At 42.5% G+C, this 68559-nt stretch overlaps 1 protein-coding gene and 1 long non-coding RNA gene across 2 annotated transcripts; both read left to right on the forward strand.

Annotated features, from left to right (window-relative positions):
• The first annotated feature begins 36992 nt into the window (after positions 1-36992).
• LOC138745641 (uncharacterized) lies at positions 36993-39318 on the forward strand. The gene is made up of 3 exons (XR_011346384.1): positions 36993-37082; positions 37775-37859; positions 39182-39318. It is a non-coding gene; the product is annotated as an uncharacterized lncRNA (long non-coding RNA).
• Positions 39319-40810: 1492 nt separating this feature from the next.
• cyp1a (cytochrome P450, family 1, subfamily A) lies at positions 40811-59156 on the forward strand. Its single transcript, XM_069902616.1, has 7 exons — positions 40811-40895; positions 41614-42470; positions 42691-42817; positions 43281-43370; positions 43478-43601; positions 49379-49465; positions 57637-59156. The coding sequence occupies exons 2-7, from the start codon at positions 41622-41624 to the stop codon at positions 57923-57925; spliced, it is 1566 nt and encodes a 521-aa protein (XP_069758717.1). The 5' UTR covers positions 40811-40895; positions 41614-41621; the 3' UTR covers positions 57926-59156.
• Positions 59157-68559: the final 9403 nt, after the last annotated feature.

Genomic DNA, 68559 nt, shown 5'->3' on the forward strand with positions numbered 1-68559 from the left:
TGGCGCCAGATGAGTAATGTTTCTGATTAGCTCAGCTGTTATCAGTGTGAGACCAACTTATCAGTCGGAGGACACCAAGCTTAAACAATCTCCTGCTGTTCCAGCAATGCATTTCCAGCATTAAACTTTGGCATCAGTGATTGGCACCCAAGATAATAACTTCGAATGCCAGAAACAGGGTGATGAAATTTGAAATGCCACATAAAGAAGAGTCTCATCTCTGCTAATGGACAGATTCTAACAAAAATTCCAGATATGACGAATGATTATTTACTTTTGATCAGCACTTTTCCCACTTGCAATTTTGGACAAATCCCCAAGCAAAAACAGAACTGACGTTGCCTTTATTTTTGTATCACATACTGACTCAGAAAAATATGATCTCTGCGGACAAGAAACCTTCAAATCGGCTTTCCCCTCAGGAGTTTCAGGATTGCTTATATCTAGCTTATTTTTAAATTGAGACATTCAGCACAGTAACAGCCCCTTCCAGCCAGGGAGTCCACACCGCCAAAATACACAAATTTGGTACAACCCCGGTACGTTTGGAAGGGCTGGAGGAACCTGGAGCCCCCTGGGGTCACGGGAAGAACGTACAAACAGCACCAGATTAGAACCCAGGTCACTGGAGCAGTACTAGCGTTGCGCTAACCACTACGTGTAACAATGCACCCCAGATGCAATTATATTCCACTGTGTAAGCTAGATTGTTTCAATTGTTCCTTCTCAATTGTGCCTTGAACAATAAAGAAGTCAATTTGTTGAACAAATCACAAAAGAGTGAAACGTGGAAGTCTGCAGACACTGTAGTAAAATAATTTAATTTCTTAAAAAATTTAAACATACAGCACGGTAAGGGGCTCTTTCAGCCCACGAGTTCATGCCACGCAATTACGCCTGATTGACTTGCAGTACATTTCGAACGGTGGGAGACGGGGAGAACGTAGAAACTCCTTACAGACACCGTGGGATTCGAACCCCAGTCCCGATCGCTGGCTCTGTAACAGTGTTGAGTAACTGCTATGCCAGCCAAACCACCCAGCAGAGAAATGCTGGAGGTCCTATAGCATTCAACGGAGGTAAAGATATATCCAATGTTTCGGGCCTGAGCCCTTCTTCATACCTCCAACATTTTCACTGGATTACTTTGAAATCCTTGATGCTCACCAGATCTCATCTTTCCTTCTCTTTTACTGAACAAATGCAAGCTATATTTATCCTCTTCTTTTTCCTTGGCTTGGCTTCGCGGACGAAGATTTACGGAGGGGTAAAGTCCACGTCAGCTGCAGGCTCGTTTGTGGCTGACAAGTCCGATGCGGGACAGGCAGACACGGTTGCAGCGGTTGCAAGGGAAAATTGGTGGGTTGGGGTTGGGTGTTGGGTTTTTCCTCCTTTGTCTTTTGACAGTGAGGTGGGCTCTGCGGTCTTCTTCCAAGAAGGTTGCTGCCCGCCGAACTGTGAGGCGCCAAGATGCACGGTTGGAGGCGAGATCAGCCCACTTGCGGTGGTCAATGGGGCAGGCACCAAGAGCTTTCTTTAGGCAGTCCTTGGACCTCTTCTTTGGTGCACCTCTGTCTCGGTGGCCAGTGGAGAGCTCGCCATAGAACACGATCTTGGGAAGGCGATGGTCCTCCATTCTGGAGACATTACCCACCCATTGCAGTTTGATCTTCAGCAGCGTGGATTCGATGCTGTCGGCCTCTGCCATCTCGAGTACTTCGATCTTGGAGATGAAGTCGCTCCAATGAATGTTGAGGATGGAGCGGAGACAACGCTGGTGGAAGCGTTCTAGGAGCCGTAGGTGATGCCGGTAACCATCCAATGGTTGCACTGTGTAATGCATTGTGTTTAGTAGGTACATTGCAATGGAGACTGCTGAGTTCAATGCTGATGAATGACCATTAACTCCTCCGTCCCCTTCAGATGGATAATGCCAGCAGTACTTCTTTAACTACCTGATTGATTGAACAGAATGAACGTTTACACAGGCATACGATGCTAATTGCAAAGTATTAACATTGGAGAGACCAGAATCAGATTGGGGGATCACTTTACTGAGCACCTTCACTCTTTCCACATGAGCGACAGGGATCTCCCAGAGGCCAACCATTTCAATTCTGCGCCCCGCTCCCAAGCCGACGTGACCTCATGTACTGTCAAACCAAGACCAACTGTAAAATGGAGGAGCAATGCCTAATTTTCCATCTGGGCACTCTTGAACCAGATGGCATTAACATCAGCTTCTCCGGTCTCTGCTGTGGACCACTCCCCATTCTGTCTCGCTTCCCAATCCCCTCCAGCTCTCCACTCCCTTCCTTCTCCATTCACAGAGCCATCCGCTCTCCCCCTGCTGGCTGGTGCTCCCTTATCCACCTATTACTTCCTGCCTGTGGGGCCGTGCTCCTCCCCCCCGCCCCTCCACTGCTCCATCATTTTGTTCAGACACCTGTCTACATTTTGCTCACCCTGTATGTCTCAATTTAAAAATAAGCTAGAAATAAGCAATCCTGAAACTCCTGAGGGGAAAGTCGATTTGAAGGTTTCTTGTCCGCAGAGATCATATTTTTCTGAGTCAGTATGTGATACAAAAATAAAGGCAACGTCAGTTCTGTTTTTGCCTGGGGATTTGTCCAAAATTGCAAGTGGGAAAAGTGCTGATCAAAAGTAAATAATCATTCGTCATATCTGGAATTTTTGTTAGAATCTGTCCCAAAATGTTGTCTCTTTATCTTTGCCATGTTATCTTTATTGTTTGTCTTGCCGAGTTTCTCCAGCATTGTGTGTTTCGCTTCATTCACGGTATCTGCACGATTTCATGTTTTACTCCTGCAAAGTATTAAAATGGTTTGTGCCAGGTCATATAAATAAATTGAAAAACTGGATTCTTGAATGCATTTTACTATCATGTGAACACTGATATGTAAGTGCAAAGACCCACTCCATCTGCCTTGACACATGTTTTATATATATACTAAGCAGCAAGAAAATGTCGTGTAGATTTCATCTCAGTGTAATAGAACAGATTCTATCACCAATGTGTCTATGTAGATGGTCGTGTAGGATGACTGTGATTGGCTGACCTACTGGCAGGTCTTAAAGGATTGCTCCTAGCCAGACCAGGTCATTCTGGACTGGTCGACCTACTTGTAATGCGCTCCAGTCTTTTAGTTAATAAAAGCCTTGGTTTGGATCAACAAGTCTTTGGTTCTTTCGACGCGCTCTACACTCAGTAACTGACGAGTTTTTCTGATGACCAAACGAAAGGAAGGTTGAGTTAATGTGGAAATGAAGCAGTTTGCAACAGATTGCTAAAAGACGATATCCTCAATAACATTACTGCATTGGATAGATAATCTGAATCAAATCTTAAATACCAAAGTCCATGCCTTTGTATCTATGGTATATCATATACAGGTCTCAAACACGTTTCCAAAAGTGCTGCAGATCGCAACAGATAATAATGAACCTTTTCAGTATACCATTGCACTGAGTGAGAGGCAAAACACTTTCCTTAATATACACTTTGAGGGTTGAACAATAAAACTGTAAAGGATTCAATGTGGAATGGTGGATTTTACCTAAAGTGAAAATATTTACAGAAATGCATGGTGAGGAATTAACAGTGTTTAGGGATGGTTTCTTTGCATTGAAAACACACAGAAATGCAAGAGGAACTCAGCCAGTCTCGCAGCGCCCATAGGAGGTAATGATACTTACGGATGTTTCAGGTCTGAGTTCTCCATCAAGTAGTAAGCAAAAAACGGGAAGGCATAAGAATAAATGGGAGGAGTCTAGACCAACAAAAAGTGTTAATTGGATATAATAAGGTGAGAATTCATTTTGGCTCTGTGAAAGCAGACATAGGGAAAAGTGGGGGGGGGGGAGGGGAGAGTGAGAGAGTAAGCTGGGGGAAAGGTGACGGGGGAAGAAGAAAGGGGAGGGGTGGTTTAATGGAAATCAGAGAAATCAATATTAATGCCATCCGGTTGGAGGGTGCTCAGACTGAAGATGAGGTGGTGTTCCTCCAATTTACAGGTGGTCTCAGCTTGGCAGTGCATGAGACTGTGGACAGAGATGCCAGCAAGGGAATGGGATGGAGAATTGAAATGGGCAGCCACTGGGAGACCCACACTATTGCAGCAGACAGAGCCGAGGTGCTCAACAAAGTGATCTTCCAGTCTGCGCTCAGTCTCTCCGATGAAGAAGAGACCACAACAGGAGCACCGGATGCAGAAGATGGAGTCTGCTGATTCACAAGTGAAATGTTGCTTCACGTCAAGGACTATTTGGGGCCCCGAATGGTGGTGAGCGAGGAGAGGTCCTAAATGGGGCATCTCTTGCGGTCACAGGAGTAGGTGCCAGGGGGACAATTGAACAAGGGAGTCATGGAGGGAGTTGACCCTGCACAAGGTGGAGAGGGGAATATGTGTCTGGTGGTGGGATCATCTGGAAATGTAAATGGCAGAGGAGGATGTGTTGGACACGGAGTCTGGTAGTATGTGCTGGAGTCAACCAAAATGAAGATTTCCCACAGTATATTATGCAATGGAATTTTAAATTGTGTGAGGGAAAGAAGATGAATATTTTAAACTTAAACAAAGGCAATTGGTGTTAAGGAGTGAAACACGATCGGCTACAGATGCTGTGATTGTAGTAAAAACACCGAAATGCTGGAGGAGCTCACCCAGTCTTCAGCATCTCTCGGAGACAAAGTTCTATCGCTGACGTTTCGGGCCTGAGCCCATCTTCAAAAACAGAAAAGGTAGAAGCAGGAAGTCTCAGGAAGAGGAATCCAGACCAACAAAATGTAATAAGGGACTAGGTAGAAATTATCATGTCTGTATGAAAGGAGACAGGGAATGGAGAGACGATGGAGGAAGCAGGAGGTGGTGGGGTGGGTTTAACGAAATCCTGAAAAGTCGATGTTAATGAGGGTGCCCAGTCAGAAGACAAGGTGTTGTTCCTCCAATTTATAGGTCGTCTCAATCTGGAAGTGCATGAGACCATGGACAGACATGATAGGGAATGGGATGGAGAATTGAAAAGAGTGGCCACTGGGAGATCCACACTATTGCGGCAGACAGGGCCGAGATGCTCGACAAAGTGATCTTCCATTCTGCGTCCAGTCTCTCCGATGTAGAGGAGACCACTTAATTGGGTTAAGGAGTCAGTCAATCAAAGTGAAATATCAAAGTGCACTGGGATCTTTCTCAATGCAGAAAATAGCAACTTTCCAACAAGAAAATAAGGAGGACCATCTATTGTTGACCAAAAAAAAGTCACTTCATCATTTAAAGTCAGCAAAAAGGAAAAGCACGCAATGAGTAAAAAAAAAAGTAAGGAAGTTAAAATTAGAGTGTAAAACAAAGTTAGCTGGAGATGAAGACACAGTAAGAGTCTCTATAGATATTTGGAGAAGAGAATTTTCAGTGAGCATTCGCCCAATTGATTGTAAGTTTGGGAAATGAACAATGCAATATAATGTTCATGGCAGATGAATTAAACAGATGCTTTGCATCTGTTTACACATAGCATTACAGAAGTGGGTGTAAAATTGGGAATTGGATGGGAGAATAAGCAACATTTTGAGCTCTGTTATGCCTCTTGCAAACATTTTATCCCATTTGACAAGGTGCCATAAAGTACCCGTTGCTGGTGTAACTGCAGCAAATATATTTCCCAACTCTAACCTTGCATGAACGGCGTATAAGACGACCCCTGGTTTGGGAATGACATTTTTAAGATTCAAATACCGTCTTACATGCCAAAATATACGGTACATCTATACTATTCCTTTCAACCACTCCCTTATGAAGTAAGTTCCATATTCCCAACATTTTACGCAATAATAAAAATAATTCTAAGTCACTATCCTTTATGAAAATGTTTCAGCCAATCCTGGGCATATATTAAGTTCATTACACCAAACATGAAGGAGCTCGATCTGCCACTGAATGGGGTGTGCATCAGTAAACACCCATTTCCTTTACATGCATATAATACAGCGATGATTTTGAATTCCTGTTTGACAGGATTTTTTCTGATCACTGCAGTCAAACACCATACCTCGTTTGAAAGTTATTTTGGCCAGTCCACACTGAAACACAGAATGTCGCCTCCACACAGAAAGAAATAAAAATTCAGTGGCATGGAAAGGTCATTTTGTCATTGATCTGCTTACAAAAGCCACCGGTTCAGCAGATTATTTCAGAGTTGCCCTTGAATGTGTCACCAAGTCCGCACGCAATTCTCCAGAAATCCAGCAATCATTAACTTTGACTTAAATTTCAAACATAATATCAAGGATATTTTATGTGAATCTGACTCAGCTCACATGAAGTCATCCCATTCCATATTTTTAAAACATGACCATTTCTTAAAATTGCTAATTCATAGTGAGGGTTGCTATATCAAAGATAAAATTGGATTTAATAAAAAATACAAGTGCACAAATCATAGTTTTTCTGCTTTGTTTAATATGGGATGAACGACAAAGAAAAAGGGCATTCTGCTCATCCAGTCCTTGCCAGCTTTTTTGTTCCACTGGAGCCTCCTGCAGTCTTTCTCACCCAAAATCTGCATGTGTAAGCCTCTTCTCTCCTATACACTTCTCCAGTCTCTTTTTAAATACTGTATATGCTGGTGTATAAGCCGACTTGTGCAAAACCCCCTGAATTTCCACCTAAAAATGTAGGTTTGGAGCTATACTGACTGTATAAGATGACCCCATCTGGCACTTACCGCGAAGAGCATACTCCCCTCATGCTCCAGGACATCACAGGCAAAACCCTCCCCACCAACTATCCAGTGGAGTGATGCTGTCACAATATTTTAAAAGCAAATTACCCAGTAAAAGTTGACATTTTATAAGAACATTTTAAAATAAAGCGCCTTCAACAGGCCGTTTAAAGCCTGTACAGAGCTGATGGCAGGTAGGACTGGGCGAATGGACACCGCGGGGAGGGATGAGACTTCACTGTTAAGGTTTGGATTTTATACTTGGTGTATAAGACGACCCCTGATTTGGGGATGACATTTTTAAGATTCAAATATATGCCGAAATATACGGTACACCTATTCTATTCCTTTCAACCACTCCCCATATTCCCCACACTTTATGTATAATAAAAAAATAATTTAACTTCCCCGGCAGATGTCTTTGTGTCTATCCTATACTAATTGTTTCTGGTCATGGCCTTTACCACAAATAGAGGAGTTCTCCATCTCCACTCGATCAGAAGCTCTCACTTTAGGGACACCTCTGGGTCGGTCATCCCGCAGCCTTTCTTTCTTTCCCAACACTGAATTAAAAATGTTGCAATAATGAAGTTCTCAGTGCCAGAGCTGGACTTATCAATTCACCCTGTTTTTTTTTTAATTGAACCTGTTTCATCATTTCCAGCACAAATCCTGGTCAAGGTCAGGATCAAGAGTCCTGTGGCTGATGGTCTCTCACCTCTTCATCTTGACACCACATGGGTGAGCAGCTCATGCCTGGTTTGCAAGTCCTCCTCAGCTGGGTCCATGCCACTTATTAAACCTACCTGCTCAAATTAAATGCTTTGAACGCTAAACATTTAAACTTCCGGTTATCTGGTGAGATGCACGTATGCAATTACTCTCCCCTAGGCCGAACCATTAGAGTCCCAGTCAAGCAGGAGCCAAGATATGTAAACAAGGTTCTGCCTGGCTGGGAACTAAACTGCAGTTACCTGCTTGAGGGAGCGTAAAGAAGGTACTTTTATAGACATACAGCACCGTAACAGGCCCTTCCGGCGCACGAGTCCATGCTGCCCAATTACACCCAATTGACCGACAAACCCCGTACGTTTTGAAGGGTGGGAGGGAACCAGAGTACCCAGAGGAAACCCACATATACATGGGGAGGAAGTACAAACTCCTTACCGACAGCGCTGGATTCAAACCTGAATCACTAGTGCTATAATAGTATCGTTAGCCACTGCGCTAACAGTCCTTCAACCTTAATTTAATGGCAAGAGGAAGCAGACTGAAAAAAAGTGAATGGCAGGTCCAATCCTAGTAATGGGATATTCTCCTTCACCACAATGGATAATGGTGTGGGACATTTTAGGGCAATAATGAACAAAAAGTAGGGTTCCATAGTGTGGAACATGTCGTTTAAGCCATCCCAATCAACTAATTGAGCTGATAGCTCACTGTTATTGTGACCTGAGCTCTATCCTGATCTCCGGTGTTACCTGTGTGGAGCTCGCAAATTCTCCCTTTGACCAGGTGGGTTCTGGCTTCCTCCCACACCTCAAAGGTTTACAGTTTAGTCGGGTTATTAACCACTGTAAATTGGCCTGCATGAGAGTTATGAGAGGTGGTACCAGGTTAGCAGTTGATAGGAATATGTGACAAATTAAAATAGGTTCAGATGAGTTAGCGGTTAGCGCAACATTTTCATAGCGTCAGCAACTGGGACCAGGCCGAGGTCTGAATCCCGTGCTGTCTATAAGGAGTTTGTACGTTCTCTCCATGTCTGAGTGAGTTTTCTCTGGGGGCTCCGGTTTCCTCCCACCGTTCAAAACATACCGGGGGAGTAGGTGTAAATTGGGCGGCACAGACTCATGGGCCAAAATGGCCTGTTATCATGTTGTATGTCTAAATTTAAAAATTTAAATTTAGAGTGTGAAAATGGCTGAGTGATGCTTGGGACAGTCTTGTTAAGCAGTAAACGTCTGTTTCGGACTGTGCCTTAATAGCCAGTTAAATAATTATTGTTACCTTCTTCCTGTGTGACTGTGCTCCTCCCCCTTGCACCACCATTTTGTTCGGGGGCCTGTCTACATTTTCATCATACCTTGATGAAGGGCTCAAGCCCAAAACGTTAGTCATGTATCTTTATCTTGGCTGCATGAAGGGCACTGTTTGACCAGCTGAGTTTCTCCAGCGTTGTGTTTTTACTTCATTCATGGTCTCTGCAGACTTTTGTGTTTTACTCCACAAAATAATACTTCTCCCAGTTATAGACACAGAGTGGTCACTTCATTGTGTGTAGCTCTGTTTTTTAGAAATAACAATATGATTAATGTTATTGGCTGAGAAATAAATATTTACAAGGACACCAGAGAGTAAACTACTATGTTTCCAATTGGGCCAAAAATTATTTTATTTTCTCCTTTTATATTTATTAACTTTTATCATGTACAGTAATTTAGTTTATACTGATGGTTTGCTAGTGTATTTTATGTTTAGTGTGGCTGCAGCAAGAATTTCCATGCATCTGTGCCTAGTACTTAGGTCTATGACAATGAACCCTCATTCACCTTCACCCAGGACATCACCGGCAAAACCCTCCCCACCCTCGAGAACATCTACAGGGATCACTGCTGGTGGAGCAGCAGCAATCATCAAGGACTCGCACCACCCAGCACATGCTCTGCTCTTGCTGCTGCCATCAGGGAAGAGTTGCAGGTGCCTCCAGACTTGACCAGGTTCAGGAACAGCTGCTCCCCCTCCATCATCAGACCCCTCAACCACAAACTCAATCAGGGACTCATTTCAGGACACGTACTTGTGCCCTTTATTGATTTTTCTTCTCTCTGGTTTGCACAATCTGCTTTTTACATTTCTTATTTTGTTTACAATTAGAAGCATGTTCTTGAGTCCAATTTTTTTCACACTGGTAAATGCTAATTCTTAGATTATGCAAATTTTTCTTCCTGTGACAGAACTGTGGCAAAGTTTCCCGAATTGTGCAAATGTCAACTTGAAATTGTTTTAAGATCATTTTGGCCTTTCTCTCATGGCCAATAAAACTGTATTGGTATGTTTTAATATAGTACGACTGCATTCTACGAAAAAACGTACTAAGATTTTATTCTGTCCTTTGAATGCCTCTGTTCAGTTTGTGCGCACATTAATTTCCTTTGGGTGCTGGTTGAAAAACGTGTGTGTGCACGCACACTTGCACAGCTTAGAGGGAACAGTGGTTGTATGTGATGTCATGTATGCACTCTTACAATAAATCTGAACTTTGATAAACTCCACCAAAATTCCACCACTCACCTACCCACAAGGAGGACCTTACAATTACCGCACCATCTTGCATCTCTTTGGGAAGTGGGAAGAAGCCAGACCCCTGGGAGGGACCACCCAGTCAAAGGGCAAATTAGCATATTGCACACAGACAGCAGTAGCTGGAAGTGTGAGACAGCAGAATTGGATACTGCACATCCAGGAGTATGGAGGTAAAGCAAGAACGTCTGAAGATGCTGTGATTGCAGTAAATACACAAAAGTGCCGGAGAAACTCAGCAGGTCCCACAGCGTCCATAGGAGGCAAAGATATAGAACCAAAGTTTCGGGCCTGAGCCCTTTTTTCTGCAAGACTGATTGAGGAAGTGTAGGAAATTAAATTTGCCTGTTTAAGGAGGGACTGGCAGGGAGATGGAAGAATGTGAACGTGCCAATAACTATAATTATGTATCTGAGATTATCAGTGAGGGTTTGTGACCTGCTTGCCTCCATAACATGTTGGAGGTGGAATGTTACATAACAGGAGTGTAAACTTTTGCCAAGGTGTCTTCCTGTGGTTGCCCATGGTTGATGAAAATAATATCTTTGGTGGTGTTACAGTGAACAAATCTCCCTTGGTAAAGAAGTGAAATCCACTACAGATGCTGGAATCTTGCGTGAACACTGGTGGGTCTCTGGGTCAGGCAACATCAGTGGAGAGATATAAAGGCAACTTTATTGTTATCTGATTGTACAAGTAAAGACCCCCCCCAAAAAAAAACCTGCGTTCTCTGCTCCTCGGTGCAAAACACATGGACAGACAACCAGACATAATGCATAGACACGACATGTGCAGGACAGGTATTTCAGCCATACAGATAAATAAATAATTAAAATTTGTTTCCTGATTTTGAGAGTCTTGTCTCATTCAGCGTTCTCACTGCCTGTGGGAAGAAGCTGTTCCTCCGCCTGGTGGCGCTGGCTCTGATCCTCCTGGATCTCTTCCCCGACTGGAGCAACTGAAAGTTGCTGTGTGAGGGGTGGGCCCTCTTCAGACAACGATCCCAACAGATCACATTGAGGAGGTGGTGGTGGGGGGGGGAGGGGGTTGGTTATCTTCTCTACCACTCTTTATGGTCCAGTGGATTGATCCTGATCCATTTTTCTGCTGCATCTCTTCCCCGACTGGAGCAGCTGTGTGAGGGGTGGGCCCTCTTCAGATCCCAACAGATCACATTGAGGAGGTGATGGGGGGGAGGGGGTTGGTTATCTTCTCTACCACTCTTTATGGTCCAGTGGATTGATCCTGATCCATCTTTCTGTAGCAACTGCGATGCGGCCCGGCCAGGGGGGCGTTCTTGATAGAGCTCCTGTCGGTTGACATAATGGTGGCCACTTGGGTCTTCTCAGGAGGTGCTGACCTTCCACGACAGGTCACTAGTTAGATGAACTCCAAGGAATAGGGTCAGTCAACATTTCAGGTTGGGACCCTTTTAATGATGTGTGTGTGGGAGGGGCCCAACTTGGCTGTGTCAATCCCTGCTGCAAATGGGAGCTCAGGAAATGCTGAACAGGATCATTTTGGGGGGGGGGAATTGAGCTGTAACAACAAATTGCTGGAGTGTGAGGTACGCGGAACAAAGTTTGCAAAAAAAAGAATAAGCGTGCTCGAAACAATTTCCGCTGTCTGTCCGAAACTACCAGGCAGGGCGAACGAGATGAATGGCGTGATAAATCTGGTGGCACGCAACGCTGGAGAGAATGGCTGGAGGGAGGAGTTGGCTCGCTTGCCCGAGTTGATTGCACGCCTCCTGCGATCGTCCCTCCTCGAACACATTCCATGAGCCGACTTGTATAATAGCCAAGGAACTAAAAGTGCCAAGAGCTTTCCTCGCCCCGGGGCGACGGCAGTTTATACAAGTTGTAGAAATGGAAAGACACAACTTTGCAGTCTGCTCCAAAACTTTTTGTTTCTTTTGAATGACTGAAGTCTTAACCATCAAATAGTACACCTTGTCAAAGGTCGACGCTGACCTGCCCAGAGAGGGGTGGCAGGCTTTAATTTGGCAAAGACCTGCAGTGATTTCTGCGAGGCCAACTTGCCCAAGGATGGATAGCGTCTCATAGCGTGCAAGCTGCTCTGTGCACCAAATTCCTTCCAGTTTGTCGCCCCGAGTGCTGGCGAGAGGCTCCAGGTCACCTGGAGGATTGAAACCTGCGCGATCCTGAGTGCCCAGATAATTTACCTACTTTCAAGAAGGGTTGGCAATTTTATCCCGCTCGATTCCTGACCCTGGGACGCTCTTTTTCGAATCAAGGCGCAAGTTTTCCACTCGTCTGATTAGAGCAGGGGGTTTCAAACTTTCCTTTCCACTCCCATACGCTCGTATGTGTGTGTGGGGGGGGAGATTCTTTCTTTCACCCACCTTTTTATAAAATACCACGTGCTTGGATTCAGTCTGAAATATGTTAAATAACGTAAAAAGTCATCGGGATGGCTTCAGGTGGAAAGAAAAAGTTGGCAAACCACTGGCTTTAATCGTACTTCATTACTCTCTGTTCAGAACTCCAGAGGAAATGGGCCAGTGACAATTTTTCTCATCAAGCAAAATATTTCAGTCACAATTGGGTCTCAATCTTCCCACTCACGCCCCTCCTTAAATCCTGACTAATCACAGGGCACCGACGGCAGGGGGGGAAGAAAAGTGGAGGGGTGGGGGGGGAGTTTGAAAACCAATGGACTAGAGAAACAAAAACTGCAACAGGAAAGTCTGCGGACACTGTGGTTGAAGTTAAAAAAACACGAGGCTGGAGAAACTCAGCAGGTCCAACGTAGCAAAGATACATCAGCTAAGTCTTGGGTATAATGAAAGATGCTGGCCTTTCAAATTGCCAACCCTTCTTGAAAGTAGGTAAATTATCTGGGCATGCCTTTCCTACTGCACCGGCAACTCTGCATTTTAAGCGGGGGGGGGGGGCACCTTCAGTTATGAGCAGATAACTGCGAGCGAGTTAACTCGGTTAGGCTCGACTTGCCTCCACCAAGTGCCAGAGCCTGGTTGAATTTAACTTGCCCGGTGGGGACGTTTCACACCATATGATTACCAGCTAAATGAGCTGGTTAACCCACACAGAAACGGCGGTGTGAAAGGGGTACAAGAAGCTGGAGGATCTCAGTCAGGCAGCATCCAGGGGGGAAAAAAATGGTCAGTTTAACTTTAGGGGCCACAATCTCGATAGAGGTCTCTACTGAAACATTGACAATTTCTACACATGGATGTTCCCTGTCTTGCTAAGTAGCCACTCAGGCTTCTCAATGTTCACTGAGGTGGACATAGAAACATAGAAGATAGGAGCAGGAGTAGGTCATTCGACCCTTCGAGCCTGCTCCGCCATTCAACGAGATCATGGCTGATCTTAAAGTTCAGTACCCCGTCCCTGCCTTCTCTCCGTAACCTTTAATACCCTTATACTGAAGAAATAGATCTAATTCCCTCTTAAATAGATTTAATGAACCTGCCTCTACTGCCCTCTGTGGCAATGAATTCCACAGATTCACCACCCTCTGGATCAAGAAATTCCTCCTCATCTCGGTCCTAAATGGTTTGTCTATTATCCTCAAACCATGGCCCCGGGTTCCTGGGGTGGAGAATATTGCAAAGAGCAGAGTCTACAGGTTTAAACTGGCCCCGGGACTCTCAGGGCACTGCCATTTTTTTGTTTTCCACGTGTATTTGTGAATGTAATGCACAACACATTTTTTCAAAAGGATTGCTTCCAGAAAGAAAATTGGGAATTATGATAGATAAGTAAAACACGAAAATCTGCAGACATGGTGGTTGAAATAAAAACACAAAGCTGGAGAAACACAGCAGGTGTCCTTTATATAACAAAGGTTAAAATACATAAGCAACGTTTCGGGCTTGTATCAAGGTATGGAAAAATGTTGGTAAGCCTCCAAACAAAAGAGTGTGGCGGGGGGTGGGGGGGGTGTGTATGCAAAGCAGGAGGTGATAGATGGAGAAGGGAGGAAGGGGACAGCAGCGATCAAGGGGAGAAGGGATGGCTGGGAGGGGGAAGGGAAGGAGAAGAACTGGAAAGGGGAGGGAAGGAGAAGAATTGGGAAGAGGAGGGAGGGAGAAGAATTGGAAAGGGGGAGGGAGGGAGAAGAATTGGGAAGAGGAGGGAGGGAGAAGAATTGGGAAGAGGAGGGAGGGAGAAGAATTGGAAAGAGGAGGGAGGGAGAAGAACTGGAAAGGGGAGGGAGAAGAATTAGGGAGGGAGAAGAATTGGAAAGGGGGAGGGAGGGGGGGAAGAGGAGAGAATATTAGCATAAACTGGAAAAGTCAAAGTTAATGGCATCTGGCTGCAGAGTGCCCAGCATTAAACCAGAAAACCAGAATTATGAGAGACTGAACACAAAGATAATTTCAGATTTGCTGCATCACTTTGGAAGTTTAAGAAACTTTTATTGAATTTATGTTTAATCGCATCATGACACATTTCATTAGTTCAACTGACTGAAAAATGGTTTGCCGCTGTTTGTACTCAGCATCTGATGCCTCTTCTGTCAGTGTCTAACAATAGCCGGCCAGCATTGATAGATTCCAGTTGCCCTGATACCACTTTTCCATGGTCGCAATTTCCTGGTGAAACCTTTCACCGTGTTCATCTCTGACTGCACCAAAACCAGCAGGGAAGACGTCCAGTCTCCCTGAAGACAATAAATGCAACCGCCTGAACAACATGTGCATCACCGTGGATTCAATTGAGATCAATGCACAGCACTTGCATATGTGAGCTGCTTTTATAGCCTGTCTGCATCTATCCATACGAAGCCTGCCCAGGCCTAAGACTACATTTGCACTGGGTTCATGCCCAGGATGATTAGACTGACTAAAACAGCTTGCTTTGTGGGAAATGTAGACTTAAAGTATGACAGAAAATCACAAAAACAGGTGATAACTTTAAAAAAAGGTACATGATGGGTGATTTTCATAATCAGTAACCCAAAGCCCAGCATGACCCCCTGGATGGGTCACGTCTCCAGAATGGAGGACCATCGCCTTCCCAAGATCGTGTTATATGGCGAGCTCTCCACTGGCCACCGTGACAGAGGTGCACCAAAGAAAAGGTACAAGGACTGCCTAAAGAAATCTCTTGGTGCCTGCCACATTGACCACCGCCAGTGGGCTGATAACGCCTCAAACCGTGCATCTTGGCGCCTCACAGTTTGGCGGGCAGCAACCTCCTTTGAAGAAGACTGCAGAGCCCACCTCACTGACAAAAGGCAAAGGAGGAAAAACCCAACACCCAACCCCAACCAACCAATTTTCCCCTGCAACTGCTGCAATCGTGTCTGCCTGTCCCGCATCGGACTTGTCAGCCACAAACGAGCCTGCAGCTGACGTGGACTTTTTACCCCCTCCATAAATCTTCGTCCGCGAAGCCAAGCCAAAGAAGAACCCAAAACCCATAAAATACAACCAAAGGTTTTCAGGAAGCAAAATCTTTGTTATTCAGTGTAATTGGTTGCAGCCCCTCTGAGGGCCTGCCACTCAAGGTTTGGTTGCCCCACTCTCCAAGCACTTGAGTGACTGGTGCGGGGTGGGGAGCGGGGCAAGAGGTGGCCAGAGTCTAAAGAGTGTAAGCAGGACATATACAGAACAGAAAGCAGCCCTTTGGTGCAATTTATCTATGCCCCAACCTGAGGTCATCCAACTTGTCTGCTGCCTTGCCTGGTTGCAGGTTCTCATCCGTTAGAGGGATTGAATTTAGGAGCAGGGAGGTAACGCTGCAACTGTTCAAGGTCCTGGTGAGGCTGCATCTGGAGGACTGCGTGCAGTTCTGGTCTCCTTACTCGAGGAAAGATGGACTGGCTTGGGAGGCATTACAGAGGTGGTTCACTGTTCATTTCAGAGATGAGGGGGGGTTAGCCTATAAGGAGAGATTGAATCGTCTGGGAACATACTCGCTGGAATTTAGAAGAGGGGGGGATCTTAGAGAGACATTATGAAAAGCATAGATAATATAGAGATAAGTGTTTCCATTGGTGAGGGAGATTAGAACTAGGGGACATCACCTCAAGATTCAGGGGAGTAGATTTAGGATGGAGATGAGGAGGAACTGCTTTTCCCAGAGGGAGGTGAGTGAATCTGTGGAATTCGCTGCCCATTGAAGCAGTGGATGCGACCTCAGTAAATATATATAAGACATGATTGGATAATATTTTTTATGTCTTCTTTCTTTTTCTTTCTTTGGCTTGGCTTCGCGGATTAAGATTTATGGAGGGGGTAAATGTCCACGTCAGCTGCAGGCTCGTTACAATAAAGGGAACTGGGGAAAGGCAGGTAAATGGAGATGAGCCTATCCTCAGATCAGCCATGACCTGATCGAATGGCAGAGCAGGCTTGACAGGCCAGACAGCCGACTCCTGCCCCTATTCCTTATGCCGGCTCCTGACCCTGGCCAAAGAGGTCATACACCAGGTACTTCTGCCGAATCCACTAGGATCAAACAGAGCTAGATAGTAGGTAAAAAAAAATCTTGATCTAGGTTAGAGAGAGACTGTCCATTTCCAGATGGATTTCCAGAGTTTTGGATCTCAGGAGCTGAAAGCACAAGTCATCAACAATTAATTCAGGAATGAGCAAGTGGAAGGAATAGTACGAGTGAAGGGCTGGAGAAGACAAAGAATAAGAATGGCATGTTAAAAGAACCTCATTGAAGCATAAAACATTACAGGCCCTTTGGCCCCTCTAGTCCATGCCAAATTATTATCCTGCCTGGTCCTACTGACTTGCCACCAGCCCATAGCCCTCCACACGCACCCATCCATGTACCTGTCCAAATTCTTAAATATTAAAATTGAGCCTACATCCACCTGTTCAGTTGGCAACTCATTCCACACTTCCACCACTCTCTGGATGAAGAAGATTCCCCCAAATGTTCCCACAAAACTTTTCCCCTTTCACCCTTAACCCATGTCCTCTAGTTTGTATTTCACCTAACCACAGTGGAAAAAGTCTACTTGGATTTACTCTATCTATACCTATCATAAATTCAAATACCTCTATCAAATCTTCACTCGGGAGATTCCCCTCCAGGAATAAAGTCCTAATCTGTTTAACCTTTCCTTGTAACTCAGTTCCTGAAGTCCGGGCAACATCCAAATAAATCTTCTCTCCACTCTTTCAATCTTATTGATAACTTTCCTGTAGTTAGGTGACCAAAATTGCACGCATCGTTGCTTAACTGATAGCCAGTGCAGGATTAAAACCGTAGGAGGTTGGGAAATGGTGTTAGCCTTGGAGGGTTGGGACTAGAAGACAATTTGAACACGAGTGTAATAGAATTCTAGATGGTCTCTCATTAATGGGAAGCAGTTGAAAGCATGAGGAGAAGTGTTTTGAATAGTCATGTCCAGAAGAGGACATTCAAATGCTTTGAAACTGATGCAACAACCCTCTCAAACTTTTGTGTTCATATCAGTTACATTGCAACTCCATTCTAGTGTGGTTACATGTCAGATAATGACACCTCTTGAAACAAATGGGCATTTTTGTTGAACAAAAACAGAACAAAGCCTTTATTGCTAAATATCTTTCCACCGTCACCAACCAAAACATGCATGTATCCCAGCACGTGCCCACATTTCCTTTCGGACTAAAAGTTATTGGAACTAAGTTCAGATCGAGCTGAGTAACTCTTGGAGTAATTGCTGCCATAATTATGGATCAGAATTTCCTGCAATTCTAATGATGTAAAGGCACATGGGATTCAGTTAAATGGTAAAAATAAAATAGCAAAAATTATAGTGGCCCCAAAGTGCACATTGACATGGTTTTAGACGGCCCAGAACCAATAGATCGGTCCTGAGCATTGTTCAAAGCAACGTCTCAGCAAGCTCACTAACACTGCCTCCTCAAAATCCTTGAAATTCACAGAGAGGGTAAGTGAACCAATATCATCCCTGGCATTGAGCCTCAGGTCAGCTTGAAACACTCGAAATGAAAGGCAGCGTAAAAATATGCTCTTCCTGGTGAAGACCATCATGGGGAAACAAAACGAATGAAAATCTTTTATTTATACAAAAAATGGTGATGAAAATTCAGGTGAAATGGGAACATGCTTGTTAAGCTCTTTTTACACACACACACGCACACACACACGCACACACACACGCACGCATGCACGCACGCACGCACGCTCGCACGCACGCACGCACACAGAGTTTTTTTTAGGTATAGCCTATTTTTGTGATTTCCTGTCATATTTTAAGTCTACTTCCAGCATACAAAACATTGAAGGGCAACATGGTTCATTTCCTGCATTCACACTTGGACTTCTACCCCGCTGATCTTGGTGCAGTCAGTGACTAACACGGTGAAAGGTTTCACTAGGGCATTGCAACCTTGAAAAAGTGGTATCAGGGCAACTAAAATCCATCCATGCTGGCCAGCTATAGTTGGACACTGACATGAGAGGCATCAGATGCTGAGTACAAACGAAAATCAACAGCAAAACATTTCTCATTAGTTGACCTACCGCAACGTGTCACCATTATTATGCAATTAAACAAGATAAATTCAATAAAAGTTAATTTAATGTTTGTCCGTGATACAGCAAATCTGAAATTATCTTTGTGTTCAGCTTGACGTGTCTATCAGCCTGTATGTACCAGCAGCCATGCTGCTGTTACATCAGCTCAATTAGCACCACCAATTTTAAAAATTTTCATTTTGTTTTAGCCATTTTAGTCATCTTCCGTTTCAGCCCGGATCAAGATGGAGCTTGACTGTTTGGCCGTGATGCACAAATCCCCAGAGAGCAGAGGAAAAATGTATCCTGCGGCTGCACTGAAATATACATACACCAAGTGAGTCCTCGGCAACTTGGAATGCCTTGCAGATTTTGTGGGAGAAGGGAACGACAGTTCCTGTGGGATTACTTTCCAATTCCCATCACCCTGGCTAGGCGCTCATCTTGCTGCTATCTTCAGGTAGAACGTGCAGAAGCCTGAAGACTGGTATTTCTAGGTTCAAGTACAGTTTGTTCTCCTCTCACCCCAAAATATATGTGTTATAAACCTTCCCGTCCTACTCTAACCTTAACATTACTTTAAGACCTTTCTGCAATCATGGCATAGTTTTGTACTAAGGCCAATTTTGAATAATTATTGTTCCCACCCCCCCCCCCTTTCTTTTATATTTACAGTAAAACCCCTGGAAAATAAATTTTAAAAATTAAAATAATAAGTGATTATACTTTATACGTAAGTTTGAAATTGTACAGGTGAAGTAACTCAAACCTTTGGTGAAGATGGGAGCAAATATTCAGCCTGCGGAGAGCCTTGGTTGTGTTTTGCTCGCAGCAGCTTTTTGAATAAAGTTGTGTCAAACAGCAAATGGCGTCACCCAGGTTGAAGAGCTGGTTGATGCCACTCGCCGTTGGGGTGACTCTCTTTAAGTGTCTCCTTATCCCTGCTTGGTAAGAGTGGCCCTTGTCAGAGGGTTTATCTGTAAATTTGGGGGAGGGGGGGTTAATTATCTATAATGTTATTGTTCATCTTTCGGGTGGTTCTGTTGAGGGGGAGGAACCTGCAGATGCAGTGATTGTTAAATGTTTCAAAGAATGTGACTGAAAGTAAAGTAAAATGCTTTAAGGTTTATATATTCTTGCAAGTGAAGATGGTTCAGTGTAAGTAGAGTCGTATTTTTGTCTTTTAAACTGTTTATTGCAGGTGTATTAGTTAGGCATTGTAAGAGTAAATCTCAAGCAACCGAAAATTACACTGATCCGGCATCTACCAATCCCCGTAGGTGCTGGATATCAGGGGTTTTACTGTATTAACTTTTTATCTATTCATGTACCGTGTATTAGGTACCTTGGATGCTGAAGTAAGTGAGACTCACTGACGTGCATATTAGTCCAAATTGCTACAGCTTGATGAGTCTGACTGCATCATGTTCTGGGTACCCTGTTATCCACTGTATAATTTTGCATACCTCAGGTTGCCGATCGATTAAACAGGAGTCTGTGCAGCTGTGGAGGCTGGAGGAGCCCTGGAAGTGAATCCACGGCCACTCAGCACCTCTGAAGGTACTCTCTTTTACTTCTCTTCCTCTTGTACTGTAAGGGGAAAAACAAGAAAATCTGATGATACCGTGGTTGACGTAAAAATACGAGGCTGGAAAAACTCAGCAGGTCAGTGGACTTTATATCGCAAAGATAAAAACACGTAACCAATGTTTTGGACTTGAGTCCTTCATCAAGATTTGACCAAAATGTAGGCAGACGCCTGAATAAAATGGTGGGGGGGGGGTGGAGGGGCACAGACCCACAGGCAGGAGGTGATAGGTGGATAAGGGAGGGAGGGCACTGCAGCAAACAGGAGGAGGTGGATGGCTCTGTGAATGGACCGGGAAGGGGATGGAGAGCTAGAGAAAGGAAGACAGAGGGATAGAAAATAGGGGGAGATTGAGGAGTGGGCAAGCAGAGACTGGAGAAGTTGATGTTAATGCCACCCAGATGGAAAATACTGTAAGGGGTTCCAGGGAATATGAATGGCGACTCTTTGGGAAAAGTTAAAGTATATCATGTATGGCAAATTTTTAACCCTTTGTACTCCGGCTATTTTTAATCTTCCATAATATATATACAGGTACTCCTCAACTTATGACCATAATTTGGAATGAAAAATTGGTTGTATCTCAGAATGGACATATCTCAGAATTAAGTACTTACCTTGTTAGCTGGCGTCCTAGGGTCCGCAGGCTGGGCGCGGCCATCTGCGAGTCTTTGGTTGGCATGCGCAGTGGGTTCACATATTGGAATTCGGTTGGCACAACCACGAGAGTTGAGCACCCTGATGATATTGAATTTGTGCCCTTAACACTCGTGCTTGCGCCAACTGAACTCCAATATGTGAACCACGCACGTGGCAATTGAAGACTCACGCGCACGCACACACGCAGAGGAATCAAGAGGGCCGTGCCCAGCTGATAGACCCCATGATGCTGACTAACAAGGTAAGTACGCACATTTTTTTTTTTTTTTTAGTTTTTTATTTTTCACACCATAAATCACATTAACCATGGTACACACTTTTTCCTTTTCACACATATACAGTGCCATTTTCTCCCCCCACCCCTCCCTCCTCCCATCCCACCCTCCCTACCTCCCCCCTCCCGTCCATTTAAGGTATACAATCTAGGATACATTAAACCAGTCAGACAATGTTGTCATTCAATAAAAATACACCAGAAATTCTACTGAGTCCATTCTTTTCATTTCCTTTTCCTTCCGTTAACTTAGGTAATGATTGTCCCCGGTAGGTTTTCGCTATTGTATTTAATGTAAGGCTCCCATATTTGTTCGAATATTTCAATATTATTTCTTAAACTATATGTTATTTTTTCTAATGGAATACATTTATTCATTTCTATATACCATTGTTGTATTTTCAAATTATCTTCCAATTTCCAGGTTGACATAATACATTTTTTTGCTACGGCTAGAGCTATCTTAACAAATCTTTTTTGTGCATCCTCCAAATCAATTCCAAAATCTTTGTTTTTTATGTTACTTAGGAGGAAGATCTCTGGATTCTTTGGTATATTGTTTTCTGTTATTTTATTTAATATCTGATTGAGATCTTCCCAAAATTTTTTTACTTTCTCACATGTCCAGATTGCATGAATTGTTGTTCCCCTTTCTTTTTTACATCGAAAACATCTATCAGATACTGTTGGGTCCCATTTATTTAACTTTTGAGGTGTAATGTATAGCCTGTGTATCCAGTTATATTGTATCATACGTAACCTCGTATTTATTGTATTTCTCATAGTTCCTGAGCATAACTTCTCCCATGTTTCCTTTATTATCATTATATTTAAATCTTGTTCCCATTTTTGTTTAGTTTTACCATTTGTTTCCTCATTCTCCTTTTCTTGCAATTTAATATACATATTTGTTATAAATCTTTTGATTATCATTGTATCTGTAATCACATATTCAAGGTTACTTCCCTCTGGCAAACTCAAACTGCTTCCTAATTTGTCCTTCAAGTAGGATCTCAATAGGTAATATGCCAGCGCTGTATCTTGAGTTATATTGTAGTAAGTACGCACATTTTGGCTCTTACATGCCCTGTATCCCCGTTATAGTTTGTCAAATACCACATAATCTGTCTAAATTTTATATTTTTTTAAAAACAAATTTCTGTGCAGCTGGTCATAAGTTGTATAGGTCGCGAGCTGGGAGTATATGTACTCTGGACTGGGTCCATGGGTAAACTACAGTATGAACACCAGTACCCAAGTTTCAGAAAACAGGGACACAGGGCCTATTGGTAATCCCTGAAAACGGGGACTCAGAGCCCAAAGGTTTAAGGTATTGTTACGTGATAATAAAAAGAACCTTGAAACTTGAAGGGATGTTCTTTTTTTCCTTTTTTTCTTTTTGCACAATCATGTCAGAGCATGTAAACTCTTTGCCAGCCTTTGAATGGCACACAAAAGAAAGCTTTTCACTGTATCTGTGAACACGTGACAATAACAGATCTAAATTGTGCTGACCAGCTGCATCATCGTCTGGTACGGGGACACCAATACTCCATAGCATAAAGCCCTGCAAAAGGTAGTGGACACAGCCCAGGACATTACGGATAAAACCTTCCCCACCATCAATAATATCTACAGGGAACACCGGTGTCGGAGAACAGCAGCGATCATCAAGGATCCACATGACCCAGCACACGCTCTGTTCCCATCAGGAAAGAGGTATCGGGGGCCACAAGTCCCACATCACCAGGTTCAGCTCCCCCTCCACCATCAGACCCCTCAATGACAAACTCAATCAGGGACTCATTTAAGGACTCGTACTTTTGCACTGGATTGATTTTCTTTTCTCTCTGTATTGCACAGTTTGTTTCCATTTCTTTATTTGTTTATATGCGTACATTGTGCACAGTTTAGTTTTTGCATTACCAATGAGTGGGAATTCTGCTGTGCCTGCAGGAAAAAGATGTTGTGCATGTTCTCTGACAAAAAATCTGAAATTTGAAATCTAAACTATTTTGCTAAATCTTGAGGACTAGATACTCGTGCTACAATTGGAGTGAACCTGTGTTTTGTAAAGGTTGATCATGGTCCCTTGCTCTTGAGACCTCTGTCTCAGCTTACAAAGCCCAAGATCTCATTACATTTTTACAACCACTTTATGAACCTATGCAGGTAGTCCTCAACCTACGACCATGTTCCATTCTGACTGATCCTGTTCCATTTCTTGAATAGACGCAAGTTGGAAATTCACTCCATGCCTTTTATCGTTCTTCAACCTCTCGCAAGAGGCTGGCCACCCCTGCTATAGGTGCTATTTTCCAGACATAGGTTCTGACTTTCACCCGTAAAGTGTAATTTTTATATTGAAGCTTTTTTTTTTAAAATAAATTTTTGGGCGTTTGCATGGATGGTCGTAAGTCGTATCGGTTGAAAGTCGGGGACCACCTGTAAACATACATCCTTAGGTGTTAATGAGCTTTTCATCTGTCACTCATTTCACCCATCTGTCAATATCATGTTTAAGCTGGTCACTGTCGCCCTCACAGTTCTGTACATTGACAAAACTGCATTCAGTACATTCTAGTCAAATCATTCAGATAAACCGGGGTTCCAATACCAACAGAGAGAACTTTCTTCGCTCGAGATTTAGCGCCTGCAGTGTTTGTTTCTCTACAAAATGTTGTTTGTGGATTTGTTGGGATGAATTGCATTTATTGGCGTGCCCTTGCAAATCGTGATGAGGTTAAAAAAAAATATTTGATTGCTTTACCTCAAATGGGAGCGAACCACAAATCAGTGGGAGCCTGAGTGACGAGTTTGGAATCGCTTCAGAGAGTATCAGCAGCGATCATCAAGGATCCACATGACCCAGCACATGCTCTGTTCCCATCAGGAAAGAGGTATCGGGGGCCACAAGTCCCACACCACCAGGTTCAGGAACAGCTGCTCCCCCTCCACCATCAGACCCCTCAACGACAAACTCAACAGCAAACTTCAACAGCAGAAGGATCCTAATGTACAATAGGTACAGTATAAACCATCCTCCTACCAAACTTCAAGTGGCTGCAATGATCCAACAACACCTTGTGGTCAATGGGGGTAGCATGGTTAGAGTAGCGGTCAATGTAATGCTATTGCAGTGAATTCAAAACCGGAGCTGTCTGTCATGAGTTGTCCCAGTGTCTGCATTTCTCCAGGTGCTCCGGTTTCCTCCCACACTGCAAAAAGTACAGGGGTTGTAGGTTCATTTGGGTATTTGGGCTGAACAGGCTCATGGGCCAGAAGGTCCTGTTACTGTGCTCTACGTCTAAATTAAATCATTCCATGGCCTTGCCCCTCCCTGTATAAAGCCACCTTCAGCCCCACAATCATTCTGTGTTCCTCTCATGCTGATCAGTGTAGAACCATAGAAACAGGCCCTTCAGCCCTTCTGGTTGGTGTCAAACCACCATTCTGCCTAGTCCCAGCGACCTGCACCCGGACCACCTCCCTCCATACCTCTCCCATCTATGTTCCTGTCCAATTTTTCCTTAAATGTCAAAATTGACCCTGCATTCTCCATCTCAGCTGGCAGCTCGTTCCATCGTCCCATCACTCTCTGCATAAAGAAGTTCCCCTCTAACGTTCCCTTTAAACTTTTCCCCTTCACCACCCTCTCCCAACCCATGTCCTCTAGTTTTTATCTCTCCTAATCTCAGTGGAAAAAAGTAATGGAGTCACACATGCCCCTTCGTGCACGGCCACCACATCCACAATTTCCTCTGCTTCTCTCGTGAAGGCCTTCATCAAATAAGCCCAAATTCCATCCCATACCCTTTACCCCTTTTGGAGCAGAACACTTGGCCACCTCTGCTTCTGCCCATTTCCTTCAGTGGCTGTTCAGATTTTGCTTGATCATGCAGCTGTGAACTGCCTTGGCATGTTTTGTGAAGTAAAGGATGCCACATAAATGCTCAATCCTTCCCCCCCCCCCCCCCCCCGCAGTTTTAAGGATTTTATCTGTATCCTGTTTAACAAGTTTGGAATCAACTCAAAGGCTCTTTCTGACTGTTCCAATATGAAGCTACACAGGGCTGGATAATGGTTTCAGTTCTAATGTATCGTGTACTAATCATAATTTCACACAAAACGATACCCTTCAGCCCATCGTGGCTGTACAGGCTTTCAAAGAGGTATTTGATCTCTCCAATTCCTCATACAAATATACAAAGTACACAAGTAAAAAAATAAAGACGTAAACAAATTGAGAGAAAAAAAATCAATAAAGTGCAAGAGTCCTTAAATGAGTTTGTTGTTGAGGTGTCAAATAGTGGAGGGGGAGCAGCTGTTCCAAAACCTAGTTGTTTGAGACTTATGCCACCTATACCTCTTTCCTGATGGCAGCAGACTGTGCTGGGTGATGTGGATCCTTGACGATTGCTGCTATTCTCCGACGGCACCATTCCCTATAGATGTTCTTGATGGTGGGGAGAGTTTTACTTGTGATGTACTGGGCTGTGACCACTACCTTCTGCAGGTCTTTCCACAAGAGATATTGGTGTTCCCCCATACCAGACCATGATACAGCCAGTCACTCTAGAAATTTTCCAGGGTTTCCGATGACATACCAAGCCTCCACAAACTCCTGAGGAAGTAAAGGTATTGACATGGTTTCTTCACGATGCCATTTGTGTGTTGGGTCCAGAAAAGATCCTCCAAGATAGTGACTCCCAAGAACTTAAATTTGCTCACCCTCTCCACCTCTGAATCCCAATGATCACTGGATCATTCACCTCTGGCTTTCCTTTCCTGAAGTCAACAATCTGCTCCTCGGCTTTGGTGACATTGAGCAAGGTTGTTGTGGTAAACATAAAACATTTCATAATGTCCATTTCAACTTAGTCTCAGGTCATTTGCCAACCATACCTTCATTACCTTTGGACTTGTTTACAGCAAATTGTACTTAATTATTCTGTTTGTTATAGATGGGTTATATTTACACATTAACTCAATCATTGGGTTATTCATGTCAAATTTTTTATCAACTATCTTGAAACTTGCAATGTGCAGTAGAAAATGTGCTGATTGGCTGCATCATGGTCTGGTATGATGACACCAATGCCCCTTAGACTAAAGTCCTGGACAAAACCCAGGACATCCTGGTAGATCATGTCATTGGAAAGGATGGACTTCAATGGACCATGAATATTCTGAGGTGGTATTACACGTGGTAATAGTTACCATCTCATCGTAAAACTCGTGAGAAAGTGGGGGGGGGGGGGGGGAAATCACAATAACTCGACGTAAATTATTGAACTGTTTATTAAAATTAGCATAAAATGCCCAAACTTGATGAGATTCGCCTCTACAGGCGCAGCATGGAGAGCTGGTTGCATCACTGTCTGGTACGGTGGCGCCAACTCTCTGGACAAGGAAAAACTCCAGAGGGTTGTTAACTGGCCTGCAACATCACAGGCACCAGACTTCACTCCATCGAGGACACCGACATGAGGGGGTGTCTTAAAGCAACCTCTATCCTCAAAGACCCCCCATGCCCTCTTCACTCTGCTACTCTGGTTGGGGGGAGGAAGGTACAGGAGCCTGAAGACGAGCACAAGGACAGCTTCTTCCCCATTGCCACCAGGTTCCCGAAGGATCAGTGAACCAAAGACACTGCCCAACTTTTTTTTTATATAGTACTGTCTTAAGATGGTCATAATATGTAGTACGATAACACCAAATTTCACGGCAATAAATCCTGATTCTGGTTAAAGGGGGTTCATTGATATAACCACAAATTCACCAGCTTTATATTTCCAAATTCAAGAGTGTTTAATTTCCCGTCGAATAGGTAATTTTCACTTGGGTTTGCTTCCACCCATCGTTTTACTGCAGATCAATGACACATTCGGTATCATCGAGCTGCAACGTTAATACTCAGTAAATTACACCTGTTAACAAGAGGACATTACTCTTGTACAGGGAGCGTTTCAATCAGCAGTTTCAATGCTGAAAATCTTTGGTATAAACCTCAAAAAAAAAATTCAGCTGAGGACACATGCCACAAAAATGTTATGTTTATAACTCGCAGGTAATGAGATCACCATCAAAACATATTGAGCAATGGTAGGAACACGCGAAAGGGGCAGGGAGAGAGTGGGAAGCCAAGACACAGCATATCTTATCTGGTGTCTTTTCCCGCCTAATGATTTGACACAGGGGGTGTGAAAGGCTCTCAATCCATTTCCCTCCCCCACGGGGTTTGGACAGTCTGTTGGACAGACTTCCAGATCGCTGCTCTCCTTCGCACGCAGCCCAAGTCCTAACTCCTAATGCAAGATTATCGTCTCCTTCTCGTCTGACAAAGGCAGGGAGGACATTGTTAATGAGATGAAACACCAAAGTGTGCAGGCTTTGTGATTGTAGTAAAACACACACACACTGGAGGAACTCAGCCGGTCTGTGTTGATGCCCACCCGTGGGAGGGTGCCCCATGCCCAGAAGAAAGATGGGGTGTTGTTCCTCGGGTCTCAGGCTAGCAGTGCACGAGTCCATGGACAGGCATGTTGGCAGGAGAGAATTGAAAAAAGGTGGCCCTGCTATTGCTGCGGACAGACCTATTTCAGTCCCCTGCCCCATTCTGTCCATGGTCTCATGCACTGCCAGACTGAGACCTCCTACAGATTGGGGGTGCACAGCAGCCCCTAATCTACAGTCTGGGCACCCTCCAAATGGATGGCATTAGCATCGACTTCTCCAGTTTCCATTAGCCTGTGGCGGCGCACATTGCAACGCAGGCGAACCGGCCCTGCGTATCACGGCTGCAATAGCGGAGCAGACACGTTAAGATGGTGCCGTTGGGCTTTGGGGGTGTCTTGTGGTCTCGGCCACAGCGTGCGCTTTTCGGCAGCATGATGACGTCAATGCCAATGCGGGGCGGGGCTTGCGCCTGCCCTTGGAGGTGCACACGGGCATGCGAATAAAGTCTGTTGGAATTGAAACTCACACTGATCTGTGGTTTCTTTCAATTGCGGTAGCTATCGCTACAAGCCCCCACATTCTTCTTCTCCTATATAGGCACCGTGTCCTAGAAATTAACTGGGACAGGGTCCAGTGGAAAAGGAACACTATCCAAACACCAGCATCAAATTATGTCATGTGGAAAAGGGACACTATCCAAACACCAGCATCAAATTATGTCATTTTACACCAGGGATTAACAGCCTTTATCCTGACTCATGTCCCCGGTGTCAACTGATGCCAGCGTGAAGATAAAACTAGTGGAAAAGGGGCAGCAAAAAGTCACCCGTTTCCAATTAAAGGTAGGACCCTACGATACCCGGGGATGAGTTGTGTTCAGTGGAAAAGCAATTAGTATTAAAGGTGGCCCAGTGGAAATGGCACAAAGGGCTTCCTATCCCGGGACACCGCATGGTCAATTAACTGGGATGCCAGTGGAAAAGGGGCTACTGTGTCTCCTTCCCCACCCCCTCTCCCTTTTGTCTCCTTTCCTCGACGAATGAATTCGTCATGGAATTCTGCATTCAGAACCACCCTCCCCTGATCAATTCTCGCCTTCCATCTCCTGTTCTCCTTTCCATGGAGAATGAACACCTTTTATCTGTAGGTCTCTACTCCACCCCCCCACCCTGCTTTTTCTTTCTTTCTCCCCAGCCTTTTCATTCAGGTGCCTGTCTATTTTTTTATTTATACTTTGAAGAAAGGGCTGAGGCCCGAAAAGTCAGTAATATATCTCCACCTCCTATGGGTGCTGCAAGACTGGCTGACTTCCTCCAACATTTCTGTGTTTTTATAATTTACAGTGGATTGATAACTCTTTTGGCATTGTTTCCTGTTTCGTTTTGTACAAAGCAAAAGAATTTCATCTTTGCCAATCCTACTGTGATCTCTGTTTCATGTGACCCATTTCTGGTGTTTCCCTTTTCTTTATCTTGACTATTCTTCTTCGGGGAGAAGTTGGTGACCAATATAGTTAACGACTCCAGTTTTCCAAAAAAGTATCTTGACTGCTTCCAGTAGGAATTGCATTGTGCTCTTCTACTTTCAGTCACTGCAGCTCGATACCTCCAAACAATCCTTCCAGGTGAAGCAGGAATTCGTGCTTTCAGTTTAATACATTGTATTTTGTGCACACAATATGGTCTTTATCACACCAATTCAAATTGCGTGAATTGTAGAATTTCTCACAATTTAAAATTTTTAAAAAGTTAGACAAACAGCCTTTCCAGCCCATGAGTTCATCCAGTTTTTTCTCATTTCAATTTTCTAGCTCATTCCCAAAGACTTCTCTGTCTTTGGGCTTTGATACTGTTCAACAACCCCAGCAAAAGCTTAAGTGGGAGCATCTGAACTTATAATGAAGCAAATTGTGGCCTTCAGGGCGTAACATTGAATTCACTATATTCTGATAACTAGGTGTTCCAATCTGTGTCAGAAAAGCCAGTTGTGATTGATGGTTGATAAGCAATACCTTAACTTTGTTTTTTCTCTCTCAATAGATGCTGTCTGGCCTGTCTGGGTATTTCCACCACCCTCTTGTATTTCAGATCTGCATGAACTACAGTGAAACTATAGTTTATTAGCTCTCAACAACCAAGTTTACCCACCCCCCCCCCCCCCATCCTCATTCATCTTTCCCTCTGTATCAGATAAGAGGAACAAACCTCACCACCTTCTTTAAGATGGCACCAGCGACATTGGTGCTCTTCATTTTTTCACAACATCCAATTGATCTCGACAGTCCCCTTCTTCATGCCACACTTCCAAACCCTAAAACATGTTTCTAACTTTTCCTAGTTCTAAAGGTTAGAACTAAAGTTCTGGATATATTTAAGGCAGTGGTATTTGATTAGTCAGGGCATCAAGGGTTGCGGGGAGTGGGGCTGAGGGGGAGGATGGATCAGCTCATGATTTAGAATGGGGAGCAGACTCGATGGGCCAAGGGGACTACTTTTATCTTGTTCATTGTTTATTTCTCTATAGATGTTGGATTACTTCTGAATATTGCCAGCTTTTTCTGCTTTTAGTTCCAACGCAACAAAATGCATGTTGTGGTAATTTATAGAATTGTAAATGGTATATCTTACATATCCTGGGTAGATGGCTGCCAGCAAGAATTTCTGTGAGTGTGTGCGTGAGAGAGAGGCATTATTCTCCTAGGCTTCAGCCTTGAACTAGTGGGAACAAATTCAAGGTGAGAGGCCAGTTGTTTGGCACTTAGATCAGGAGTTAACTCTGGGAGTTGTGAATCTGGAATTTCCTGCGCCATAGAGTTTTTTGGAAGCGAGTGGAAAGGTAGGGTTAAGCTGCAAGATCAGTATTCTTGGTGAATGCTATGGTGAAATCCTCATAGGTCATATAAAGCCCCCGAATGAGAAAGATGCAAAATCATTCCCCATGTCGACAGGTATAATTGGTTTGAGAATTAGCGCAGCTGCACCCCCCCCCCCCCCCCCCACCTTGTTGGAGCAAAGGCCACGGTTCTATCAAAACCTACACCATCAATACGATTAGAGGCGACTAAAGATATATGTCTCCCTTACCTTTTAGAACCAGTTTAACTTACTTAATGCTAGGATATCATTCTGAAAACTGAAAGGAGGAAGTCAGCTGCGTGTCTTTTCCAGATAACGCTAAGCTCCTTGCGGGCAAGCGTGCAAACATCTTCATACTGACTGTTACCATATCATTGCTCGGCGAGTGAGGCTTGCAGGATTAATGGTTTGCTCTCACGCAACTCTGTACGTTAGATCCAAGTCCTCAGCAGGCAGATCTGTCATCCTCAGCACCTCACACCGGCTGTTTTGCAATCAATCTTGAAACGTCGGTTTAAAATTCTCACAAAAATAACAGCAAACGTTTAGAACCGTTCGCTCTCTGGCCCAAAATATTTATATTCCCAGCACTCCTCCGTACACCACTCCTCATTGTGAGCATGTAAAGGATAACTATTAAATCCTACCGGAGTCTGCAGACACTTTGGAGAAATTCAGCAGGTCACACAGTAGCAAGTATAAAGAAACATACCCAAAGTTTTGGGTTTAAGGGTTCAAGCCCGATAGGTTGGTTCAGTATCATGTACTGAATTTCTCCAGCGTTGTGTTATTAATAAATTCTACCACTGCCATGATTTGCAAATTGGACTCCGAATACTAAGTCAGAAATCCATCAACTCAACAAGGGGAACCCTCCCCAAGGGTTGTCTTCCAATCGTCATTGAGGCATAACTTTCTTTCAGAACGGGGTAGATAGACCTTGCATTTTGGAGTTGCCAACATCTGCCAAGAAACACATCTGCAGGCGCAAGAGAAGTGGGACGATTTAATTATTTTTTTTAATGTCGACGGGTCTGTGCCACCCAATTTACACCTCAATTAAACTACACCCCCAGTACCGTTTTGAACCATGGGAGGAAACTGGAGCCCACGCAGACACGGGGAGAACGTGCAAACTCCTTACAGCCAGTGAGGAATTTGAACCCCTGTCAGGTCCCGATGCACAGAAATGCTGGAGAAACCCAGCAGACCAACGCAGTGACCATGGCAAATGACATTTCGCGATCAGGCTCGGGCACCAGACACGTTTAATGCTTTCCAGACCTGCTGGGTTCCTCCAATTTTTTTTTTGTGTACCTGCAGAGGAGTCCCCTTTTATGAGAAAATAAGACATTGGAGCACGTGGAAAGATACAAATATGATTGATATTAATAGATGAAATATTGTTTAATAATGAAAAAAATTACATATGTTTCGCGTGATAATTATAATTTTTTTTATTAATAAGTGGCTGTTATACTCAGAATATTTACATTTCAATTTATATTGATTAGATTATTTAACTTTTTCTTTAATATTCTTTCTTTTTTTATGGCTCTCCTTAGGAGTTGTTCTTTTCTTTAATTCTATATATAAAAAAACGTTCATGTTTATGTTTAATTGCTGCATTTTTGTTTTTTGAATGAATAAATAATTAAAAAAAAAGACATTTGAGGTGTCTTGAGCGTGTTCGCCCAATGTGATTAGAGCTGATCTGATCCAAAAGGCATCCTCTACGGAGAAGTAGCAAGAAACAAAAGGAACGTTGGTAGACTCCGGCTTCTCTTCAAGGATCTCTCCAAGCGTGACAATGAAAGCCTTAAAAATCAACACACAGTAAATGACTGCAACAAATGGCGAGGTACTGTTCATCGAAACCTAGAGCAAGGCGATAGAGTGGTCTTGAAGAAGAGCTAAGGGAAGAGCACAGCGGGCAGCATTTCAACGATGCCCTATATTTGCAGGAACTATGGCAGAGCCTGCAGTTCTAGGATCGGTCTCCATAGCTGCTAAATGAACCAGTGACGACCAGAGGCGCCACACCCACGGTCCATCACGACTGGAGGAGGCCAAGAAGGAGAGATTTGATGCTCAGCTCTGCTTCCTTCCCCGTTCCTCCTTAATAGATCTGCCTATTTTGCTCTCTACTATATTCATCTACTCTGCTGGTATTGTTCTCTAAAAGTTTACCTTTACCTTAGATGGAGAACCACCAATTTCAAAATATTGGAGCACACCACAATCTGCTGGAGCAACTCAGTGGGTTGGGTGACATCAGCAGGTTTTCTTTTTGAAAAATAAACTTTATTCATAATAAATAATGAATACGTTCAAGGGCTTTTTCACACCCAATAGTGTGTCAATCATAAGTCTACATTCCCATTAATGTTACATTGTTACATTTCTTCTCTAAGTACCCCATTACCACCATAGTGGCACCTGGTCATTTCTCCCCTCCCACCTCTGTTCTTTGAGGGACTTCCCCCCAGCCCCTCAACGCCCAGCAATGGGAGGACTTTCCCCATAGTGCCCTCGTGTTGGCCTCACCAAACCTCAGCACATCCTCCTGCAGCCTGGAGTGTGCCAGTTGGCAGCATTCCCTCTCCAACATCTCCATTTGCTGAAAGACCAACAGGGTTCAGGCAGACCGAAGGGCGTCTTTCACCAAGTTGGTGGTCTTCCAGAGTTCTGGATGTATGACTCTGTGGGAGAAGAATTGTGAATAGTTTGGGCCATAGCCCTTCATGAAATATTCTCTGAACATATACCCCATGGAATCACACATTTATCAACAAGATATTACTTCCGAAACAGCATGAATATAAGATCTGGTCTTTCCATGTATGATAATAATCAGGAGTCAAAGTGGTCAATCTTGATAAACTACTTCCACTATAAGTCCACATGTTTCAATAACTGCCAAGGAAGCCCCATTAAATTATGCCATTGTTTTCAGGAAACTTCGATGAAGGTCTTAATGGAGATTCATCGACCTGAAGGGTTAACACTTTTTATCTTTCCATGGAAGAGCTTCCAATAATTTCAGTTTTTGTTGCAAATTTCCAAAGTAAGTAATTTTTAATTATTTCTCATTGAACATTTTGTCTGTCACACAACAACCCTCTTTCGTATCTGAAATGTGATGAGAGTTTATAATTATTCAGGTCAAGGTGTTCACTTTAAAATAACCTGCCATGGGACCCACATATGAGGCGATTGAACAAGATAACAGCACATGGTACAACATGCAAGCAAGGGTGGAGCATTGGCAGGAAGCAGAGTTAGAATACAAGGATCATATTCTGATTGGCTGCCAGCTGTTACTGGTGGTCCACGGGGGTCAATGTTAGGGCCGCTTCTTCTTATGTTGCAAACTGATGATTTAGATTGTGGAATGAATGGCTTTGTGGCCAAGTTTGCAGATGATACGAAGGCAGGTGGAGGAGCAGATGGTCTAGAGCAGGGGTGTCAAACTCAAATTCACGGAGGGCCAAAATTAAAAACTTGGACTAAGTCGAGGGCCGAACTAAATATTTATTGACAATTTTCAACAACATCTGTATGTTTTCTCTTCTTTCAACACATGTAATGTTAAACTTTAGGAGGATAATGTTACAGGTCAGGAGTAGGTAGCTCAAGTTCACCCTTTGCTTGACCTGAGGGAAACCTATTTGGTCCCTGTGGATGTAGTCAGCATTCACAGGCTGTGTCCATTTTGGCCTGCATCAGGACTCAGCATTTCCTGCTCACTCCTCAGGCTCTAGGCCTCTATTCACTCTCGTCCCACCATCCCTCTACCTGACCAGTCCTTTACCCAACCTCTACTCACCCCTCACTCCACTCGCTCTGCCTCTACCCACCCCATCCTATACATGCCCCTCTATTGCCTCTCCCCTCAACCTGTTCCTCCCTCTACCCGTCTCTCACCCTCTAATCACCCCTCCCCTACTCGCCATCCCTCCCCTTTTACCTCTTCCCTATCCACCCCTCCTTCTACTCATCCCTCCCTCTAACTGCCCCTCGCTCTACAATAACTTCCCCTGCCCATTACTCCTCACCTACACCCTCTGCCCACCCCTGCTTACCCACCCACTCAGGCCCAGCGCGCTGCCGATCAGCCTTTGCAGACAGCCACCATCTCTCTCTTCACGTGCAGGGCCGAACCAGCCGTCCCTGGGGTCCGCACGGGTGCAAGCGCTAAAGGCCCTGGCGACCGGGAGAAGTGCGCTCATGCTGTGGAAGGGCCGTCCGGTGCCAGTCGCGCGGGGCTCGCGCTGCCCGGGGGCCGTGCGCAGCCTGCCATGCCCCTCACGCCGACAGGAAATCACAGGCGCTCGCCCATCCGCCGCACCGCTCGACAGGTGGGAGAAGTGACTGGCTTGCCGGCTGATGACATCGACAGACTTCTCGTGTTACAATTTCTCATGTTACAATGGGGAAGGATGTGCAATGAAGGGGGAGGATGGTGGGGGTGACATTACCAAAAACAGCATCGGCTCTCGCTGCAGGGCGGGCCACCTCTAATACATTTTTGAAATGATCTTGCGGGCCAAATATAATTATATCGCGGGCCAAATTTGGCCCGTGGGCCAGAGTTTGACATGTGTGGTCTAGAGGAAGCACGAAGGCTGGAGAACAGTTAGACAGATTAGGAGAATGGGGAAGAAGTGGAAAATCAAGACAATGTCAGAACATGTGCGGCCACCTAATTTGGTAGAAAAATAATTGGGCAGACTATTTTTTTTAAATGGGGAGCAAACTGAAAACACCCAGATGCAAAGGGCCCTGGGAGTCCACATTCAGGAGAGCCTGAAGGTAAACTCGCAGGTTGAGTCGGTAGTGAAGAATGCGAATTAAATGCTGGCATTCATTTCAAGAGGAATAGAACACATTAGTAAGGATGTGATGTTGAGGCTTTATAAGACACTGGTGAGACCTCACAGAGGTCTTGTGAGCAGTTTGGGGCTCCTCATTTAATAAAAGATGCGCTGAAGTTGGAGAGGGTTTGAAGAAGGTTCACTCAGATGATTCCAGGAATGAAAGGGTTATCATGAGGAGGGGCAATATTCGATTGAATTTAGGAGAATGAGGTGGCGGGGATCTCATTGAAACATTTAGAATGTTGAAAGGCTTGGGCAGAGTAGATGTAGAAAGTTTATTTCCCAAGGTGGGGGAGGACACAACTTCAGGATTGAAAGGCGTCCACTTAGAACAGAGACCCAGAGGAATTTCTTCAGCCAGAGGGTGGTAAATCTGTGGAATTTGTTGCCACAGGCCGTTGTGGAGGCCAGGTCATTGGGTTAATTTAAAACCGGTTTTTGATTAGCCAGGCGTCAAAGGTTATGGGGAGAAGGCCTGGCAGTGGGGTAAAGTGGGAGAATGGATTAGCTCATGATTAAAAGGCAGGGCAGACCCCCATGGTCTAAAAAACCCATTTCTGCTCCCATGTCTTATGGTCTTAAACTTCATATTTCAACTGGGCACCGTCCATCTGGAGAGGCCACACACACAATACACATATATTACAGTCTTTATATTTTCTGATCTGGTTCAAATATCCAGCCGTTTATTTTTCCCCTCTCCTGTGTTATTGTATCGTTTACAACCAATGCTCAGGGCAGAAAAAGACTACAGAGGGTTGTTAATTCGCGCAGCACCATTACGGGCACCCGCCTTCACTCCATCGAGGACACCTACAAGATGCGGTGTCTTGAGAAGGCAGCGTCCATCCCCAAGTATTGCCCTCTTGAGACTGCTCCCACCAGGAAGGAAGTGCCGGAGCCCGGACGAACACCCAGCGGCACAAAAGCAGCCTCTTCCCCATGGCCATCTGAATGGGCAACGAACCACAGACACGACCTCGGTTCTCTTATTTTTAGCAAGACTCTATTTAGTTTGAACTGTAATTTATGGCAACATTTCCACCTGCGACGCTGACGCAAAACGAATATGGTGACAATAAATTCGGATTCTTCTGCTCTTCTGCAACCTTGAAACTCGCCGACCTTTTGTTTGACTGGAGTTTGTAGCAAACATCTTGTCGAGCGTGTGATACCTCACTTTGCAAGTAATAGACGGTTCCTGCTATGATTACTTGAACCTGGCATGCAAAACCAATTAATTTCGAAGACTTAAGACTTGGATTGTTTAAAAAAAAACCGGTTTAAATTTCTCACGCACTTCTAAATACTGTTGAGATCAGGTCTTTTTTTTAAAAATATCTCCTGTGTGCTAAAGATGAACCAGAAAACAAATACATCTATTTATTTATGTATTAATTAAACTCGTGCAATAAAAAAGACAGAAGCCAAGAGGGAATTAAACTGTTTAGAGCAGAGTTGCTCCCGTCCATGTTCAAAGGAAGAACAGTTGTTTAAATAAGAGAATGGCGTGAAACCTGCATTCTCCAAAAATCTAAACTTGCATGTCGGTGTCCCCTTGCGCCAAGCAAAGCGATTTGGACGGCCACCACCCCGGCCGCCAAGGGAATTCTTAATGAAGTCGGACTCGTGGAGGAGACAATCACCAGTCTCTCCCTTGCGTGACTTCCACGTTCGCTACCGAGATATTAACGGCAACCCCCCCCCCCCCCCCTGACTGAAAGGCTTCGAGGAGAGAAACCAGTTAAAGCGCCGAAACCATCCCGTGACACATTCTCTTTGCAGAGAAGACCCGAAATCCTTCGCATGAGTTCTAATGCACGCCACGTAATCTTGAAAGAAAAAGTAAGTGCACATTAAAAAAACTATACCAGTTATAAGAGGCTTGTACGATTGGCTTTAAATGGAATGAATGGGTAATTAAATGCGAACTTATAAGATCCAGTGAAATGTCGATGCAACACCACGTTATTTTTAATGGTCCGAACCTCATGTTTAGTTGGCTTGGAAAATGACAGTGGAATTGTTTTGAAAGTAATATCCATTCTTTCAACTTCCCCCCCCCCCCCCCATTTTTTTGTGTTTTGATCTCGTGGGACTCCACAGTGTTGGCCTTGGTCTGTTGCGTGACTGGACGCAGGAGAATTGGAGCTGCCCTTCCCGCTCCTTATGACATCTCCAATTCGCACGCAAGTGTGCTTCTCGGTCGCACGTATCGCACCGGCTTCAGGAAAACGATGCCTGCCTTTCCACAGCTGGAACTTTTATCAGGACCATTCTCCCTGGCCAGCGTAAACCGAGATTCACGCAATTTCTCCAGGCGAACAGGTGCACCTTTCGCGAAGGTGTCCCCCCCCCCCCCCCCACAGCCAACAATATGAATGGGGAACACTAAATCGGCTTCAAGAAATCTTAAAGATGACACTCGAGGGAACATTTGAATATTAAAAGTAAATCAGCGATACTTTTATCATTTTCACGTCTGAGAATTGTGCGAGGTAACATCCGCAATAAATACGTTTTTATTGTGTTGGCAGAGGACATAATGCTTTCTGTCGAAGGGGAAGGGAGGGGCCAATCCGATTTGGAGGCTCATCGGATTTCTTCAGAAGAATGTATAAGGTATAATATAATAGTTGGAAGATGACTTGAATCTGCCTGACCCCGCTTCTCCCGGATCCATTCCCTTCACACTATATCCTCTCACCAAGAACCCTCACGCTCGTGTCACTGGAACAGTGAAACGCGAAACAGCAACTGAATTGGGTGAAACGCTAATGGAGTTGTCCAAGGCATAAACTTTGAGTTCTCCGTGATCTGTTAACTCCCTCGCCACACCTTCTTCTCTCCCCTCCCCCACCCCCACTTTTTCCCTCTGTCTCCTTTCAGAGCCAAAAATCAATTCAAAGTTTTACTCATCATATCTTTCGGCTGCTGGTCTGAACTCCTCGGCCTCCCATTCTTCCCCCTTAATCTTTAATTAAGACGCCTGCCTTCTTTTTGCTTAGAGTATACCCGGTGGGTCTCAATCTTTTTCTATCCACTCACATACCACATTAAGTATTCCCTATGCCATAGGTGCTCTGTGATTGCTTAAGGTGATATATGGGTGGAAAGATAAAGGTTGAGAACCACTGACTTAGACCTTGAAGAAGAGCTCAGGTCCGAAACGTCCGAATTATATCTTTATGGACGTAGAGGGACCGCCTAAGTTCCTCCAGCATTTTTGTGTGTCACTAGTACAGCAAGGCTAAAGCCCCCATCCAGGGAAGGAGCAAGGTGACACCTTAGCCATGTACAAAATGCCTTAAATCCTGGCAATAATCAGCCTGGCTTCCTAGTTCTCACACGTATTGCTGCTATTAATAAAGTCCACAATCCCGAAAGCCCTTTAAACCACTTTATTAACCAACAACTTCCAATGAACTGTGGACACAATACCTCCAATGAACTTGAACCCATCTAAGAATCTTTCTCCACTTTACATGGCCTCTTCTATATGTTTATGGATGCCTGCATATAGGTATTCATCTAAGGGGTAATTTAATAGATGATAGGATACATAGCAAACAACGAGAAACTGGAGAAACTCTCTAGGTCTTGATAAAACTGTCCATTCCTCTCCACTGTCGCTGATTGACCTGCTCAGTTCCGCTCACCCACCCATTCATGTGTCTTCCCAAGCACCTCAGGCCCTTTTGTAACCGAATCTGTCGGTTTCTCCTAGGCTCATCAAACACTTTACCATTCTCTGACTGCATCATCGGCGATAATTGTCTGTATAAGCACGTATATACATAAATACACAATTGTATGCACACAATATGTAACAGGTTCATGAAATATAGATGTAGATCGTTTATTGTCATATATATTTGACGGAACTATTGTGTAATCCAGTCTTCCCTCCATCAGTGATTCTCAACTTTTTCTTTTAATTCAAGACCACCTTAATTTACTGCAGACCACCCTTAGCAAACCCACTGACACCAGTGGAAGGACTGGCGAGCTCGAATCCTTTCTCTGACCACCGACGAGATTTTTGTTTCCGTTGACGTCAGATTTACAACCTTGTTTTACGCACTGGTAGGTTACACGATCATTAATATTAGTCTTTGCCGCCTTGCCGCGGACTGTGTGTGAAATCCCATGAACCACCAATGGTCCTCGCACCACGGGTTGAGAATCGCCACTCAAGAAAGTAACGATCGAAGTTAAAGCATTGAAAACAGGCCAATCCACCCCCCCCCCACCCCTTCTGAGAACCATAGAACATTAAAGCACAGAAAACAGGTGCTTCTAGTCTGTACCGAACTATTATTCTACATAGTCGCCCTGATCGTCGCCCAGTCCATAACCTTCCATTACCCCTCCCATCCACGTACCTGTCCAAATTCTTAAATATTAAAATAGAGCCTGCATTCACCACTTTAGCTGGCAGCTCGTTCCACACTCCCACCACTCTCCCTGCGAAGAAGTTCCCCCTGATATTCCCCCTAACCTTTTCCCCTTTCATCCTTAACCCATATCTGTATCTCACCCACCCTCGATGGAAAAGGCCTCCCTACATTTACCCCTCATAAGTTAGTATATCTCTGTCTTTCACTTACGCTCCAAGGAATAAAGTCCCATCCTGTAACCTTTCCCTGTAACTCAGTTCCTGAAGTCTTGGAAACATCCTCTGTTCTCTTTTAATCTTATTGAAATCTTTCTCGTAGTTAGGTGACCAAAACTGCACACAATACTCCAAATTCGGCCTCACCAATGTCCCATATAACTTTACCATAACATCCCATCTCCTATATTCAATACTTTGATTGATGAAGGCCAACATGTCAAAAGCTCTCCTTACAACACTATCCTCCCGTGACGCCACTTTTAGGGAATTATGCATTTGTATTCCCAGATCCCTCAGTGCCCAAACGTGTACCGTGTAAACAAGGAGATGCTTGATTCCCTTAATATTCAAAAAATCGATACGAAAGTACATCGGTCATGAATGCATTCATATGGGTTCGAAAGTTCCATGGATTCATTATCCTCTGAGCGAAAAACACGCGAGATAGGAAATATGAAATATGTGATGTATTCACAGCTTTATGACAGTAAGGAGAAGAATGTTGGTCTCTAATACAAATATATAATCTAGAAATATATACATTAAAGTGAGCACGTAACACAAAAACACCAGGTTAATGTTCTGGAAACAACAAAATTTCTGGTCGTTATTAGGTTGTTTAATAACTGCAAATCTGCAAACCGTATTTAACATTTAAGTCTACATTGTCTTGAATCTGATGTGTATATAGAAAAGATGACCAGCAACCTGGGTAGAACAGTCACTAAATTACCTTGAAAATGTAGATTTTGTGTATCGTCAATAATCTAATTTAATCGGAGTTGCCAATCTCAATTCAGGATTGTACAAATTTCTTCTCCCGGAGTTGCGAAAGTTGCCTGGGGCTGACAGGGAATTAGTCCGATCACACTCCAGCATGTGACCTGCAGCCAATCAGGCGCGCACCCGATGCTTATAAAAGGCACGCAATTATTCTATGCTTCTCACTGTGCCAGCGCCGTGCAGTGTTGGCCGTTAGCTCCAAACTTGCAATCACCAAGACGTTGCCAACAAGGTGGTTTCCTTTTGGAGGGAGCGAGGTAGGCATGAACTGATCCACTGAGACGACCAGTGCCTTTGGCCCAGCCTAAATCACCGCTTATTTAGTCTTGCCTATTGCTTATGTGTGACTCGGAGATGCGTCGTGTTTAAAAGCAGATCGTCGAGCGCATAGTCCCAGCATGTGACATGACGGATGCGACCAACAATTTTTAATACTTCTAGCCACACTATACGTTTCTTTCTCTTATGTTTAGTGACCTTTTCTTTGGCGCCTTGTTGAGACGGGTGAGCTTGTGTGCGCAAAAGAAAAACCAAGCATGTGTAGAATTGTTAAGATTTGGACGCTTTAAGGCAGTGGTTTCCACGAACATCCCACCTATGCCATAGGCGCTCTGTGGCGAGTAAGGGATTACTTCAGGTGGTATGCGACTGGAAAGAAAGAGGTTGAGAACCATTGGTTTAAGGGCAGGCGAATTCAAACAATAACTTCCATTTGTGGAACTTCTTAAACTCATCGAAGCTGTCCTATATCATCTCTCTCTCTCACACACACACGTCTGACATACAAGCAAACATCGTGAGGCTCGATCAAAGAGGTGTGTTTTACTCAGCATCTTAAAGGAAGAAAGAAGGACGAGAGGTTCAGGAAGGGAACTGTTTCACACAGGAGGCTACTGCATGTCAAAGACTCAGGGAGTTGGCAACGGTGCAGTGTTTATTGGTCCTTGTTGCTTAAAACTCACTCTCCTCTCACAGGTAACACGATGTGGAGCTCTGGCATCCAAGTGATGGCTCATCTGACGGCTATGACCATCACCGAAGTCTTCATCGGACTCGCGGTCTTCTCTGTGATATTCCTGCTGGTCCGTGCCAACAGAAGGAAAGTTCCCAAAGGTCTGCAGAAACTCCCGGGTCCGCCGAGCCTCCCGATCATCGGCCACTCCCTGTCGCTGGGAGAAAACCCCCATCTGACTCTCACCTCCCTCAGCGAGCAGTACGGGGACATCTTTCAGATTCAGATCGGTACTCGGCCGGTGCTGGTACTCAGCGGGCTGGACACCTTGAAGCAAGCGCTGATCAAGCAAGTGGACGACTTCGCTGGCCGGCCCAACCTCTACAGCTTCAGGTTTATCAACCAGGGCAACAGCTTGACTTTTAGCAAAGACTACAGCGAAGTCTGGAGGCTACGCAGAAAACTGGCGCAGAATGCTCTGCGCACCTTCTCAGGCGAGGAGTGTAAAAATTCCACCTACTCGTGTCTGTTGGAAGAACACGTCTGCAACGAGGCGCAGTGTCTGGTCGAGATCTTCGCCGACCAGATGAAGACCAGAGGCAGCTTCGACCCGGTGAGGTACCTCGTGGTGTCGGTGGCGAATGTCATCTGCGCTCTGTGCTTTGGTAAGCGATACAGCCACGATGACCAGGAGCTCCTCAATATAGTCAACGTGAGCGACGAGTTCGTGAAAACTGCGGCCTCGGGCAACCCAGCCGATTTCATCCCAATCCTGAGATTCCTCCCGAACTATTCCATGAGGAAGTTCATCGCTATCAACAAACGATTCCTAACTTTCGTTGAAAACATTGTGATGGAGCATTATCGCACATTCGACAAGGTAAGACCGCTCTGACCTATACATTTCGGCCGAGATTTTTCCACACCTCAAGCCTGAAACGTTGGCTATAGTCTTTATCTTTGCTACATCCAGTACACTGACTGCTGAGCTTCTCCAGCCTTGTGTGTTTTTTTCTATTTGAGAAGTACACCTCTGTGGGGAAGCGTGTCCTTCCAACCGCAGCTCACGACCGTGCGTTTCTTCCTGTCATCTTCTCTAGGACAATATTCGGGATATAACCGATTCGCTGATTGGCCATTGCCAGGACAAAAAAGTGGACGAAAATGCTAATATCCAAATATCCGATGAAAAAATCGTCAGCATCGTGAACGATTTATTTGGAGCTGGTAAGACTGGGGTTTCTGACCCACCCCATGGGCTAATTGTTCTGTTAGAACCATAGAACATTACAGCACAGAAACAGGCCCCTTCGGCCCTTCTCGTCTGCGCCGATCTATTTTTCTGCCTCGTCCCACTGACCTACACTTCTCCCATCCATGTACCTGTCCAAATTCTTCTTAAATATTAGCTGAAGATCCTGGATTAAAAGAACGTTTTTGCTTTGGATGTGGGGAGGATCGTCTGACCAATAAATAAATTGCTCACCGGGGTGTTCAAGATGACAGCGTTGCTGAGTTCAGTTAATCTCATTTCACTGAATGAAAGGCGAGCCTCAGGGCCCCTAATTTCAAAGCGTACATTATGGCGTGCATTCATTCCTTTACATCAACCCCACTCTCCCTTACGTATCCTGCGATGACTAACTGGAGGACTGGTGATTTAAATGCTTTATCTTCTTTCTCTTGGTAGGCTTTGATACCATAACTACTGCACTCAACTGGTCTATTTTGTACCTGGTCTCTTATCCCGACACCCAGAAGAAACTGCACGAAGAAATAGGTATGCCTGCCAAACGTTGAAAGTGTTCGCTATTTAAAAAAAAAATCTCTGGGGGGCACTTTTCATCTTGCTTTCAAAATTGGTTACTTTTACTTTTATCATTTCAGACGAGAAGATTGGGAAAGACAGAAGCCCAAAGATAGCAGACAAGCCTTTTCTTCCCTACACCGAAGCTTTCATCACCGAGACCTTCCGACACTCATCTTTTCTACCATTCACCATTCCTCATTGGTAAGATAGCTTCATGCATGAACTACAATCAGCACCAGGCTATTAATCCAATTTAAATATAGCCCGCTACTATTGAAAAGTATTCAACGTCTCTTTAACCTTTTGGAGTCTGACCATTTTTAACCTTTCATCATTCATACTCCAAACTGGGTCCATAGGTAGACAGCAGCATGAAAATTGGCTGGTGGTTAGGTATAACACCAGTCCCAGAAAACAGAGGACATGGAGAGTATACACCTGTGGGTAGTCCCTGAAAACCAGAACATGGACTATATGCCCTTGTTGGTAGTCCAAGAAAACAGGGACATGGAGTCCAAAGGGTAAAATACTATTGAATTTACTGTTCTCATTCGCTTAGAAGCTAGATTCTAGAAGAATACTTCAAAGATACCTTGCAGGTGAGAGCAGACAGGTGATTTGGTTAAAGGTGTCCAGAGGACTCCAATCACAAAGACATTCTATATTGGTACCCATGGCCATTCCATCAACTCCATGACAAACCCCTTCCATTCCCAGACACAGAGTCTGGAAATTCCCTCCCAAAGGTCCAGTTTTACATAACTGGCAAAACCCTCCCTACCATTGGGAACATCTACAGGGAACGCTTCCTTCTGAGAGCAGTGGCAATCATCAAGGATCCACATCACCCAGCACATGCATCTCGGTGCCACCAGACTCGCCCCACTGGGTTCAGGAACAGCTGCTCCCCCTTCACCATCAGACCCCTCAACGACAAACTCATTGAAGGACTCTTTCTTTTGCACTTCATTGATTTCTGCCCCCCCTCTCTGTATTGCACAGTCAGTTTGTTTACATTTCTTTATTTGTTTGCGTGTGTACTTTAGTATAGTTTATTCTTGCATTGCCAATAAGTGGCAATTCTGCTATGTCTTTAAAGGAAAAAAAGAATCCCAGGTGTCATATGTACTCTGACAATAAAACTGTTAAAGGGCAATGCTGCTCACCCTCCATGTGCTATGGCAGCGACGAGCACTGGAGCTCTTGCTGGCACCTCGATCATCATTTGGGAGCCAACCTGCAGCACTGAAACGAGTATGTGCCTCGCCGCTATTTATGGGTCATTGTTGTGTGGAATATTGGCACCAGATGTTCCAGCAAGTGAATACCCTAATCTGAAAGTCTACTTCCATCCAGTTTCTCCCTGCACAATTTTCTTTTCTTTCTTGTAAGGGTATCTTTATTGAGGTTTACAATAATACAGAAATTAAAAGTACAATTATGTAAGGAAATCAAATTATAAGAAAAATAACCCTATAATTAAAATCCCTAACACTATACAAGGTTGGGAAAAGAAAACTAACGTGTAGGTATCAAGTGACGACAACTTGGAAACAGCAGGTGGAGAAGAACATAATGAAGACAAAACAGAAATATTATGAGCTAGGAGAAAAAAAACGCACAAAATCCTAGCGTTGCAGCTTAAGACAGAACAAACTAAAAGAATGGTATTGGCATTAAGGAAAAAGGACAAACAAATTACATATTTAATCCAACGGAGATCAATGAAAACTTCAGGGAATTCTACGAACAACTATATCAAACTGAAAACGAAGGGAAAGAAGACAAAATAGATGAATTTCTAACTAAAATTGAACTGCCGAAATTACAAACAGAGGAGCAAAATAAATTAATAAAACAATTTGAAATAGAAGAATTACAGGAGATATTAAAAAAACTACCGAACAATAAAACACCAGGAGAGGATTGACTCCCAATAGAATTCTATAAAACATTTAAAGACTTATTAATTCCTCCCCTCCTGGAAGTAATCAAACAGATTGATAAAACATAAAGCATACCAGATTCATGCAAAACAGCAATAATTACAGTAATACCAAAGACAGGTAAAGATCCACTTGCACCAGCATCATATAGACCAATATCTCTACTTAACACAGATTATAAGATAATAGCTAAACTATTAGCAAACAGATTGGCCGACTATGTACCAAAAATAGTAAATCTAGACCAAACTGGATTTATTTAAAAAAGATGAACAACGGACAATATCTGTAAATTTATTAACTTAATTCATACAGTAGAAGGAAATAAAACTCCAACAGTAGCGGTTGCTTTAGACGCAGAGAAGGCCTTTGACAGAGTAGAATGGAATTATTTATTCAAAGTACTACAAAAATTCAGCCTACCAGAGAAATATATTAATTGGATTAAAGCATTATATAAGGGGCCATTGGCGAAAGTGACAGTAAATGGATATATATCAAAACAATTTAACTTAAGCAGATCAACAAGGCAGGGATGTCCACTATCGCCCTTATTGTTCGCGTTAGCCAAAGAACCACTTGCAGAACTGATAAGAACAGAAAATAAAATAAAAGGGATAAAAATAAAAGAGAAGGAATATAAAATCAGTCTATTTGCAGATGATGTTATAATATACTTAACAGAACCAAAAATATCAATAAAAGAATTATATAGGAAATTGAAGGAATATGGAGAAGTATCGGGGTACAAGATCAATGCAAATAAAAGTGAAGCAATGCCAATGAATAATGCGGATTTCACAAAGTTTAAGAAAGAATCACCATTTAGATGGCAAACACAAGCAATGCGATACCTAGGTATACAACTAAATAAAAATTTCGGCCATCTATATAAACTAAATTATCATCCATTAATGAAAAAAATTACAAGACGACTTAGAGCATTGGAAAGACTTACCACTAACACTGATAGGAAGGATAAACTGTATTAAAATGAACATTTTCCCAAGGATACAATACCTATTTCAGTCATTACCAATTCACCTAACAGAAATTCTTCAAGGAGCTAAAGAAAATCATAAGGAAATTCTTATGGAAAGGGGGGAAACCGAGGATAGGACTAGATAAATTAACAGAATGGTACAAACAAGGAGGCTTACAACTACCAAACTTTAAGAATTATTATAGAGCCGCACAATTAAGATAACTATCAGATTTTTATCAAACAAAGGAAAAACCAGATTGGACCAAATTAGAACTAGTTAAAATAGGGGAGAAGATACCTGAACATATACTATATAAATGGGATGAAAAATTGGTGCAATGTAGGAATTCCAACGTAGCATCATCTGCTCAACATTTGGAAGAAGATTCACGTAGAAAGGAATAAAACAAATTACCAACTACCAAAACTAATATTGACGCAAAATCAACTAATCCCTTTCACAATAGATAACCTTTCCTTCAGAGAATGGGAGAGAAAAGGGATCAAAAGAATAGAAAATTGTTTTTTGGGAAATAAATTATTATCCTTTGAACAAATGAAGGATGAATCTAATATAACTCACAATACAATGTTTGCATACCACCAACTGAAAACCGACTTGAAGGACAAATTGGGAAAGTCTGAGGTTACCAGAAGGAAGCAATTTTGAATATGTGATTACAGACACAATGATAATTAAAAAATTTATAACAAACATGTACATCAAACTTCAAGAAAAGGAGAACGAGGAAACAAACGGTAAACCTAAACAAAAATGGGAACAAGATCTAAACATAAAGATAAAGAATGAAACATGAGAAAAGCTATGCTCCGGAACTATGAGAAATACAATAAACACGAGGTTACGCATGATACAATATAACTGGATACACAGGCTATACATCACACCTCAAAAGTTAAATAAATGGGACCCAACAGTATCAGACAGATGTTTTCGCTGTAAAAAGGAAACGGGAACAACAATTCATGCAATTTGGACATGTGAGAAAGTGAAAAAATGTTGGGAAGATCTAAACCAGATATTAAATAAAATCACAAAAAGCAATATACCAAAAAACCCAGAGATCTTCCTCCTAAGTAATATAAGAAATAAAGAATTTGGACTCGATTTGGATGGAGCACAAAAAAGATTTGTTATGATAGCCCTAGCTGTAGCAAAAAAATGTATTATGTCATCCTGGAAATTAGAAGACAACTTGAGAATACAACAATGGTATATAGAAATGAATAAATGTATTCCATTAGAAAAAATAACATATAATTTAAGAAATAACATCACAATATTCGAACAAATATGGGAGCCATACATGAAATACAATAGAGAAATCCTACCATGGACTTCCACCACCTAAAATGATAGAAGGAGAAGACAACCAAAAGGACTGACTCAGTAAAATTTCTTGTTTATTTTTATTAAATGACAACATTGTTTGACGGGTTTAATGTATCTTGTGGATTGAACTTCAAATAAATGGGAAGGGGGGTGGTGGGGGGGAGGGTGGGAAGGGAGGAAAAGGGGGATAAAATGACACTATATATTCAATGTCTGTATGTATCTTGGTCAGTGTGGTTTATAGTGTGAAAAATAAAAAAGATTTAAAAAAAACTTGGAAACAGCACAGCATTGACAACCCTAAAACTTTAGATTATGATAATGATCCATAAAAGGGCCCCATGTCTTTATGAAATTAGCATTTGAATCTTTAATAGTGTACCTAATTTTGTCTAAACTTAATATCATTTAACCATTTTGTATATGTAGGTGGTGTATTATCTTTCCATTTAATCAAAATTGCACATCTGGCCATCAAACAAGTAAAAGATAACATTCGGTTTTGAGTCGGAGTCAGTAAAACGTCATCATCTTGAAATGATCCAAATAAAGAAATTCAAGGGCAAGGTTCCAATTTAAGCTTAAAAATCACCGATGACGTTTGAAAAATATCTTTCCAAATTTTTTCTAAACCGGGTACAGGGCAAAATCAAAACGTGGATCGAATAATGTTATTTTCTACATGAAGAGATATTTTATTTACAGTACATTGTTACTCAATAATGAGATCATTATTTCCTGGATAAGACTAGTTCTACTGGCCTAAAGGAGGGAAGAGATGCTTTATTGGCAGTTCCATCTTAACTTGCATGCTTGGGGATTACTGTAGCTCTTTGTGCTGATTGATTGGTATTTTTGCAATTGTTTTGCTTTCTTTCAACAATAGTTGTCAATCAGACTCACAATCTTGCAGTAATGTGTCAGTTCATGTTGGTACACCAATATAAAGCCTTGGATTCAGTGATCTCCCCTGTGCCACTGGGGATTTGGGTCAGAGCATCTTGCATGAATGGTGACTTCTAATAGATTACTAAGAGACCTTGGCCACTGATCCATCCTACAGTCTGCAGAATGTTTTAATACTGACAGTTAGTGTTAGAGGCTGCAGCCCTTCTACCACTAAGTAAAGGGTGGAAAATTCAATGACTGCTTGAACTTCAGTGCAGTCTTCCTTGTCTCCGGTTATTTTTCCCATGAAAATGGGTAAGAGAGGAGGACCTCTTCTTGCATCTGCTTCTGTGACTGCTCAAATATTCCAGGATGTGTGGGCAGGCTCACTTTGTTTGGTTTCAGAATCAGAATTTATTGTCACAAAGAAGTCACAAAATTCCCCATCACATAAATAAAGATAGTGCAAGAAAAAGTCAAAGTGAGGCAGTGTCTGTGGTTCATTGTTCATTCAGGAATCTCGTGGCAGCGGGGAAGAAGCTGTCCCCGTGCCTCTGAGTGTTCATCTTCAGGCTCCCGCATTTTTTTCCTGTTGGTTGCAGAGTGAAGAGGGCGTGGCCTGGATGGTGGTGGGTCCCTGAAGATAGAGGTTGCTTTCTTAAGGCACCACCCTTGTAGATGTCCTCAATGGAGTGAAGGCATATGGCTTCCTCTCAATGAGTTTCATAATGCAGCACATCGAACAGAGAAAAAGAGAAGCAATGGGTTCTCAGCAGTATTAAAATAAATTTATTTTCCATTTCAGCACCACGAAAGATACATCGTTAAACGGATATTTTATCTCTAAAGACACGTGTGTTTTTGTGAACCAATGGCAAGTGAATCACGACTTGTAAGTATACTTTTCCTAGTTTTAAAGCGATGAAAGATACTTTCTAATGTCTTCTTTCTGAATGATTTTGTCCAGTGGTGAGACTTTAGAAAAGAGTCTGGAAATCCCAATTTGTTGAGATTGATGCTTCATCTGGTTACGTTTCCTTCCAAACCAGGAATTACATTTTCTCGTCCTTTTAAATTTTAACTGGACTCTCCTTTCAACCCAACGTGAATTGTAAAATTCATCATTCACGCAGTCTTGAGATGAAGTTCTGAGTTTCAGAGTTTTCTTTTATATTATATGAGTCGTCTTTACTTGGTTCTATATAAAATCTAGAAACCTGCTGGAGATAGAATCCTCTCATCTGTAAATGCTATGATGCAAAAGAAGGCTGAAAAACCTCAGCAGGTCAAACAGTGTACTTTATATAGCAAAAATTTAAAAAAAAGATATGTAACTAACTCTTCATCAAGGTATTCTTTGCTAAACAAAGTACACTGTTTGACCTGCTGAGCTTCTCCAGCCTTGTGAATTTACTTCAACCCTGGCGTCTGCAGACCTTCCTGTTTCACTAAGGTCATAAAGCACTTCTTTAAAGTGGAAGGAGGTGAGAGGTTAATATATGGAGCAAGCAAATAGAAAGTGTCAAGATAAAGTTTCTGTTAAAATTCCGGGATAATAAGGCAAGCAGATAACTTGAAAGGCACTTTCCTGTTGCATCATGTTCACATTGGTGGGCTGTGGCAGCTTTTAATTTCTGTCCTCCGTGTGCCTGGGTTAGTAATTGGAAAAGAATAAAACAAAATCCTGAATTTATGCTGTAATTTGATTGACAACTGATTGTTAAGTATGCGCTTAAGGATTTTAAAAGTCCTCGAATGCTCTTGGACTAATAAATCTTCATAATGGTTAAGTGAAATTATCCTGCCCCATTTGCAATAAATTCAATAAAGATGGCAGACAGAGATCAGAAACTTGCATATGAACACCAGACACAACCCACCATGCAACCAATGTTCCAGTCCAATCTTATTGAACTCCTTGTATAGCTTTTGTAACTACTTTAATTGGGACCATTTACTCTTATTCTAGCTTTATTGACTGCAGACTCAACCATATGTGATGTTGCAGTTCCCCATGGAGCTTGTGATGCAGAATCCAATCTCTGTGGATCAGAGACCTGCTGAAAGAAGAGTTTTGCATGTGTGATGTGTAGGGTGCCATTAGAGAACAGAACAGCACAGTAACAGGCTATTTCTGCCCACTAGTACATAATGGGGGTGTAGGTTATTAGGGCAGCATGGACTTGAGGGTCGAAATGGCCTGTTACCGTGCTGTATTTCTAAATTAAAAATTGAAAGGTTGGATACCTTACTCTAAAGCTTCCCTACCTCCCATCCATAACACTCTATTTATCTTCTATCCATGAACCTGTTTTTTGAATGTCCCTATTATCCCAGCCTCCACCATCATGCCTGGCAATGCATTCCAGGCATCCATTACTGTCAGTCTAAAAGAAAATTATCACTGAACTTTCCTCGCCTCATCTTAAACCGATGTCCTCTGGTACTTGCTTCTGTCATCTTAAGTAATTAATTATTATCACCTTGGAAACAGAGCTGAGCAGTTCGTAGCTTTAAAAACATTAAAATGAGCAAACTCAGAAGTACAAAAGTCTGCAGACACTACGATTGAAGTAAAAACATGATGCTCGAGAAATTCAGCTGGTCAAACTTTATGTAGCACAGACAAAATAATGGGGGGAGGGGCATGGGAGGAGCACAGTCCCACAGGCAGGAGGTAATAGATTTAAGAGGGAATTAGATCTATTTCTTCAGTATAAGGGAATTAGGGGATACAGAGAGAAGGCGGGGACGGGGTACTGAACTTTAAGATCAGCCATGATCTCATTGAATGGCGGAGCAGACTCGAAGGGCCGAATGATCTACTCCTGCTCCTATCTTCTATGTTTCTATGCAATAGGTGGATGAGGGAGGGAGGGCACACCAGGAAACAAGGGGAGGGGGGGGATGGCTCTAGGAATGGAGAGCTGGAGGAGAGAATACAAAGGGATAGGAAGAGAGGGAGAAAGACAAGTAGGCTAGCAGAAACCAAGGTCGATTTAATAGCATCCTGTTTGAGAGTGCCCAGATGGAAAATTAGGTGTTGGTCATCCAATTTATGGCTGGTCTTGGGTTGACAGTACACGAGGCCATGGACAGACATGTCCTGGTGATGTTTGGGGACAGTCTGGTGAGCAGAAGAGTCTGTTTCCGTGCTTAATTATTTCTGACTGTGTCTTAATAGTCAGTTCAATAATTATTGCTACCTCCTGCCTGTGGGACTGTGCTCCTCCCTCTGTCCCTCCATGAACCATTTTGTTTTGGCACATGCCTACATTTTGTTCATACCTTGGCTGAAGAGGCTCAAGCCCAAAACGTTGGTTCTGTATCTTTATCTTTGGTAGATAAAGAACACTGTTTGACCTGCTGAGTTTAACCTTCATGAATCCCAGTCTTTCATATTTCATATTTCTGGCAATTCCTATTAATTTTTCACATTACCATTTGTGCATATTGACTCTGCAGAATTCTTGGCACTGACTTAAAAGAAACCAGCATGGTAATCAGATCTAGAGATGACAACTTTTTGATGTGATACGAGATATCCTAACGCCAATTTGTTTGCATTTGGCTGCTTGGCAGCTGTTTGTTTTTTATCCCTTGCTGGGGAGTTCAATATTGTATTAATGTTCTGGATGCATAATCACAGGCAATGTGAAAGCACTTCTCAATAGATTGGCATTAGTTCAGCAGAATTTAACTGCATTTACACACTGTGACTTGTATCAGTGGAATGTGTGAAAAATCATTTCCTTCCCAACATTCTTGCAATATAGGCAACTTCCAAAGGTGACCAAATAAAGGATGTTTCCCAAAGGGTTGCCATTTTTTATATTTGACTATTTATTTTAAAGTTGATTAAGGATCAAGGTTGGAAGCAACGGTGACCTTTTTTTAACAACAAGAAATTATTATGAATGACAAGAATTAAATTGAATAATATTCTCAGGAAGTTCACAATTAATTTGTTATTACAGCTTGGCAATCAAGACAATCCAATGAAATTTTTCAAACAATACTGTAAATGATGTTTAAAGGAACATGAGAAGCAAGTTTCCAGTGACTTTAAAAGGAATGTGTAAAAAAAAAAGGTGAATTTAAACAAGTATTGGTTTATGCAAGAATCAGGAAATTAATAAAGTTCCTTCCGAGTAAGATGAACTCTGGTAGCAAAGGTATATTAAGAGCGTAAGAAATAGGAAGAAGAATAGGGCCATCTGGCCCGTCAATGAGATCATAGCTGATCTGATGTTCGGCTCATCTCCACCCCTTAATTCCCTGACTATGTAAACATCTATCCAACCTTGTCAAATATATTTACTGAGGTCGCCTCCACTGCTTCAATGAGCAGTGAATTCCAGATTTTCCCCCCTCTGGGAAAAGCAGTTCCTCCTTATCTCCATCTTAAATCTACTACCCTGGATCTTGCGGCTATGTCCCCCCTACCAATGAAAACAACTTGCCTACCTTTATCTTATCTATGAATTTTATACATTTCTATAAGATCCCCTCTCATTCTTCTAAATTCCAATGAGTACAGTCCCAGATGACTTGATCTCTCCTCATGTGCTAACTCCCTCATCTCTGGAATCAACCTGGTGAACCACCTCCAAAGCCAGTCCATCCTTCCTCAAGGAAGGAGACCAGAACTGCATGCAATACTCGTGATGTCGTCTCACCAGTACCTTGCAGAGTTGCAGCATAACCTCCCTACTCTTAAATTCAATCCCTCTAGCAATGAAGGACAACATACTATATTCTGTCTGTTTGTTGAATAAATCCAGCAAACAGAAATTTGGTGGGCTAGCTATACCTCTGCTATGTCATGTGAGACTGCTGTCTGCCCCTGAGACAATCAGCTGCAGAAAAATATCATCAATTGAGAGTTCACGTTAGAGGTTTTCAAACCTGAGCAACTGTTGATGTCACTTCAGTCCGTCCATGAGGCTGTTTTGTGCATGACATGTTTGAGGGGGTGGACATATCAGAGATCAAGGTAGAGAGTGAATGGACGGCTACTGGATAGAAAAAAAAGAGCAGGGCAGAAGTGCAAGATGTCCCTGAGGTTTCCTTACTCTCCAACTAGTCTTCAGTTCTGAAGTGGCTCCTGGAGAATGCAACCAGGGCCAAGACTATCGCCCCATGTTGGCTTCATTGCACAGGGGAGGAGAAGAGAGCAATTGTTATAAGCCATCCTGGAACAGGGTTAAGGAAAGGTGCAGCAAACTGCCAGAAGTCACAGGTCAAGGTGATACAATGACAGGGGAAGGAAAAAGGACAAGGTCTGCAGGCAGAATTTAAGAAGCAGGATCTGCAAACTAGTAATTTCTGGATTGTATCCAGTGCCACTGAAGAAAGAAATAGGAGAGCTTAATAAACGATTGGCTGATCAGATAGTGCAAGAGGGCACCACCTTGGAGTACCTCCACAAAGCCATGATCAAGGTCCTTGCATGAAGGTTTGATCGTGCTGTCAGAGGAAAGAGTTTATATCAGATAGCAGATCGTTAACAAAAATGAGAGCTGGATTGATTTCAGAGAAAGGATTTTTTTTTAAAAAAAGGGAAAGAGCATGAGAAAAGACTGGAAGAAAACATAGAAGGTAATCCAAGTGTATTCACTTGCATGAACAGAGAAAGAATTGGAGAGAAGTACAACTGATTAGAGACCAAAAAGGAAATTTAATCCTGCAAGCAGAGAGCTGATGTGCAGAATGAGGACTTTACATCAGCAAAGAAAAATGCAATTGAGGTTCTGGATAGGGAAAAAAAAATAAAGAGCTACCAGAATGGCTGGCTGCATTTAATGGATAAATCACCCAGTGTAAAGGGAATAGATAGGGAGGAGAAAATTACAAAGGCCTAACAAATATCTCCAGTATATATTCACGAGTGATGCACGAGGATGGAAAATTGGCTTCGTAGCAGGAAAGCGAGAGTACTAGTGAAAGGCAGGTTTCAGTCTCAACATAAGTGTACAGTGGAGTTCCTGGGTGTTGACACCAGGACCAATTATTTTCTTTATCAAAACTTGAAGAATATGTTGATATTGAGGCACAATTTCCAAAGATGCACATGACACTAAACTTAGAGGTGCAGCGTATTGTGAGGAAGATAATATCTGTAATAGATTTCAAGGAGATATAGACAGAGATGTGGAATGGGAAGATAGATGGCAGATTAATTTTAAGAGTGGAAATTATTAAGTAGAAGAATGAAAATCCATATTACTCGGGGATTGGGTCAGTCTGGATTTTTCAGATTCACTCTCAATATTTTAAAATTTCAAATTAATTAATTAATGCAAACACGCTTCATTTATCAAAATCTTTGGCTTGGCTTCGCAGACGAAGATTTATGGAGGGGGTAAAAAGTCCACGTCAGCTGCAGGCTCGTTTGTGGCTGACAAGTCCGATGCGGGACAGGCAGACACGATTGCAGCGGTTGCAAGGGAAAATTGGTTGGTTGGGGTTGGGTGTTGGGTTTTTCCTCCTTTGCCTTTTGTCAGTGAGGTGGGCTCTGCGGTCTTCTTCAAAGGAGGTTGCTGCCCGCCAAACTGTGAGGCGCCAAGATGCACGGTTTGAGGCGTTATCAGCCCACTGGCGGTGGTCAAAAATAAAGTCAACAAGCCTGGTCGCTTGTTGCCACTGTGCATCTGTGGCCCTTACACAGACATGCATACAAAAGCCCGGGGAATTTAAAAAGTTTTAAAGTTTTCAAAAAGTCTGGATTCTAGACTTTTATGGCATCCAGATTTTTGGGACCTACAATAGAAGAATGAGAAAAGCCATGTTCTAAAAGAGATACAAGAGGGATCGATTGGTATATGTGCGTAATTGATTGAAAGTGGCAAGACAGTTTGAGGGTGTGGTTAAAAACTCATGGCATCCTGACTTTTATAAACAGAGACATAGAATACAAGATCAGAGAAGTCATGAGGAAACACTACAAAAAACTCATTCAATCTCAGCTGGTGTATTCTGTCCAGTTTTGGGCACCACAAAGTAGGAGAGATCTGAAAGGTTACAAAAGCAATTTGACAAAATGGTAACAGAAATAAGATATTTTAGGTATGTGGGGAGATGGGAGAAAACAGGAGGTACTTACAATCCTGAATTCAAAAAAGACCAGAATTTGTAGTACAGTCTTAAGTTGAGTGGCAAAAGAACCAAAGAGAAAAGAGGGAAATAAAATTGGTCTATATAGCTGTGGTCTGAAATGTATAGTCAGAGGTGATGTGGAGGTAGGGTCAATCTTGGTATTCAGAAGAAAGCTGGATAAGATTGAATTAGAAATGAATGAATTTTCACAGATATGCAGAGAGGGTGGGGAGTGGGATGAATTGCATTGTACAAGTAGAACTGATACAAGCTTGATGGGTTGATTGGCTTACTTCCATGCTGTAACCATTCTGTGATTCTATGTTACTGTAGTCCCATTGCTTGTTTTCAGAAACAGTAACTTGCACTAATTCTATGGATTTTTATTTTAAATACAAGCACAACTTTATAGGGCAACACAGAAAAACTGGCACACATTGGAATCTTCCATTTACTGTAGTGTTTGGATCAAAGTCGATTCATTCCATTTGTGACATCTGGAGAAACATCCACCAATAGTGCAAAAGGTTAAATAAATGGAGTTCTATTTAATATCAGGCTGACTAAACAAGGTTGTAAGAAAATCTGCAGATGCTGGGGTCTAGTGAAATACACAAAAATTACTTCCTATGGATGAATTTCTCCAGCATTAATGTGTATTGGATGAAATAAGATCTCAAACTTTAATCTTGTACAGCAGTGACAATATGAAAGGGATCCTGTGCAGACAGAGCTCCCTCTACAGATCAGAAATAATAGACATTCAACCTTTACAGGTACATGACAGGCCTTCACATTCATTTATTTTTAAATTTATTTCATATCCTAGGATCTAGTTGCAAAACAAAAAATTGAATTAACACATGACCGATACATCAATTTTAGCAAGTCATTAGAAAAGATCAGCTGAGTTAAAGGGGAATGGTGGTTTTCACAGCTGTGCACCCTCAATAACGTCCTTGTCCACTTCTCCCTCCCTTTGGCATCTACCCCCGTGACAGCAGGAGGTGCTCCAATTGAGCCCACACCTCCTCCCTCACCACTATTTGGGGCCCCAAACAGTCCTTTCAAGTGAAGCAACATTTCACTTGTGAATCTGCAGGTGTCAACTACTGCATCCAGTGCTCCTACATCTGAGAGACTGGGCGCAGATCGGGAGATCGCTTTATTGAGCATCTTGGCTCTGTCCACCGCCAAAGCGTGGATCTCGTAGTAGTCACACATTTCAATTCCCCGTTCCATTTCCTTGCCAGCATGTTTGCCCATAGTCTCGTGCACTGCCAGACGGAGACCACCTGCAAATTGGAGGAAAAACTCTTCATCTTCCTCTGGGCACACCCTCCAACCAGATTGACTTCTCCAGATTCCATTTTAGACCCCTCCTCTTCTCTCTCCTGTCACTTTTCCCCCAGCTTTTTCTTTCTCTCTCCTTCCCTTTTCCCTCTGTCTCCTTTCACAGAGCCAAAAATTAATGCTCGACTCTCCTCTTATCATATCCAGTCTTTATTCTGAGGCCGTCCTGTTCTTTGATTATTCCTTGAAGAAGGGCTCAGGCCCGAAACATTGGTAATGTAGCTGTGTGTTTTTGCTTTTGATCTGAAATGTCAATGGGCTCATGTTCCTCGACCTGACCCTCTGCTCCAGCAGCTTCCTTTTCTACTTGAAGAATGACAATCATGGGAAACAAGTATGTTCTGATCTTCATGATCAGAACAAGGACAGTTCAGAGTTCAGAATAAAGACTTTTTCAGAATTTAAAGTCGCTGTTTCAGTACAGTATTTATGTATTCTTTTATTTTCTGAACAACGTTGAGCTTTCAATAACTTCTGGTTTTAACAGTTTTCATTCTCTTGCTGTTGAAACAGGCTCGAGGACTTTGCAATTGTGTGAAGTAATTGAATTAATCCATTTTCATGCTATTTCTCACTGAAGTGACAGACAGATTTTGTTATTGTGCATTTCAGAACACTCTGGAAAGACCCATTTGTTTTTCGCCCAGAGCGATTTCTAAATCCTGACGGAAAAAGCATCAGCAAAATGGAATGTGAGAAGGTACTGCTGTTCGGCATGGGCAAAAGGAGATGCATCGGGGAGCCCATTGGCCGCACAGAAGTCTTCTTGTTTCTCACTACTCTTATCCAACAATTGCAATTTGAGAAGAAACCAGGGCAGGACATTGATATGACGCCCCTGTATGGTCTGACCATGAAACCCAAGAGGTGTGAAGTGCAAGCTGTTCATCGTTTCAAGTAAGGAAGCACCTTAATTCTGTAAGAATTAAATAAAGGAAGGCAGGAGTCAATCTTGTACATTACAGATACATACCAATGGTATGAGGGAATACTTAAGCCTTAAATTTTGATGTTTTCTTGTGTTTAACAAAATATGCTGCTGTGCCACTGTTGCCTTGTATTTAAAGTACCAATGAAGAAGTACCCTACTGTACAAGCAGAAATGAAACTGTATGAAAATGAAGTTCGTGAAGCTGTATTTTAAATGAAATATTTTACGACAGAAAATCATGTATTAAGGAAACATATAAAACTGCTTCTTTAAACTGTATAAAAGGATTTGATTTTTGTACATTTAATCTCTGATCAAATTGAATAATTTGTTACAGAGATAAATGACTGTGTTTATACACTATATTGTGTCTTTCTGACATCCAATGAACATTTTACAACCAATTCTCTTTGAAACTCATTTTGTTTGTTTTGTCAGTTAAGTGTTGAAAGGAGGTCAGTCATTTTGTTTGTTTTGTCAGTTAAGTGTTGAAAGGAGGTCAGAAATTAAGAAAATGAGTGGCAAATCTGTAAGCATCTGAAAACAATCAGATGATCAGAGCACGTGGACAATGACCCTTCCAGTCCATGGCAGCTCAAGATGAGGAATCTAGCCATCCTGCCCTTCTATTCTCTACAGTACTTTCAGAGAATTACCAAGCTCCCTTTTGACATTGAAAACTGCACCTGCTTCCACTATCATCCCTAGTAGTGCATTCCAAAGCTAAATACTTGCAATATAAAAACTCTATCTCTTCTGTAACTTTCGGATATTTTTTAACCAATCCCTTCATTCTGTCTCTCCTTATTTCTGGCCCCTCTGAGACACTTTACGTCTCTACCTTTCATGATTTTACTCGAATAAACTCAGCTTCTCCATCTATCCAGTGAAGTCCATCATCTCTGGTGGTAAATCTCTTTTGCATCCTCTTTGTTTTCCTCCAAAACTATGGCACTTAGAAGTAGACAACACTGTAATTGTGAACAAAATTATCTTTTATATTGCATCATTCTCTCACTCGTGTAATCTTTATGGAAAGGTGAGGATCTCATTGATTAATTACTTTCTGAACATGCCCTTCCACTTCAAACTTCCCGTCTGAAATTAGAAATCAGCCCTGCTTCCTCTGCATTTGTCATATGCTTTTTTGTTCCAAGTCAGTGTTTTCTTGCTTTAATAAATGCTGTTCCTAAACAATCAAGATGGTTAGTATCCTCCAGGATGAGTACTCAGCTTACACATTACACCCTCATTCCCTGCACCTGTGGAACACTGTGGTGCAATACCTCCAATGCACAGCAGCATCGTGTCAAGATTTCAACACGACCCTCCCATCCTTACACTTATAATCTCCACCACCTTGAAGCAGTGTGACAGTAGACATGGAAATAACAAAACAGGTTTCTTCATCATGTAACAGACCATCCTGATCAGGAAATGTTGCACACTAACACTCCTTGCCTTAAAAGAAGAACAACTCTTACCAATTCAGTTCCAGCGGTTCAAGAAGATACTGCCCACATCCCATGAAATAATAAAATAACCACTTAATGAAGCCAAGGGGAAAAGGCAGAGGGGTATTAAACAGTAACTCCGCCAGAGGTATAATGGGTCAATGCTCTCTTGTATTGTGTGTGAAACTATAAAGCAAAGGTGATTGTAGGGATGGCTAATCAAAATGATAAAAATGCAATTGATGGAATCACACAGATATATTTGTGGATGTGTCAAAACATTTTACAGCTATTTTATTAATTTGATAGCATGACCACTGTCATAATCTGAAAAGGAGGCTAAATATTTTGCACACATACAGTATACAGCAAAATGATGATGACTTGACAGGGGGGGGGGGGGGTAAATATGTTGGAAAACACTGATAATACTGCATTAAATGTGGAAATCCCAAACTTACCGGCTGAGTTCTATAAGGGGCTTCCTTGCTGCAACCCGATCGTTGTTTCCATTTGGAGTCCCACAGTGGAGTATGAACTTGTTCAAATTTCTGGACGGGCAATAACCCACAAAGTTCTGACTCAGAACCAAATGTCCTGCCATCTGTGCCACAGCAGACACCCATGACTAGTTATCTTTGTACTACTATCGTGTAGTACTTATAAGTAGTTTCATCTAGTCAAGCATATAATGTCCAGCATTCTTGCCAAATTTTGCTCTGCCATTGTTGTAGATCCTGTAAAAAAAACCCAGAAATCACTAATTTTCCGTGGTTTATCGGGCGACTTTTAAAGACAATTAGTCCACAGGAAACATAGGTAATCTTCAGTAGGGAACATCATTATTGCAACCTCTCCATATACACTGGCAAGGAAGCAAACAATATTTCAGGCCACATCTCCAGCGTTGAGGCTCTGGTGCGTGAGTGAGTGACATCAATGCACGCCTGTCACCACACCCAGTTGCATGCCGAACTTTGAAATTGCAAGTTTTCCAGAAGGCCAGAGAAAATGCTGCAAGGACGTTACGAAAGCCATCTTGAAAAATATACCTCTGTTATCTTTAATTTAAGCGATTGGCAGCCTCGCGCAACTGGCAAAAAAAAAAGCAGATAAATCAATAGATAAAAAATTATGGAGATTTAAAAGAGTTGTGCCTCACTGTTAGTTTGCCAATCACGCAACACCCAACCTCAAGCAACTGGAAATTTCACTTAGCTGGCATCTACCAATCCCCATAGGTGCCGGATACCAGGGTTTTACTCTTGTTTTTACTGAATCTTGGGAATTCCTGGGACAATACTGCTGGAAGGTTTGTAGAGTATTTGGGATAGTATTGAGCATTCTGAATTTCTTTAATGGGAGCACATGGAATCCAAGTCCAAACAGCAAAAAGGAGTAAGCAAATATCCAAATCACTCATTTGCTGCTCGACTAAGCTCCATCCAACAGTAAAATCTTCAGGTTTTATATTGGACTCTGTAGTCATTTCAGAAACCAAATGTCATCCTCAGTCATGAGGTACAGCCTATGTAATGCAGGCATTTGGCACTATACTGTGAAGTGAAGTCCATTAAAATCCAAACCACATGAACATTTACCACTAAACTGCCTCAGATGCCAAAGAATTTAATTTTCAGCATGTAACAGCAATGTGTCAGAAATGCAAATTTTGCAAGTGTTTTCAAGTAGAACTTGAATAACATGAATGACTGAACAAAATGAAGATTCATTCCAGTGCTGTAGATGTAGACATTATTAAAGAAAAAGGATGGAACTTCCTGTAATTGTCACAATTTGCAAATTACCTACTTTCTCTGAGGTAAAATTACACTTCTATTCCTGCATAAATCATTTGTATTAACTTGAAAGTAAAATCTGTCCTCAAATGATTAAAAACATTGACAATCACTTAATTTATTTAAAATATATTAAACAATTGTGAAGTAATACTGGAAGTAAAACACAAAAATCTGTAGGCTCCGTGGTGGAAGTAAAAAACACAATGTTGAAGAAACTCAGCAGATGAAACGGTGTTAAACATTAAAGGTTCCATTATTGTCCTTTATATCGCAAAGGTAAAAACACATAACTGATATTTTGGGCTTGAGCCCTCCAAGGTATAAGAAAATGTCAGCAGGCGTCCAAGCAAAAGAGTAAGTTGGTGGGGGGGGGGGGGGGGAGGTGTGGTCACCAAGGGAAGAGGTGATAGGTGGAGAAGGGAGGGAGGGGACAGCAGTGATCAAGGGAGAAGGAATGGCGAGGTGAAGGGAAGGAGAACTGGAAAAGGGAAGGAGGGAGGGAGGGAGACCAGAAAAGTCATCTGGCTGGAGAGTGCCCCAGATGGAAAATCAGGTGCTGTTTGTTCCTCCAATTTGCAGGTGGTCTTGGTGGGATAGTACACAAGGCCATGGACAGATATGTGAGCATGGGAGTGTGACACAGAACTGAAATGGTCGGCTACTGGGAGGTCTCTGTCTCTGAAGCAGATGGAGTGAAGGAGCTCAGCAAAGCAATCTCTCAGTCTGTGTCCAGTCTCTCTGATGCTTTTTAAACTACTTAGAACAAGAAACACAAGGATAATTCTGCGTCAAAGACGAGGCTGATCTATACTTCACCAATCCCTGCATATTCATGTTTCTAACAGCCTCTTAAATTTTTTTTACGATTGATCTGTGTAAATCACATCCCACTGCATCCTGTTCCAGGCAACTACCACTCCCCTCCATTCTTCTGCTAAAGCAACAAGTGCAATTGACTGTCAGAAAAATTTGAGACTGTTAGGCCCATTTGACCTGACTCTCAATTATTTAGATCCTGGCTCATTTTTTTCCACTCTCACTATCCTTTTGTACCCTCAACCCCCTTACTTATCAAGAATCTATCAAACTCTGCCTTCAAGATATTCATCAATTGCATTCAATATCCTTTAAGGAAGCACAATCCAAAGGTTTGCAATCCTTTGAGACAAAAATTGTTTAATCTAGGTCCCCTATGGTCCTCTTATTTATAAATGGTGACCCCTTGTCCTACACTCTCCCACGAGCCGGCAACACCCTCTCCATAACCACGCTATCAAGGTCTCTCAAGAAAATCAACAAGAGATTTTCTGATTTTATTGTTTTGGCAAGCTTTGAGTACATGCAGGATCTTCAAAGGCTGTGTTTAAAATTCAAATCAGTTGCCAATAATTTGCATGCAAATTAAATTTTAAAATTTAAACATACAGCCCAGTAACAGGCCAATTCAGCCCACGTGCCCGTGCCCCCAATTTACATCCACTGTTTCAAACAGTGGGAGGAAACTGGAGTCCCTGGGGAAAACCCACGCAGGTCTATTTCTTAACGTGAATACGATTTTAAGGTGCAACAAAATCTCACTTACACACAATATGAATGTGGAGATTCTATGGTTGTTCATTTAAGCTTCATTCAATAAAAATTAAAATGAAGCAATGTGAGAAGATGTTAGGCAGATGATCTAAACAGATCTTAAAAGAGGAAAGAGTAGAGGAGAACCAAATAAATTTATGGAGAGAATTCCTGAGTTAAGGACCTTGAAGAGTGCAGGTCACCAGCAGTATGCTTAAATTTGGGAATGATCAACAGAGAGAATTGGTGATGTATCACTATTTTGTAGTGCTGAGATGGAAGTTCAAGCATCAAGTAAATATTCTGAGCAATGAAATTCAAATAGGAAAAATAAGTAAACCTGAAGGGTTGAAGCAAGTTGAACTGAGTGAAGGCTTCATATGACCTCCCACCCCACCACAATTTGGACAGCCTTGCTTGCCAAAATAACCTTGGTGAAGATGGAATTCATGACTAATATTCAAGTAAAGACAAAGGACTGCTTCATGGTCTGATAGGTAAATAAAATAAGCAATGTTGACTTGAAGCAGGAAGATTGTAGCTCAAGCTGATCATCATCGGACAACTGTATTCAGTTGAAAGAGTGTTTCTGTGGACCACAGTGCACACACAAAACAATCAGATATAATAAAAAATAAATAGGAACATACATAGGAAGTAGGAACAGGAGTCGGCCAAAAATGGCCCATCGAGCCTGCTCCGCCAATCAATACGATCGTGGCTGATCTAATTTATGACCTAACTCCACCTACCTGCCTTCTCCCCATATCCCCTAATTCCTCTATCACCTCATTCGGCCCATCGAGCCTGCTCTGCCATTCAATACGATCATGGCTGATCTAATTTATGACCTAACTCCACCTACCTGCCTTCTCCCCATATCCCCTAATTCCTCTATCATGTAAAAATTTATCTAACTGAATTTTAAATATCTTTAATGAGGCGGCCTCAACCACTTGGTTAGAGAATTCCAAACATTCATTACTCTCTGGGAAAAACTATTTTTCCTCATCTCTGTCCTAAATCTACTCCCCGGAATCTTGAGACTGTGTCCTCTCGTTTTAGTTTCAAATACATATACCAATAGTTTGGGATAATTTTCTTATTTACAGGATACTGTTCATCACTCTCACCGCCTGATTTTGTTGCTCCTGTACCTCCTTTCTTGATGACAGTGGGTCAAAGATACAGACTGAAGGTTGGAAAGGGTCCTTGATAATTATTTGAGCCCTAATTAAGCATGTGAATGCCATCAAAAAAGGAAGGGGACACCCCACTGTCCTTCTCGAATGTTTTGATCGTTCTCTGTATTGACTTCCAGTCCAATGCTTTGCAGCTGCCATGCCACACAATGATGTAGCCAATAAGTGGTGATTCTGCCTTGCCTGCAGGAAAAATTGCAGGGTTGTATTTGATGTCATGCATGTACTCTGACAATAAATCTGAAATCTGGCTCATATCCTACTGGCACAGATTCAACTCAGTACCATTTAAAGATTGTTTTAATTCATCTATTAAATAAATCCTTTGAGAATCAGTGAAAAATATTCTTGTTATTGTCAGAAAATTATGGGTTTACGTCCCGCTTCAGGAACTTGAGCACAATTCCTCGGATATTGCAACAGCACTGATTCATCACAGATTACAAACAAATAAAGAATACACTCACTCGTTTCCTTCAGCCACACCATGAAGCCGACTTTCTTTTTATTATTCATGAGGCACAACGTTGCATCTTCAACTCCCCCAAACACCACCCAGCCAAACTCCTCTGGCCTTCTCATTGGCTCACTGCCACATAGGTGATCCTGACGCCCTCACTCTCCTCCTGCATCTGAGATTTGTCACCTGAATACTGACACCGAGCACCCCCATGCGCACACGCACTAATACTCCTGCACGTCGCATCGCCTACAGCAGCAGCCGGCACCGCTCCCGACGAAGATAAGTACGCGACTGCGACGATTTCAACTCAGGAAGGTGTGGCAAAAGTCTGCAGACACCTATTGTACTTGAAAACACACAGTAAATGCTGGAGGGACTCAGCCGGACTCGCAGCATCCTCAGGAGGGAAAGATATATTACCGACATTTTGGGCCTGAGCCCTTCTTCAAGGTATAAGCCTTTTTATCCTTATATGCCTTGAAGGGCTCAGGTCCGAAAAATCAGTAATATAACTTTCCCTCATAAGGATGCTGTGAGTCCCTCCAGCAATTACTATGTGTTTTTACCTTCCAAATGGAGAGGTGAAACAGATTGTTCTTGTCCCTTCAGGTAAACATAAAATATCTGGTACCTTTAGTTTTTTTTTTCCGAAGAGTGGGGGAGCTTTCCTGGATGTTCTAACCAGTATTTATTGAACAGCACTATAAATAATCACTGACAAAAGACAAAGGAGGAATAACCCAGCACCAAAGCCCAACCAACCAATTTTCCCTTGCAACCGCTGCAACCGTGCCTGCCTGTCCCGCTTCGGACTTGTCAGTCACCAACGAGCCTGCAGCAGATGTGGACATACCCCTCCATAAATCTTCGTCCGCGAAGCCAAGCCAAAGAAGAAAGAATTATGTACATACTGATTACTGTCATTCCTATTTAGAACTAAAACTACATCGCATTGGTGGAAAAAGTTTTTGGTTTTGACCTGAAAAATGAATTGTGCTACATTAATATGCTCCTCCCCCCCAACCCCCCCCCCCCCCACCCATACACATGGCCATTATTGTTGTAAGTGTACAGTATACTGGGGTGACACATAATTTAGTCCTTTACTTAAAAAAGGAGACACTGGTATTGGAGGTGGTCCAAAATTGATTATATAGACTAACTCCTGAGATCATAAGTGGCGAAAGAAATTAGATGCATATTCTTTGGAGTTTAGGTGTGAGTGGTGATCTATTAAAACATGTAATATCCTTATGAGCCAGGACAGAGTAGGTGTCGAGATGTTTCTACTTGAGGGAGAATTTTGAATGAAGGGAATGTTACAAGACAAAGGGCAGTCTCTTAAAACTGAAATGTCTAGTGACAACATGTTGCAGAGTATGGCAAATCACTGAATCCTTTACTTCAAAGGGAAGGAGATACATTTTTAAATGATCAGGGAATGGAGGACTATGGGGAACTAATATAGAAGAGGAAATTTAGGCTTGGGCTGGCCATCTACCATGCTCACTCGGTGAAGCCGATTTAAGGGACTGTGGCCGACTCTTGCAACTTTGTTTTTCTTATGTTTAGCAACTCAATTGTAGTGATTGAGTCTGCTATTTTATTTCAGGTTCATTGCATTGTCTCAAACCAGTTTATTTTCATTTCTGACTTTCTCTGGGAATCCAAATTGAGCAATGAGGTCTCGTGTACAGTATCATACACAAAATACTCAAAGGAAATCCATTCATCATCAGATGTTCTCTGTATGAATATGGGGAACAAAGCAAACTGAATTTATACAAACAGAAAAAGATTATCCAACATAATGGGAATTAAGTAGTTGACTTAGGTATGTGGATTGGCTGGCATGCAAAAAATTGGAAATTCTTTGTAGCTAATACCAAACCTTCAGTTTACAAAGAGCCTTTGGATGGTCACCTTCTAAATCCTTGAAAGTATACTAAAACATAAAAATAAATTTATAGCTTGCTTTGAAAGAAATTCTTGAAAAACAAATATTACACTTGAATTTCTTGCTCTTATTCAATCTTCTGCTTTCCTGAAGTATGATATCTCTTTACCATCGTGTCTTCTTGGGTGAGGGCAAGCAATTAGTTTCATAATAATCTCATAATTACAGATTATTTATTAACAGGAAATGTCCTTTTGTGAAATATGGAGTTCATATTTACAAACTATTGGTATTAGAATTTAAATGAATCTCAAACATTCCCATTCTCTATCAGTCTCTATGAATATATATATATTTACACACACACACACACACACACACAATGTTTAAAAGTTTTGGAAAGTGACGTGCTCCTATTGTGGTTTCCTTGTCCCTTTTAAAAAGTTTGTAGAGAGTTGGAGGGAGGGAGGATTTAGAGTGTTTTTTTTCTATATATAAAATACCACAGTATTTGGATTTTGAAATATCGTGATATATTTGTTAATTGGTTTTATGTTAAATAAAATTATAAACAAAACAGGAATGTCCTTGATTCTTACCTTAAATAGAGGCATCATCAGGAAATGGAGCAAGGCAACTGTCACTTGGACACCATGTTTTTCTGGATACCGTGATAGAACCTGATAACCTCTGTGTTGTGAGTGAAACATGAAAGTCTGCAGACGCATCTTCTTTGGCTTGGCTTCGCGGACGAAGATTTATGGAGGGGGTAAATGTCCACGTCAGCTGCGGGCTCGTTTGTGGCTGACAAGTCCGATGCGGGACAGGCAGACACGGTTGCAGCGGCTGCAGGGGAAAATTGGTTGGTTGGAGTTGGGTGTTGGTTTTTCCTCCTTTGCCTTTGTCAGTGAGGTGGGCTCTTCAAAGGAGGTTGCTGCCCGCCAAACTGTGAGGCGCCAAGATGCACGGTTTGAGGCGAGATCAGCCCACTGGCGGTGGTCAATGGGGCAGGCACCAAGAGATTTCTTTAGGCAGTCCTTGTACCTTTTCTTTGGTGCACCTCTGTCACGGTGGCCAGTGGAGAGCTCGCCATAGAACACTGTGATTGTAGTAAAAGCACAGAAAGGTTGGAGGAACTCGGCCGGTCCTTTTGTAACTCTTGTTGAATACATGTGTACAGGGGACAAACAGATGTTCAAATTAGGTTATGTTGCAAGCAGCTCATCACCTGACTGACTCACCACTAATCATTTGTTAGACAATTTTTAACGTGAGATAACGTGATGAGTTTTAATTTCTTAACAGAATGAACAGAACTCTGTGCAAAGTTTCATCTGTCCTCTGCTTGCGTGAGGTAGTGTGAAAAGGCTCTTGAAAGGATCCCATGTAATTTGACCTTAGCCTGTTGGGAATTGATTCAAAGGCTGACACCCATACTGTGTTTCCACGCTAATTGTTGTTATGTCTCAGCATCTGGAATGCTTGTCTCTGTGTCAGAAGATAATACGTTCCAGTTGAACTAAAGATTGAAGCAGAGACTCAAACTGTATCATACATTTGTGTTTTTTTGCTGAAAAAAAAAATCAGAGGACTGGTTACTTCCTTGGGGGCATGTAAAAGATGTTGGCAATATTTTAAAAAGCTGTGGAGATATCCTGCTGTCCTGGCCAATATGTAAGAAAACCAATGACCGTAAATTATTTTGCTGCTATGTGTATGTGCAAGTTTGTTGTTGTGGTTCTTGTATTACAACAGAAGCTAACCTTCAAAAGTACTTGTCAACTGTAAATTGCTCTCGCATGTCCTGAGGTTCTACAGATAAGCAGTTCTTTTAGAAGCTTCACACTGAGATGAAAATGTCAGTGCAATTGCATGCAAAATTGGTCTTCCTTGATTTGCCTTTGCTACATTTAAAGTATTTCAATTTTATGTTGACCGCTCATCACCCTAAATTGAGAGAATATTAAAAAAAATTCTCACACAAAACAAGAGGATGTCTGACATCTCAGTGTATCTGTGAACATGACGAATTGTGGTGTATCTGTTAGATTCTATCAAGCAGATAAGATCACAAATTTAGGACAGGATGGAACTGTGGTTTTTAAGTAGTGTATCATTTCATCAATTTTGACTTTGCACTGCACGATCTTTCTGTTAACATGAAATAAAATCATTCAGAGTTGCCTAATACGTTGTTTGAACTGCACAGAAGCAAAA

The sequence above is a fragment of the Narcine bancroftii genome, chromosome 11, assembly GCF_036971445.1.
Source record: "Narcine bancroftii isolate sNarBan1 chromosome 11, sNarBan1.hap1, whole genome shotgun sequence".
NCBI lineage: Eukaryota > Metazoa > Chordata > Chondrichthyes > Torpediniformes > Narcinidae > Narcine > Narcine bancroftii.

Bases quoted from the DNA above. Each gene is read 5' to 3' on its own strand.
- cyp1a (XM_069902616.1), top strand. From the start codon at position 41,622: ATGTGGAGCTCTGGCATCCAAGTGATGGCTCATCTGACGGCTATGACC. The intron at 43,371-43,477 runs GTATGCCTGCCA...TTATCATTTCAG, and splicing joins GAAACTGCACGAAGAAATAG to ACGAGAAGATTGGGAAAGAC. The intron at 49,466-57,636 runs GTAAGTATACTT...TGTGCATTTCAG, and splicing joins TGGCAAGTGAATCACGACTT to AACACTCTGGAAAGACCCAT.